This window comes from Sebastes fasciatus, chromosome 15 (assembly GCF_043250625.1).
Source record: "Sebastes fasciatus isolate fSebFas1 chromosome 15, fSebFas1.pri, whole genome shotgun sequence".
In the NCBI taxonomy this organism is placed as follows: Eukaryota; Metazoa; Chordata; class Actinopteri; order Perciformes; family Sebastidae; genus Sebastes; species Sebastes fasciatus.
Genome location: NC_133809.1, coordinates 4,556,869 through 4,628,205, shown reverse-complemented (window position 1 = coordinate 4,628,205; position 71,337 = coordinate 4,556,869). Strand labels below are relative to the sequence as shown.

Genomic DNA, 71,337 nt, shown 5'->3' with positions numbered 1-71,337 from the left:
CTGTGTCTGTGAGTTTAGAGTCAAAAAATCACTAAACGTTGATTTCAGTTTGAACCAAAATAAACTGGTACTAAGTTTACAATATAAAACATTATTATGTTTTAGACAGTTTAAAGGGACTATTTGTAATTTTCAGAAATACTTCTTAACAGCGACACCTGTGGCCGTGAAATCAACGAAAGTCAGCGTCCTGTTGCTCGTGCTTGCTCGCTCTACATAGACATGAACGAGCATCGCTCAAAACAGTGAGGCGACACACGTCAGCTAAAACCACAATATCACTCTATATTTCAGCTGCTTGGCAGTAATGTTAGCTGACCAGACGAAGGTCTCTCCATGAATCAGTGCTGATACTGTGTTTGCTTCTCCAGCCTCAGTGCAGGCTGAGGCAGCGGGGCTCTGCAGCGAGAAACTCGTCTCCCTCCGCCCGCAGCCGGAGTGAGCAGGGGAGACACCGGCACCCGGTCGGTAACGAGGCGATAACGTTTCTCTCTGAGGAGCCCCGTCACTTCACAAAACACGGAAAACCTCTGTTGGTCTGGAGGAGCTACAGCATTTATTTCTGCACAAACGTCCACTAAACATTCACTAGATATTCTCAGAGCTAAACTAACTCTCCTGCAGTGTGGAGTGAGCGCGCGTTCACGTCTAGAGGTGGAGCAAGTACGCGAGAACGCGCGCGCTGTCTGAGTGAAGGTCACTCAGACAGCGCCGGCAGCACGCGAGCGCGCATATGCGAGCACGCATTTGTCCCGACCCGGTACATTTATACGCTTAGAAAGTTACAAACAGTCCCTTTAACATGTCTACATTTAAACTATGTTTTGACAGGTTTTAGTAATTCAGGGTAGCCATCCTGTTAATAAAATACCTGCTGTCTGTTCACGGACATGATGTCATCATGTATAATGTCATTGTATTCTTGTCTTAAGGTAGCTGTTACTGTAGCAAGATAAAAGTGATGAATTATTGTTATCAAAGTGATTTGTTATTGAAGTCATAAATCAAGTGAAAATGCCAAATATTTGCTGGCAACACCTTCAGAGTGACGATGGCTGCCTTTCTCAAATTATCTTTGTGAACTGATTACATTTTCATTTCTGGACTATTACTAAGACAAAACAGTAAAGCTGAACATTCAGATTTTTCACATTTTAAACATTTTATAAATCAATTGTTGCACTCTGTATTTCTCAGACTTTACTTGAGATCCTGTTGTCGATATATTACGTGCATCCTCATATGTGTAAAGTTCTTATTAAGCCTGTACAAGGTTAACCCAGACACGGTGATATATCTATTTAACATGACAAATAAAGCGCTTCTAAAAGCATCTGAGGGAGCTGGAAGCTAAGTGAGTCTCTGCGTCTGAGCTGATGGATTAACGTCTTCTTCACCAGTAGCTACTTGATTGTACCGCCGTCCCGCCAGACAGCGAATAATGAATGACACTTAACAAACAATTAACACTGTGAACCAGATTCCCACGCGTCCATGAACACACCACTGACATCGCTATTTAAGACAGGCAGCAGAGGAGGTAGATAAGGTGAGGTGAGCTCCTGGCATACAGAAAAACACTAAAAAAAATGCACTTTGATCAGACTTATATAATATAATATATAATATGTGTTTATATCACAGGTTTTCAAAGTCTCAGCCTGTGGACCTCGCCTCAGACAAAGCTTTGAAATAGGTGCCCTCTCAATCACCCGTGGTTCTTAGTTTTGCTCAATTCCTGGATGCCTATGGAATCATGATTATGTTATTTGATCACTGAATAACTGAGCCAAGAAAGCCTAATATTGCTGTTTGACCTAACTTCAGACTACATCAAATACATTCAAAAGGTCTGTCCTAAGGTATTTAATAGTTTCTGAATCTGGGCTAGGCTATTCTTTGTGATGTTCTTTTGATAATTAAAACTGTTTGGAGCCCACCTGAGGATATCCGCCTCAAACTTTGAAAACCTCCGCTTCATATCGATGAGGACAAAATAAAATGAATACTGAATATATTCAAGACCTTGGGTCAGCTACTGAGTAAGACCCAATTGTAAGTTTTGAAAAGATAAACATTTCTTTTTTCCCAAGGTACATTTTGTGAAACTTGATAATCTCAGCTTGGAAAACATTTTTGAAACATGAAAAGGTTATTTTGTATTCTCAGTGAATTGTACATGCCTCTAATATTGCCTGGGTTAAAAGGTCAACCATCATACAGGGCCAAATTAGAGCTTTCATTAAAAATCATGAACAAAAAAATAGTCTGATTGAATAATTATTGTATGCAACTAACAATTATTTTCATGAATTAATCTGCTGGTTATTTTCTTGATTAATGAAATAAATGTTGCTCATGCAAAGACGTAATCCTGCTGTAATTAAAGTGTATTCAGCTAATTCAATAGTTTATAGTTTTAGACTGTAGGGCGTACTGAAGCAGAGAACGTCACACATTCACACTGAACAGTCTGTACCAGATGGTTCAGGACAAAACACACAAATCATTACATCACTGTCACTCAGGGGTTTGTCTTCTATGGTCTTTTTGTCACTTCTGTACTTAAATTACGCCACTTCCGGTGTTATTTTAACCTAAACTGCAATCTTTTCCTAAACCTAAGTAGTTTTGTTCCTTAAAGGGACTGTTTGTAACTTTTTAAGCGTATAAATGTAGCAGGTCGGCACACATGCGCGTTCGCATATGCGCGCTCGTGTGTGGCCGGAGCCTCGTCTCAGCTGCCTGCTCTCCTTCACTCAGACAGCGCGCGCGTCCTCGCTGTCTCGCTCCACCTCTAGACGTGAACGCGCGCTCACTCCACACTGCAGAAGAGTTAGTTTAGCTCTGAGAATATCTAGTGAATGTACGGTGGACGTTTGTGCAGAAATAACTGCTGCAGCTCCTCCAGACCAACAGAGGTTTCCCGTGTCTTGTGAAGTGACGGGGCTCCTCAACGAGTTACGTTATCGTCTCGTTACCGACCGGGTGCCGGTGTCTTCGGCTGCCGGCTGCGGTCAGGAGGCGATAACGTAACTCGTTGAGGAGCCCCGCTGCTGAAGCCTGCGCTGAGCAGGAAAAGCCAACACTAGGATCAGCAGTGATTCATGGAGAGACCTTTGTCTGGTCAGCTAACATTACTGCCAAGCAGCTGAAATATAGAGTGATATTGTGCTTTTAGCTGACGTGTGTCGCCTCACTGTTTTGAGCGATGCTCGTCCATGTCTATTTAGAGCGAGCAAGCGCGAGCTCGACGCTGACTTTCGTTGATTTCAAGGCCACAGGTGTCGCTGTTAACAAGCATTTCTGAAAGTTACAAATAGTCCCTTTAAGCCTAACCAAGTCGATCTTTTCCTAAACCTAACAAAGTAGTTTTATTTTTGAAAAGACTGGAGCGGAAATTGGCTCGTGCGTCTACTGTTGCTGGACATTCGAAGGAAAACGCATGAAAAATACATTGTTGAAAGTCGTGCTGAGCGTCACGAAAAAAAAAAAGGAAATTCGTGTCAATGTACATGAATTAAATAGATTACATTTTGTTATTATTTGACGAACTGCTGCGAGACTGTGTTGGTCCATAATCAGGAATTAATGGTCTTTGCGAAGGGCCGGTTCTGGCCTCCACGTCATCCATTAATTCCTGATAATGGACAACTCGTCGGGCATCATCCCTTACATTTAGCATTTTAAAATACTGTTGTGTACTGTATCCCACACAGAATATCAGCTAACCGTGAATTCCATTTAAAAATGTAATCAACCATTAACAACCCATATGGCTTGACCTCTACATTTTTTTTATTTTATTTTTTTTATGTGTACTGTACAGTGCTAACAGGGTCATGGTGTATTCTCCCGAGTAGGTCAACATGTAGAGCATGGCGTTAACAGCGTCAGAGATAGAAGCTCGACTCCCAGCGGAACAAAACAACATGTATGCACTCTCAAGTCCACCAGGAGCTCAGGATGAAAGCGCCAGCCAAATGGCATAGAAAAAAAGAGGTAATCCTGGTTAAGGCAGACAGTTACACAATAACACACTGGATGATATGGAAAGAAGTGCTGGTTTGGGGAATTTCAAGGTCACAGGAATACCGATTTTTATTTAAACAAGGCTCTGAACTTTGCAAGGATTTCAGGGCATTAAAGCATTAAAGCTCCGCAACGACCAATTAAAAATACAAGATAAAGCAAAGTAAGGTTCAAAAGGCTAATAGTGTGTCTTTCTGTGAAGTGTTCCAATTACAAGCATCTTGATTTCATTTTGATGTAGGAACTGAGTAGTAAAAGAAAACAAAAAAATCAAGCTACTGCAAGCCTACAGTGTGAAGGAAAACCTGTCTTTCTGATTCTTTTTATATCATATATCAAATAGCATTTTACGTGGTTTCTATGGATTTTTTTTCATTATGCAATAACTATTGATTATTTCTTATACGATACGATACGACTTTATTGTCAGTTTGCACTGAAATTCATTTTGCATCTATAGGCAGCTCAGTTTGAGAAAAAGTACACATACAATAGACATACTGTTACCATCGACAGACAGAAAAGTAAGACCCATCAGACAACACAAACACATCACAATTATTCATACATAACCCATTACAAAATTACCATCTGTCCTCTGGATTTACATGTCTTTAGCAGCACATTAATTATTATTTAGCAACAAGATGGACCGATGGACAAAAGCGTTATGAACTGATTAACCGTTTAGTCTGTCAAATGTAAAAAAATAAATGCCCCTCGCTCTTCAAATGCCTTTTTTAGTCTGCTAAACACCCCAAAAGTTATAAGATATTTAATTTACAGTAATATTAAAGTGAAGAAAAACGTACCAGGTTGCCCTAAAAGATTACATTGCAGCTTGTTTAGCGGCTTCAGTGTTCTCCACCAATTTCAAAAACTGTTGTCCCCACTTAGTCACAAAAATATGGGAAAATATGGTCCAGGTTGAAAAATACCTAAGTTATCCTTTAATCGACTAATAATTTTGCCACTGATTTCTGCACTTGCATGCTTATTAGATTACTCAACATTATATCTATTAGGCTATAAGATGTCACAGAATAGTATTGGTCAAAAGTCAGTGTGTCAGGCACATATGGAACTGCAGTATCGGACAAAAAACTTGCACATGATTACATTAATGTATAGTATTTTATAGATTTATAGATATACAGATAGACGTCCTACTTATCTGTACCAACATCTTTGGTCTTTTTCTTGTGTTGTGTTTGCACTTCGATTTCTTCCCACAATTCAGATAGGTAAATTATCATTGGTTTATGGGAATACAGTATTTCTGACACCCTATTTGTGTCTTATTTGCTTAAAATATTGGTGATCTAGGAGGTTTACTGTTTCATATATTCTAAGAGGACCTAACGTGTATAGTAAATGTGAGGCTGCAAACATTGGAACGTTTTCAAGATGCCACATTTCCCTGTTTGTTGGGTTTAAAGCTGCTTGTTTACATGTGTTTTTTGGCACCAGTGACACTGTTTACTCCACTTGTGTGTTCAATATTCTCCTCTATCCATATATAACGAGTTCTGCTGTATTCCTCACACATCTCCTGACACATCAGAACATGTCTCGGGTGAAAACCTGCAAAGATGTCAATGCAATGACAAATAGGCCTGTATGTGAATCGACTGTAAGGTGTGCAAAGACCATGTGAAATTCACCTAAACTGCAATCTGCCTTTTTAATTTTTTTGTTTGTTTTTTACATTATTTGATAAAATAAGAGCATTTTATTTCACTTTTTGTCAGTCTTAGTCATGGTCTAACAATCATCAAACTGGAAGCACCCTGTGTGAAGACCACCCAGAGGTCAATGACATAGTGTTTAGACAAAAGTAATGTTAAGGGTATACATTTCGTAAGGGATAATGTACGGCGAGCCGGTCGTTGTTGTGAAAGAATCCCCCACAGGCGGTCTCTCATCGCCCTGAAGGGGATTCTTTCACAACAATGACCCGCTAGCTGTACATTATATCGCTTATTACACGGCTACTAACTTAAGAAATCAATATTTTTACATAAAAACGGTCCACCAGTGTCCGACATTAGAGCTGCGCCCATAGCAACGGTCTGTTATACATAGCAACGGTCTGTTAAAGAGAAATTACAGACCGCAGAACGCTGTGATTGACCAATCAGAATTACAATGAAAATAAGCTAAAACGGAGCGTTTCAGACAGAGTGTGAATACAGGTATATTCAGACAGACAGTATAAGAAAAAATAATGTCTTTTTTGAACATTAAAGCAAATAAACATGTTCTAGTAGAAACCCAAAATACAAACATGAACCTGAAAATGAGCACGATATGTCCCCTTTAAGGTGATTTAAGCCTTATAACAGATGGCCATGGAACAGACTTTTCAGTGTCCCACATTAGGAAATTTCACAGTTTTAAACGTAAACATTCTAAATGTGTCCCAGTTTATTTCCTGTTACAGTGTATGTAAATAACATCAGCCGACAGGAAGGAAACATGGACCCAAACTGTTGCCTAGAAACGCAATTACATTGCAAATCCGTTGAAATGCACTAAAACGGAGCGTTTCAGACAGAGGGTAAATACAGGTATATTCAGACGGACAGTATGAGGAAAATAATGTGTTTTTTTTTAACATTACATCATGTAAACATGTTCTAGTAGAAACACAAAATACAAACATGAACCTGAAAATGAGCATGATATGTCCCCTTTAAGGTGATTTAAGCCTTATAAAAGGTGGCCATTGAACAGACTTTTCAGTGTCCCACATTAGGAAAGAAAGAGTCCTAATATGTATACCATATCTGCAATGACTGTGATATATGTATTTTCTTTTTTTGATTTGATTAGGGAACACATCCTGGGGATTTCAGAGTGGTGTTGGGTGTGGATTTAATGTATTGCCTTCATATTGCAGAAGTCTAAAATGCAAAAAACTAGTACTAAATGACTGTAATAGTAGGGACATAATAGCCACAAACACTGCTGAGCAAGTCAAACTACATAATGGAGGCTGTTCTTTAAGTCTTGTTTCCACTCTGGCTAATTGTCCTCTCTTAGTAAATTGGTCCTCCTCTGGTGCAGTTTGTGTGTCACATTTAATTAAAGAGAATCTCTCTCTCCATCTCTCTTTATCTCTCCATCTCTCTCACACACACAATGCAGTTTAACTCTGCAGCCAGCTATAGCTCTCTCACAGTAACATGCCATCATGCATGACAAGTAGCTGGTATACAGTAGTTTACAATATTAAAGCATTTATCAGACAACAAAATACAGTTTTCACAACTAAAACATGAATGTAAGGACAGTCGACCGGTGTGAAAACTCGTTATAAACAACTTAAAGAACTAAAAGATGTCTCTTACCTCCAGTAAATTGATTAATTGACACCTCCATCACCTCTCCATCGTCTCTAACAGACCTCATACCGTCTCCAGGTCTCCAGGTAACGAAGGGAGATCTTCTCTTCTTCTCTTCTTCTTCACTTTGAAACGAGTTAAAGAGCCGGTAGTTTTGTCCGGTAACTATATTTACCTGAAAGTCAAGAGAGAGTCATGAAGTAGTAATCATCAGTCATCATCAGGTGAGCTGACAGCACGCGCCAGACGAGTGCCAGGACCAACTAGTGATGATGGGAAGTCCGTCTCTTTTTAGTGATCCAGATCATTTGGCTCAGCTCACCAAGAAGAGAAGAGCCGGCTCTTTCGGCTCCCAAACGGCTCTTCGTTTTACTTCACTTCTGCCTTTTATAATTCCGCCAAATTTAGCGCAGTTTTGATTTTTGATTAGTATGTGTTCACATTTATCACTTAAATTATTCAATATAATTATACTAAACCCTATAATTTCCTGATTACAGTAATTGTATACCGTAATAATTACCTGATTGTTTGCACACCAGCAATATCTGTTTATTTTTGCTTATAGCTTATTTTGTATATTGTATATTGGTAGAATTTAAATTTTTTTATTCTTATTTTATTCTAACGTTTTTATCTATTCTTTTGTTATTATACTGTTTAACTTGCACCAACAAAACCAAAGCAAATTCCTAGAGTATACCTCTTACACCTGGCAATAAACACGATTCTGATTCTGATTCTGATTGTACATGCTGCCTCGTTTCCGACTGTCACTCATCTTGTCTGCTATTCGTGCACCACACTCCTTTCTCTCTCTCTCCTCCTCCTCTCCCTCCTGCTCTGTACCTGTAGACCGTCAGCGCGCCGCCCCTCCCTGCTTGATGGTATGATCCTTGTCTGTCATCACCTGATTGGTCGCACGGACGTCATTAACACAACATTCAGTCACAGTCAGTGCTTGGAGTGCCCGTGGCGCGGAGAAGATCGGCCTATCATTCTGCCTTGAAATAATAAAAAAAAGGCTCTCGGACAGGAGCCGGCTCCCATCATTCACTTAAAAGAGCCAGCTCAATGAAACGGCTCGTTCGTGACCAACACATCACTAGGACCAATGAACCCCGCCCACCGCGCGATGCTGGCACTCCAAACAGAGTATCTAACTACCTGCAACCATTACTACCTGCAACTGTTATTACCTGCAACTGTTATTACCTGCAACCGTTACTACCTGCTGAGAGGATCCACTGGTAATACAGGAGTTTAGCCGGCCATTAAAAGTGACACCTGCAACCAGTTACTGCTGCTGTGTCTCTAAAACAGCAATAAAATATACTAGTTAAAGGTACAATCTGTCCAAAATTTAAACTCTCCTCTGTGACTGACTTTTGATACTAACGAGAAAAAAATTAAAGGTCCCATATCATGCTCATTTTCAGGTTCATACTTTTATTTTGTGTTTCTACTAGAACATATTTATTTATTTATTTATTTGCACATACATAAAACTGCACAAAATCCAGTCATGAAAACAAAACAAGAAATGTGTGAGGAGAGGTCAAGAAGGCTTATACACAGGATCTCCCCCCAAAACCCCAGGAGAAAAAAAAACAATAACAAAAAAGGAAGAAAGATCTAAACTAACATAATTTTAAAAATACAACAAACGTTAAACAACAACAAGTACACAAAATGTGCAGAAAAACCTTACCAAACAGTGGAAAACAATCCAATAAAAACAATGAAATACATACAAAAAACTACAGAAGAAAAGAAAATATATCTAAACATATCAAAAGATAATTAGACATCATTAATTAAATGTGATGATAATTTCCTTTTAAAATGTTCTAAGGATAACGAGCTCTTGATAACGTGTATTTTAGTGTTCCATATTTGTACACCACGATCGTTTACATGCTGTAATGTTCAAAAAACATTATTTTCCTCATACTGTCCGTCTGAATTTACCTGTATTCACCCTCCGTCTGAAACACTCCGCTTTGATGCATTTCAATCGGATTTGCAACTGAATTTCGTTGCTAGGCAACAGTTTGGGTCCATGTTTACTTCCTGTCAGCTGATGTTATTCACATACACTGCAACAGGAAACAAACTGGGACACATTTAGAATGTTTACGTTTAAAACCGTGTAATGGTCTAAATATAATATATACAGAAATCCAGACGGCTTGTTTCAAAAGCAGAGTTTCTGAATACAGGCTGAGTGTATTTCTCTGTGGATTAAGCGTTTCGATATTTTCACAGTATTTACATAGAACTTAAACCTGCTTTATAATATAAAAAATTTCCCTTTTTACAATATGGGACCTTTAAATCTAACAAGAATTTAAGTATCTATTATCTAAATTAAAATAATGAAAAACGAATAAATGTTTTCTAATGATGTTTGTAAACACCTGGATAAAACAGACCCCCTTTTTTTAGAAACACAAGAGAGAAACACAAAAATGTGTTCTTCTTTTAGATAAGTAGCCTATAGGTGAGTATTTATTTAATAAAACTTTATGGAAAATTGTCTAGGCAGTATTTCCCCAACATTTTATGGCTTGTGACGATTAAATTAGAAGACAATAAGAGCAGAGTCAGTGAAATAAAGATAATTTGGTTTAGTAGATGTATTTTTTGTATGTGTTCTTTCCTATCCTGTTTATCATCATGACCCGTTTGATTTGTCTAGTTGCAACCCCTTTGTGAGGGTCAGGACAACAACAACAAAGTACTTAATTATGGACATATTCTGTATATTCTATATGGTTAAACTTTTACAGATGCAGCCTTTTGTGTTCATTTTAAAGCAAACTGTTCCAAAAACACAGCACATCATCATTAAAAGCCTAATTCAGCTAAAGAATATTATAGTAAAAGTATTATATGTAGCAATGTGGTATTAAAGGGACTGTATGTAAGTTTTTACACTTCTAAATCATGTTTTATTGTCAATGTGTGAACAGGTTGTAACCTAACCTAAAAAATTTGACCTTCAGCCTGTAGACTGCTTTTAATGTGAAGAACGTTTTTTTCTGGGAAATCCAAGGGATGTGACATCATGCACGCTCGCAAGTGCCTTTATTTTCAGCTCTGCTTACAGGGTTAACAGTGTGCAACGATAGCTAACGTTTGGTTAGAAATGATGTCCGCTAAACACTAAACGACCGACCCCCACCACGTTGACTTAACTGCCACAGGTGTCACTGTTAACAAGCAATATCTGATTCTTACCTAGAGTCCCTTTAAACATAAGATCCTATTTGACTTGGCTGTTGCAACCACCTGGATAATGCCATCTTTCAGTCCCCTTTTCATCTGGTATCCACAGTGTGGACAACTGAGACCTGTCTGCAGCTATAATGCTGGAAAATTGTGGGTAAAGGCAACAGTTATACCAACAACTTAAAGGTGCAGTGTGATGAATTTGGCAGTATCTAGCGGTGAGGTTGCACATTGCAACCAACTGAAACGTCTCCCGTGTGTCAAACATGTAGAAGAACTATGGTAGCCGACGCGAAAATGCAAATCTCTAGAGTCAGTATTCGGTTTGTCCCATTTGTATGAGGCCGATACTGTACTGTTGTTTCTGTGGTATTATAACCACAGGCTATGTTTACTATTGGTAAAACAATGCATTAATATTACAATGTATAACTCATCCATTATGACAGAGGCTGCCCAGCTGTCCAGATTATGCTGTTCTTAAGCTGCATTCACCAGCTGTTGAGCGGAGGGAGAACTGCTATCAGCTGAGTGCTGGGAGTTCTCTGCTGTGTCAGGTATGTTTGGATACTCACAGGGGCAATTTAATTATTTCATATTCCAAGAACCTCCAGGTAGATGTGCTTTATGCAGCACACCCTTATTAAAACGCTTTTACAAAGGTTGTATCCCAGAGACTCGATCTGATCAAACTTTTATTTGTATCTGTAGGTGGGAGTCAGCCTTTTGATCATACGGCAGCAGTCGTACTGCACTCTGCAACTTTCTCATTTTTTTTCTCACAATTTGCTCTAAAAACTAAAGTCCAAGTCAGAAATCTTGTTTTAATGGACTCAAGATTGTAGCTCCAGCTGCCGCATCAACACAGCGGCACTGCCACAGCAGTAATGACTATAAATCAGCTTTTTATCCTCCAAAAATAGCCAGAAACAGAAGGTCTCATGTCCACGTGAGATTTAGAGAAGCTCATTCGTGCCTTCATCTCCAGCGGGGCGCAACGCGCTCTTGTTCTTGATCTTCTCAAAAAAGACACACATTTTGACTGCTGCTGCTGCTGCTTCTGCTGCTGCTGCTGCTGCTGCTGCTTCTGCTGCTGCTGCTGCTGCTTCTGCTGCTGCTGCTGCTGCTGCTTCTGCTGCTGCTGCTGCTGCTTCTGCTGCTGCTGCTGCTGCTGCTTCTGCTGCTGCTGCTGCTGCTTCTGCTGCTGCTGCTGCTGCTTCTGCTGCTGCTGCTGCTGCTGCTGCTGCTGCTGCCGCTACAATAACGAGAAGCCAGACAGCTGAGGACATTACAGCAGCTCCAAGTTAGTTATAGAATTGATCTTAAAGTGCCTCAGCTAGTTTATAAAATCACACAACAGCCGAAGGCCAAAATATGTTTTTGATGTTTGAAGAATATGAACCCAGTTGGTCCGTTAGATCTCAAGGAAACAGGTTGTTGTGCCTCCAGTCAGAAGCAAACATGGTGAAGGTGGATTTAGCGACTACGCTGCACACACCCAGGACCACCTCATGATGCACCCGAACTTTAGACACTTTCAAGTCTAAATTTCATTCATTACTTCCACTGCATTTTTATTAAATTTACTTCTAAATTAGGGCTGTCAAAGTTAACGCGATAATAACACGTTAATGCAAATTTCTTTTAATGCAACTAATTTCTTTAACGCAATAACGCAACTTGCGATCTTTAGGTTGAAGTTCAAAGTTCAGTCTTGACAAAAACAACTTGAGGTCCACTTGTCTGCTTTTTCTGGACTTTCAACAACATCTCACTGTCTTCCTCTGCAGATGGAGTTTGTGCATTGTCATCATGTGACCTACGTGCAGATCTTTGAGTGTGAGTGGGTGGTGAGGAAGACCAACTCCAGAAAAAAACAGTAAGAGGACCTTTAGTGACATTTTGTCTGTTAAATTACAGAGATAAGTACTTTAACTAGTGTACACTGTCATTGGTTTTGAAATAATGAGTATAAAAACATTTATACTTGCCAATTAAGAGTGTCACAATATACCGTTATTGACGATAACCGTGATATTCAAAAATTAAATATTTATATCATGTTAAAGATACATATATGATAATATTGTTTAAATAATCCAGCACCTCTTTAATCATTTTATACATACAGTTATGGTTACAGACTCTCTCTCCACCTCCTTACACTCCTATTTTGAGTGTAATCAATTTGCCAAAATGCACGATAAACAAAGATGAATTTGATTGATAGCATTATTTCCGATTCTCGATAGATATCGCAATAATATCGAATTCTTTTGGCCACAATAATCGTGCAGTGAAAATCTAATAACTGTCTTGTAATGTTTGATCCCAGGAGCAACGTTTTGGATGTGTATTTAGTGACCACTGAGCTGGAAACACAGTCTTCTCACTTAGATGATATAAATGCTCTAAAATGAAGAAGCCGTCTTCGTCTGCTGGTTAAATAGTGTGAAAGGTTTCTGAATTTTAGCATAAACCAGACATCTAAAGCTCCCGAACTCTAAAGGGGACTGAAATCCATATTTTCTGACTATAATAAATTCACTAATGCCTGGAAGCAGATTAGCATTCCTCCTTTTCAGCCTGCAGTGATTTCCTTTTCATATCAGAGCTTCTCATCTCCCCTCCGAGTGTTTCACCTCTCTCTGAGTTGGAGAGAATCCCCCCCCTGCTCCTCTGCTCTCCCCTAATAAGCCAGAGCGAGATTCCTTGGCTGACAGCTGTTCCAGATGGCATTATTACTCTCCGTGCTTTCACAGTCAGCTGGCTCAGAATCAGGATCTACCACCACCACCACCTCCGCTGGCGGAGGTGGCTGTCCCTCCGCCGTCAACATCAACACCAACATATGGCGGTGTTATGTAATACTGGATCTGTGGGGTGAGGTGTTAACGCTGATCAACCAACAAGTTCTCCTTCTCTCTCTCTGCAGGTTTGTGGTGGTTCAATCAGACAAAAGCTGGTTTCAAAGACTCCTTTCCTTTATGCAGTATTAATCTACAGTATGCTCAAAAGTTAAAATCACCTGTGATGATCATAGAAGATGATCAACTCGACTGTGCTTTGATTAAAGTACATTTAGGACTGTGTCAGTGTTTCTGCCCCAGCATGTCCATGTTTTACTCAATTTACCCAATCTTACATTTAAAGCTTTTCCAATATTTATAAGTGTTACAACTTTCCTGTATGTTAAATCTTTTTGTAATTGTTTTTCCACATTTGCATCTCTATTGCACAACCACCTGAGGATCTCCCTTTGAGCAGCTTCTCCCAAGTGTTTGTCCATTTAAAAATATATATTTCTACAATAACAACAGTGTGACATGTGTAATGTAAAAGGAGTCACTTGTATTGATGAACTCACAGAGAATCATCACCCAGAACTGTCCCTTCATCCCAGCTTCATCCCATATAGGCCATAAGACTGCTGAACTTCTGAGCTCATCACTTGTCACTCTTTATTTACCTTTATATACTGTTTTATAAACTGTGCCAGCCTTCGCTCCCCACGTGCATCAATGAGCCTCGGGTCTGACTCTGACGCCGGTGCACCATTTTTCCTTCCTTGGACCACTTTTGGTAGGTCCTGACCACTGCAGACCGGGAACATCCCACAAGAGCTGCAGTTCTGGAGATGCTCTGACCCAGTCGTCTAGCCGTCACAGTTTGGCCCTTGTCAAAGTCGCTCACATCCTTACCATTTTTTCCGTTTCCAACACAAAGTTCAAAATGTTTACTTGCTGTCTAATACATCCCCCCCACTACCAGGTGCCATTGTAATGAGATAATCCATGTTATTCACTTCACCTGTCAGTGGTCTTAATGTTATGGCTGATCGGTGTAGATATTTAGTGCTTCTCATCATTACATACCTGTTTACACCTCTGTGTACATATATTACTTCTCTTCATGCATATATAAACTAAATCCTGTTTACATTCAGATTTCCCATCTGAAATACTACAAATTTACATTTACATTACTATATTATATTTACTTATGTTTATATTTATTTTAACTGCACTATTATACGCCTTAGACTATCATCGATACTGTTTTTGTTAACTCTCATCAGTGTCATAGTGTAGTTTTGGACTGCAGAGGGCAGCTGTTTTTAGCCATAAAAGTACAGATAAACCAACGGTACGCCACCTGCCAGCACTAAACAGCAGATAGACAAAGTTAGCAACTAGCTGGTGAACACAGTGGAGCATTTAGCAGCTTTTACAAAGTACTCCACCGAGCACTAAACAAGTTCACTATATCAACTTTATAATATTATAATATGTCCAGTGGTGTGTTCAAGCTTGTGTCCGCTGCTCCCAAGTGGCCCCATAAATTGCAGTTATTGCAGGTTTAAATGTTTCTTTTTTGAGTTTTCCCTTTCATTTGTTATCTATATTTTTCTTTGAATGTGCAACCACTAACTTCACAACATCTCCTTTGTGCATGTCTAATCTAATAAAAGCGATGAGAATTTATTCAGACAGGTGCTTTGCAAAATGCAACTGAGACGAAGTAAATTGTGTATTTGTGCGTGTGTGACAGAAACAGGGGTGACTGAGTGTGTTTAATCTCGATGCGGCCGTTATCGTATGCCAGGACCCTTCATAAACCCTTCTTTGAACGGCCAACTCTTCGCTGAATCCGAAACCCTCCGTCGCACCCAACACATGCTCGCACACCAACCTTCCCGCCCGCCCGTCAACGCCACACATACGCACACATTCACACTCAGATATGCATATGCAGTATGTATTCACTGATTAGCCAATGCATGTACAGAGCACACACACCACATCAGAACATACATCTGTAAGCCACACACACACACACACACACACAGACGTCACACTCCTCAGTTGGGGCTTACTCTATTGGCTGGTCTTAACTGCTTTGTAGTATTTTTAGGCCTGTTATTCTGGGGCCTGTCCTGGCAGGCCACTGGGGGAGTATATAAACCTCCCCCCTGCTACGGGGGACCACTGAGAACACACAGTGGAAACATCTCTGCCCGACACTCCAGCAAACATCCAGCAGGCATTTTAAATCCTCTCAGGGTAAGTGACTTTTAGGGATGTAGCGAGAGCTAAACCAACCTAGACTGGGTTTACCCACCTTTACTTTTATGAGTGTTAATCTAACATAAATCTGCATTTTGAAGAGTTGTCATGAACATTGAAGATCAGTGATAATAAAATGCTGTGTGTTTTTTGGGGGGGAGATAAGTACTATCATGATTTTATTTTGGGACAGGATTTACTCCAACATTGAGTGGTGATACCTTATGATATCCGTTGGGACCTTCTCCTTAGTTGCACTCCAGGAAGGTCAGAGGTCAGGGTCAGCCGCAGCATTGCGCCCGCAGAGCTGATAGGACTTAGTGGGCTGCTGAAGGACACTTGAGCTGGGCAGATACTTGCCAACACGGAGGTCCAGCCCGGGTCATCTGGTTGGAAGGACGGCCAGTGTCTCCACCGTGCCAACCTGTGCTCTCCCTTCAAACAGAATAAGTCATTTTTCAACAGATTACAGTCACAACATGTTCACACATGTCGCTCTCTTTTTAAGGCGTGTTTGAATACGGCCATCAATCTGCAGGTTGGTCACATACAGGAAGTTATAAGGTCATGCTAATCTGGCGAAGGCTTTGACTTTCTTTCCGCCGTTAACCGTGACAGTGACTAATGATTCCAACCTTTGCGTTCATTTCTGGTCATGAATAGACATGATATAATTGCCAATTCATCACTGTCTTACGCAGAACGTACTGTATGGAATATACTTTCTGCTTCACCCGGTGCAGATTGTGTAACAGCGCTGTGGATCTTTCCCACTACCTGCTCACAGGATTAAGAACATCAGCTAAAAATAGCTCAAAGAAAAATGGTTTCTTTGTTTGTTTTTAATAGTATCTACCTTCTCTTTGGTTAGGACGCCATGCTTCCGGCATAATGTCAGCTAAGGTTGCAATTCAGAAGTTCTCCTTCCCCTTCTCCTGTGCTGCACACCTTTCTCAGCAAGATGAGGTGACCCAGAAAGGATGCATACAGGTGAGGGCCCTGGAGCTTCATGACCTCCAGGAGCACCGAATCTTAAGCGAAGCGAGTCCCGTTGCTGTCATAGGAGCTCTGGTACGCAATGAGAACCAGGCCCAGGGGAGTCCAAAGCCTCCTCCCGCTAGGGGAGACACGGCAGCTGCTGAAGCTTCCCAGAATGCTGTGATGAGCTCCAGGAAGAGCGTGTTTGAGAAGCTGACGGCTGAAAGTGAAGATCAGCGTCCCGTGGCAAAAAGGCAGCTGTCGTCCGAGAGCGCAGCCAGGACCATCACCGTGGTGAAGAAGAGCGCGGTGAGGAAGGAGGCGGAGGAACACAGGCACCTGAAGCCGAAAGCACACCTGGGACAGAGGGTGTCAGCGTGCCCCGCGGCGGGAGGGAAGAGGAGGCGTCGAAAGGACCTCTTCACCAACTCTGAGACCTTCCACAGGGTTGACTCACATGTCATCAGGGCGGGAGCAGAGGTGACCACACTGACACATCCTGGTGTAACATAACATAACATAACATAGGAAGTGTTGACACTTTTACTGTTGCCGGGCAAAGTGCAGAATCTACATGCCATTCATTTCTTATTGGTAAAAACAGAATCTTTAAACTCCATCTATGCTTCACCTGTTCAGCTACAACAAAATGATGATCTATACTCAAGCTCATCCAAACTTAAATTAGAGGACATTTGCAGCAGGATAAAACCGAACCGAAGCTAACTAAGAACACCACAAACAAAGCCACAACAGAGACGGGTCTTTGTGCTCCTGAGCATTGAGGAATGATAACATCTACTCATCTACTGCAATAAAAAAAAAAAAGATAACAAATGCTCGCAGCTCTCAGGGAGCACTCGCATCCTTGAGCATGGATGAGTAACCCGGTTTGATCAATACACTGAAAGATGCTGGCAAATAGGATGATGAAAAACAAACTGTGGCAATGGTTTACATGGATGCTGAAAACATAAACACTCCATCTTTGGATACCAGTCTATAACTTACAGGACTAATTACCTATAAAAACATATTTTATCTAACAGTGTATCTCTTTTGTGTTGCAGCTGAAGGAGAAGTGTGTGTATGATGTGAAGACGATAGCACAGGGCATCACACAGGGAGCCAGAAATGAGCTGGAGAGGCTGCGTGCCATCTGGGTCTGGTTGTGCCACAACATCGGTGGGTATTTCACTGAACTATAAATCCTAGTGTTCTGTAATACACCACATTTCACAGACACAGTTTTAGGATAGGTGATGTATCTGTGTTTAAGAGCTGTTGTGTGATGTCTTCATAGAGTATGATGTGAGCGGGTACCTCGGCCGCTCACAGAAGCTGAGCTCCCCGGAGGAGGTGATAGCGGCCGGTCGCGGTGTGTGCTGCGGCTACGCCTGCCTCTGTACAGAGATGTGCAGGTAAACACAACACAATCTTTAAGGGGAGACGCTACAGGTGAATAAGATACACGTTTAACTAATAGATATCACCATGAAACTTCCCCAGTTGGTTACTTATATTAAGACAATTATTTTTTGTATTATAAGTTTTCTAAAATTTGATGTATAAACATGTAAATGAGGCATTATCTTATTAAATATGTGCTAATTTGCATAATCAGATGTTGACATTGGATAAAGTCAGGTTCAAAATTAAGTTTCTTTTTGCTGACATATTACAGTCAAAGGTTTTTGCCACATTTTTAGGAATAAAAATGTCCTATAAAACAGGCTATGAATGATATATGAACAGACCCCTCTGTAAAAACCTTCAGAATATAGATAGGAATGAAACTGGAAGGTTTGGTGGATGTAAGTGCTGCTGAAGGAGGTGATTTCTGGCTCAGAGTCTGAGAAAAAACTGGCCTTTTAAGATATGGATTGTAAAATTCCATACATTTTGCAAGACATAGGGTAAAAAGATTTAACTAATAGATACAATCATGAAACTTCACCAGCATTTTGTTTAAATATGAGGCATTATCTAATTATAACTGTTGGTGAATTTAGGAGAAATCTAGACGCAAATACACAAAGTAGTAAAATAAACATCTGAATGTGTATTTTGGATGTTTTCGACATGTTATGGAAGCAAAATAGCCCAAAATCCCAAAACTGATCAGTGCATGAAAAACAATGTTTTTACCTGTAGTGTCTCACCTTAAATATATTAGACACTCCTCAATGTCTAAGACTAACGTTTCATCTTTTTTACTACAAATCACGTATACTTTCATATGGCTCACTAAGGCTGAAAACCAATGGAAAAAAACAGAATGCTTCTGAAAACAGGTCTCTGTGCTTTTATGCCTCACTGAGTTTTTCATAATTTTTTTCAAGAGACATGTTGAAAGGATGAAAACACAATACTTACTGTGTACAGAGAAAAACATACTGCACAATAGGATTCCATATTGCAGTACATTTTTCTTAGTTTAGTCACCTACACTCAAAAGTGCTCATTCTGTTCCCATTCTTCCCTCCAGTCGCTCAGTATTGTTCTGTGTTCTGCATCCTTGGTCCCTTCTGGTTCAACATAGACGTTTCCAGTATAAATAATGTGAAGTGTGTGATTGTGTTCAAGACCTATGCAGCACAAACAGTAGGCTAACCTTGAACCTGAGTTTAAGGACAAGAGATATCAAAAAAACAAAAGGCAGTGAGCGTGCTCTGTTTGGTTTGTGTTTACAGAGAGGTTGGCATCGAGTGTCAAGAAGTGCCGGGCCACAGTAAGGGCATCGGGTACCTCCAGGGCCAGAGCCTCCAGAATGTGAAATCTGATCACCTGTGGAACTCTGTGCTTCTGGGGGGACAGTGGTTCCTATTGGATGCCTGTTGGGGAGCAGGACGGGTGGATATGGAACATGAAAGCTTCGTCAAAAGGTTGGAAAATGGATGGATGGATTAGCATCCTTTTGTTTTTTACTGCAAGCGATTCCATAAAAGCACCACAACACTGCATCCGTGACCAGTTTGGGTTTGCTCTTTTGCTCGTTATCATTTAAACGAAACCAGCAGCGAGTTGAGTCTCAAACCAGTCTGCTGTCTCCATCTGTTGCCTCCAAGGTTCGATGATTTCTATTTCCTCACGGACCCAGAGGAGTTCATAGATTCGCACTTCCCCGACGAGGAGAAATGGCAGCTCCTGGACACGCCCATCCCCCTGGAGGAGTTTGAGAGTAGGGTCTTCAAGACGTCAGCCTTCTTCACCATGGGGCTCCGGCTGATTCAGCCTCACCAGTGTCGCATCGTCACAGGTCCGTCCTCACTTCTGTATCAATCCTCCCGCTTTTACATAATTTTATGCACTCAAAATATTACATTATATGCTTTTGTTTTCGTCCAAGAATGAGCAAGTATTTGTTTTTTTTTTTAAATGAATTCAGCCAATTCCATTTGAATTTTGCCAACCAACAATCTTATTTTCCACTTCTGATTTCCTTCTCAGTTGACGGCGAGGCCAATGTGTCCCTCAGCTTCTCCAGGCCAGCAACTTTTACCTATGATATCACACAGCACCAGGACCTTCTCTATTGTGGAGCTCCGGAGCAGAAAGAGTCCAACAACTCCTCCTTTGGCCTCCTAACGGTTTCCCATCGGAGCATGAAGCTGCAGCTCCTGCCGCCTGCGAGCGGCGTGTATGACGTGAAGGTGTTCGCCAGGCCTGAAACCGCCACCACGCCTCTGATTTGGGTCTGCTCCTTCACGGTCGAGTGTCCGATCCCCAGGGCCATGGAGGAGATCCCAGAGAACCCCTTCTTGTCTTGGGGCCTGCAGCCTGCTGCAGCGTCTCTGGGCATCACAGGCAGCAGCCAGGGCAGCAGTCAGGGCAGCAAGGCTGCCGAGGTGGAAGAAGGTGTGTTTGAGTTGGCGTTGAAGACGTCCCGGCCTCTGATGGTGCTGTGTGAACTGGTCCACCCCGGGCTGGAAGCTGCTGTAGCCAAACGCTGCCTGGCTACTCAGATCCAACCGGATGTCCTGACCTGCCACGTCCTGTGCCCGTTGCGTGGCTTCTACCGGCTGTCGGTGTTTGTGCGGGACTACGAGAAAACAGACGTCAAGTTCCAGAACGCTGCTAACTTCCTGTTGCACTGCAAAGGGAAGGTGATCGATCCGGATCAGCTCTACCCTCCTAACCTGGGCTCGGTGTGCGGGCCGGGCACCCGCACATCGGAGGCGGGGCTGTCCAAATTCAGCCACACGACGGCGCTAGTGAGCACCCAGCAGGGCAAGTGTAACATCACCTTCCACAACCAGCGGGACCTTGAGCTCCACACTGTGCTCAGCAGAGAAGAGAACAAACCGGCAGCCATCCCGCTGTCACGCCAGCTCTTCTGCACGTACACAGACAGCAAGGTGACGGTGAGCGTCAGCCTGCCTGATGCTGGGGTGTATCGGCTGGGCCTGTACGCTAAGATCACCCCCGGTGGAGACTTCAACCCCATGTGTGACTTTGTTCTGAGGAACAGCTGCGATCAGCCGGGGCCTCCGTTCCCCAGCGTCTACTCCGCCTGGAGGAAAGGCTGCGTGCTCTTTGAGCCCCGTGTGGGCCTGCTGGAGCCCCTCTCGTGGGTCCGCTTCAGGGTGAGGGTCCCCGGGGCCCAGAGGGTGAGCATGATGGGAGAGACGCGGACTGATCTGAAACTGAACAAGAGCAGAGTCTGGGAGGGGGAGGTTTTCAGTGGAAACGGTCTCCAGCAACTGAAACTGGCCGCCGCCACATCAGGAGAGTCCAGCGACATGGCTGTTCTGATGACCTTTGACATCAAGCAGTCGGAGGGAGTGTGAAAAAGGCTGGTGGAGACCAGATGGATCTGAACATAGCTGATAACTGCCTAATGAAGCTATTGAAATGGACTAATGCAAATCACACTGGGGTAGAAAATATCAATACTCAAAATGTGAGCAATAATCTTTCAGGTTTAACTGCATCAACAGAACACACAGTCATAACAAGGTGTATGAAATTTGAAATATGGTCCTGTGAATGTGCAAACTTTGTAGCAATGAAGTGAATGCAATACCAAACTTACCTGTTTGCAATTGTTTGGGATTTGTTTTGATAGCTATTATTTGATCCAGGTAGTATTCAGTGCAGAATTTAACAATGGTGCTCAGCTGTGGTGCTCAGCCGTGATGTCATACTCATCAAGAGTGCATTCTTATTATTATGTTTTAAGAAGTAAACCTGCATTATGAAATGATGGTTGTCAAAAAGCGTGCAATAAAAATATACTGTGAAAACAACATCTAGATCTGGATGACTCTTTCTTTCTCCCCCAACACGCAGGGGTGCATAACATTACAATTTCAGTGATCTTTAAGCATTTGTTTTAGTTCATGATCAAGTATAACTTTAAATTGTTGCTAATCCTGGTAGCCTAAGGGGTTAAGGCGCCTAAACTTAAAGGGATAATTCGGGTGCTTTGAAGTGGGGTTGTATCCATCAGAGTATTACCTACAGTAGATGACGGTCAGCACCGCTTCAGTTTGAATCAATATCTGTTTAAGTGTACGCTATATTTAGCATATTTTCCAACAGGGAACTGAACTGAAACGTATCTATACTGTTTTTATCAACAAAGTCTGCTGGCTTTGAAGAGAGCATAGATGAGTTTCACTTTCAGTTCAGTTCCCCCGTTAGAAAGGTCTCTCTAACAGTAAAATACAGCAGTGAAAATATTCTAAATATAGCGTACATTTATATAAATATAAAAAAATTTTAGGTGAGCGTTTCTTTTAGGTGGCTAAAATATGTTTTGCTTTGCTCCCGTGCTTGTACTCCTGTCTGTTTCTCCAAACTGGGGGCACGCCGACCGCCATCTACTGTGGGTAATACACCGACTATGAAGAAGTACCTCATATAACCCCACTTCAAAACTAAACCACACTATCCCTTTAAATCTACTTCGAGGAACATTCACTTTGTGTTGACTTTGGCGGTCCCTGTGGACAGAAGCGGTAGTGTTTCCGAGCACCAGAGTCCCTTTAGAAAATGTCTCATTTTACTGCAGCAGGGTCTGACAGTCTACTCCCACTCAGTCCTGGTTCTCCCGTGCCTCCCCTACCCTCCACCTTTGGTTGCCAGTTTATTAGGTACACCTATAGCTAAAACCAACACAGTCTAATACAACAGTTTTGCAATAATTCGTGCCTTTATGAAGGTTATAATTTGAAGTTTGCAGTGCTGCTGAACCGTATTCTATTATGCAGAGAAGTGTTTCTGTTATTTAGCCTACCCTCACTGATGTAAATGGGGTGGACAAAATAATAAAAAACACCTGTCAGTATAAGGCAATAAAATTCAACTGCATCACAAACTGTAGCCTCCAAAATTTAAATCAACGGCTCTCAAAAACTGAACATAATGACCTTTGTGAAGGGACGATTTACTGCAGGATTGTTGTATTAGACTGCATTGGTTTCAGCAAGGTGTACATAATACACTGGCAACTGAGTGTATGTCATGGTTAACAACTTGTCCAATGCAGCTGGAAACAGTGAAACCCAGAAGACAGATTATGTTGGTGACACCTTCCTTTCCATCCCACCAAAACATACAACATATTGACTTATTAGCTTCAGTTTAAAAGAGAAAAAAACCCACAATCCCACTTAATAAAGTGAACACATGTAGCACTGTACAGTGCACTGTTGTTGCAGTGACCTGGGCCCACTCGGCAGGATTTGGCAGACGCCAGTGAGAGTGATGAGTGTTTACATGCGGCTGTCATAATAGCCCACAAATAGCCTCGGCTCACTGCCTCAGTAAAAATACAATAGAGGCGGGCGGGGAGGAGAAAAAAGGGCGGTTAATGGTGGAAGCGATATGGTAAGAGTGTGTTTTTAAGTGTGTCAAGTGTAGCTGGGCGGGGGGGGATCTTGCCTTGAGTCGCTGGGGAGAAACTGCCGGCACGGCGGTGGTGGCAGGAGAGAGGCGAGGAAACGCTGATGTCAGAGGTGAGCCATGTGGAGGACTGTATCTGCCTGGCAACAATACAAGGACACACACACACACACACACACACACACACACATCTTCCTTTCTTTTCAACACACACGCACACAGCATGAGGAAATGGAGGGCTAAAACTGTGTGTGCAAGATTCCTCACACATTCTCTCAGCACTATTTCAGCTGCCATTTCTTTCTTTCTTCTTTTACACACACTCTCTCCGCAGACAGTTTCTATTTAGTCTACCTCCCGGTAACAGAGAGCTCCCGGCCTCAGCTGGTGATGATACGGGGCTCGGATGCACAGAGTGAGTCCATGTTGTCTCACCAAGTGACAAATCCACTACTATGCTGAACTGGCTGCGTGTGCGGCTGCTGACATCTGAGAGCAAAACACACAATCAAAGTACAGCAATAGAAAGGAAGACATTTGAGTGTTGCATTAAGTGATAAAACAACAAACATATCAACCATATAAATATTTAATGGATTACGTGGTGCAATAAAAACAAGTTAGATTATAAAAGCATCAGTCACAGGAAAAAAACAGAAGTTACAGTAGTTTTTGTGCAAATGCAATTCAGTTTTGCTCACTTTCTGTGAACACCCTCAAAACAAAATGTGGAAGTCAGTTTGGCACTTTTTGAAGTTTTTGTCCTTTTACTTTGGACGGCCTGTAGATAGGGGACAAGAAATGAGCCCTTTGCTTTTCTTTTTTTCCCAGATCTAATTCTGCCATCACGACATCAAACACCTCCCAACTTGAATCGTCAGTTACTTGACACGAATAACAACATCCTTTTTTTGTACACGACTGTGCGGCCGGCCGGTTACAGACAGAAGATATTAACCACAATTTCACCCCCATCTTCTTCTATAACACTCGGGTTTTATAGGGCAAGTATGCAATCTCAGGTATGGAAATAATAAGTAACACCTGAGCAAATTCCTCTCGCCGTCTGTGAGCGACTGTGGGGGTGAAGAGCCTGTGATTCCCTTTTAACCTCGATGGGACAGAACAGCCCAAACAATTAGTATCAACAGTCCCCTGAGGCCTGAGAAATATTTGGACGGTTAAAAATCCATTTCCAATAAGCACAAAAACACCTTAAAAACATCCACTTCTTCAAGAAGTGCATAAATTCCACACAGTTGGCCCTTTTGAACACTGGAGCCAATCTTCAAAACTAGAAAAGAACAAAACCCCCTCTCGCGCTGCGTCGTCACATTGCAGTACAAGAAACGCCACATTTGCCACCTTTATATAAAACCAATTAAACACCAAACTTTGTTTTTGTCCTATAACTTCAGCTACAAAAATGGCTAGCCTCCACGTACAGGATGAAGACACCAGGGTGCTCAGTTTGCCAGAGAGCTGCGTAGCGGTCACACTGAGATGCTTGTGGAGGGCTCTTTGGGCCCCCCATGTGCAATAAGTAGGGGTCGCCCAACAAACTCAATCCTCTTTTTGTTTTGTCCGTACTCTGATACAAAACGTCAAGGTTTTGTATACCAACTAGGGCTGGGCATGACGAAAAACAGTTTTATTTCCCATTACTTTTAGATATTGTTATTGATTTTAAAAGGAACATTGACAAAAAAATGCTGCTTAGCATTAAAGGAACAGTGTGTAGGATCTGGCGGTATCTAGCAGTGGGTGGCAGATTGCAACCAACTGAAGCTTCTCCCGTGTGCCAAGCGTGTAGGACAACTATGGTGGCCGATACAAAAACGCGAATGGCCCTCTCTAGAGCCAGTTGTTGTAAGAGTAGTGTAGGTCATTTGGAGCAGAGCCATTGCGTAGAGTGTGTATGTACGAGGGAAGTGAGTGGTGAAGCGAGAGAGAGAGCGGCGGCAACAGAAGTGAGTAACGACATCCACTCCGGCCCAAAACAGTGTTTGGTTTGTCCGTTCTGGGCTACTGTAGAAACATGGCGGGACCGGCTCCTTATGAAGATATAAACGGCTCATTCTAAGCTAACGAAAACACAACTATTTATTTTATATTACAATTCTGCCAATAGATCCCCCTAAATGTTTCTTTAAACATTGTTCCTTTAAATAATAGTAAATACATTTTAAAGGTGCAGGATTTGGCGGCATCTAGTGGTGAGGTTGATAATTGCAACCAACTGAAACTTCTCCCATTTGCCAAGTGTGCAGGAGAACTATGGTGGCCGACGTGAAAACAAGAAAATGCAAAAGGCCCTATCCAGCCAGTGTTTGGTTTGTCCGTTCTGGGCTACTGTAGAAACATGGTGGCCGGCTCCGTGAAGAGTACCCGCTCCCTATGTAGATATAAACGTCTCATTCTAAGGTAATGAAAACACGTTTCTGAAGAAAACATTAATATTATATTCCATTTCTGCCAATAGATCCCCCTAAATGCAACACACTGTTCCTTTAAGCATCCAAACTGTACTCGCTGTGGTACCCAGCCCGTATTCCAACATCTTTTTGGTTAGTTTACCTGAACACCTGAATCTCCCCGAGCCCTCCGGCGGCCTCCCCCTGTGTGACCTCACCTACTTTACCCTCTGACTTTAGTAAAAACACATTGCTTTTAAAGAACGACTCTATGGATTCCTTTCACCAACGCTGTTGAAGGACGGATCCTCGCCTGACAACACCGCCTCCCCCCTGTGACAGGGAAGAGGGATGGAGCTCTGAACGCAGCTTTAATCTCTGCTTTTCTTAGCCGTAGCCAAGGCACTGCTGGATCAGAGAAACCTGACATCTCACAACCGATCAGATTCTCTTTCACTTTTTTTTTTTTTTGTTTCTACAAAAAAAAAAATTGCATCTGCTTTTGCTTTTTTTGTAGCTTGTGCGAGGAGACATTTTGCTTGCATCTAGAATGCTCAATTCAGTCTTACAAAAATACTATTTGTCGTTTTCGAGGTAATTCAAATTCTTAGCAGTAAAATAAATGTGATTATTTTCTCTTTGTTGTACCAGTTTGGTGAAAGGCAATTCTGTCTAGAATATATGCGGCATCATACTCACATGACATCTCAACACATGCAAAATAGTGTAGACGTACTCGTAGTCGTGTATATGCGTTAGTGGTAAATTTGATTTAAATATCACAAACATCTTACATAACCCTCAGCTCTTTAAGGACTACCTTTTTTTGATCTCTTGGCCAATTATAGTTTCACTTTCTGTCTGCTCTTTGACATGTGGAGCAGGTTTCAAAGTTGTGGAACCTTCAGTCTCCCATACATCAGCTTCTCACAACTATTTCACTGTCAATCAAGGTAACTCTCTGCAGTATTACATAACTACAGAATGACAGCAACTCTTCCTAAAACCGACTGCTTTGAGAGTGCATCCCTGAAACGTTAAACAAGAGGATCCAGCTTAAACAACACTTATTTGTCAGCAAAGGATTTATGTTCCATATTATTGTGCTCCACTTTTTTTCTTAAAAAGCACAGTAATCTGTTTGCTTTACGTTGTTATTTGTAAGCAGAGGTAAAGCTTTTTTTTTCATCTCATTTTGCAACAAAACCCTTCGCTCGTTGTTAAGACCCTTTACGGTGTTATGTGAGCTACAAGCACTCAAAGCAGCAGACCACAGAACACAAGCTGTGAGAGACTAGGAATTTAGCAGCTCATTTGTTTCCTCGGCTTTGTCCTTAAAGAGCTATTTGAGGGTACTGTAAGTACAATATATAAAAAACACAAGGTACAATTGCACTTCTTTTATAGAGTAAGAGAGAAGGAGTGTAAGAGAGGAGTTAATGGAATGGAGTAACTTGGGGTGAGCTCCTCCTCTCCATGTGAAACCCCTCTTTTGCTGGCTGGAACATGCCAGGGTAAATACATGTTAGAGGCATACTTCATTGCTATGTGCTATTCTATTCTTCTTCTAAAAAGACAGTGGCACATCTAGCATAAGGTGGTATGGCTCGTTCAGATCAAAGTACTGAGAGGACGGATGGGGCCAGCAGTGTCGGGCTGAGTTGAGATTCAGGATTATTTGAATCTGCAGATTCTCACGGGTCATCTGGGGGGGAAATAACTCACTAATGATGTTATCACTCTTTCTTTTGTCTGCCAGCTGAAAACTAAATTACTGATTCTTTTTACTGGCTGTTGACAGCGCTGACAGACAGACATGTAAAAACATGACAGCCAGCGTTGTGAGTGGCAACCCAAAATACACTAAGGTCACCACTGATCTAAAAATACCTCGGATAAGAACCTAATAGCGAGCATTTCCCCCCCTCTGCTAAGGAATTAGATTATATTCTCTTAGCAAAAACACCCTTCCTCTCTTATCTGACATCTCAGAAGAATCTACTCATTAGTGAATACAGGCCATTTCTTTTGGTACAAATGCAATATATAGTACCAATTTAGTAGCAGCAGTATGTGCACACTTCTATGTGCACTTAAATGTTCCGTATCAATTCACAACAAGACAAACTTGGCGCCACTTGACCCAAAGATTGTTAATTAGTCTGCATGTTACACTGCTGACCCCATAGTGAGTGAAAGCCATCAAATCTCCACAGATTGTAGCAGGGTTCCTACACATTTTCAACTTCTAAATTCCACTTTGAAATGCTTGTTTGGTTAGATATCACAATTAATAATTTAAGTGGGTCTCATAGGACCCAAATATGCTGCTGCACAAATGACAACAACGCAGGTTTTCCACAGAAGTTACTGACAGCTAGTGTAGGAACCCTGATAAGAGGAAGACATGCATAGAACATTAGTGTGACACACGAACGCAGAGCAAACAGTAGCGTAACTACTCATTTAAACAGGGCGTGAAGTCTGATTCTCTGCGACATCACACCGCTGATACAAAGCCTTACACCTTTCACTAAAGGCTCTACTCATGTTTACCCAAACCTAACCAAACCTAGGTTTTCCCAGATTATTTTCCCCTTGTCCTACCCAAAACAAAACGTGGGAATGTTTTAACAAATGAACATTTTGACTAAAATGATGAAATGCGTGATCCACACCTGGCTGCAGTGAGGCTTAGCTTAACTTTATGTCGACCTGGTTTCTCACTGTTAACTAGCAGCATTATAAAAAAAACAGAATGAGAAATTTCTGTTGGGTGTCAATGTGTTTCTTGACGGCCTCGGCCTGTTTTATAAATACGACACTTTCCTGCAAGGACTGAAGTCTGCTTTATTGCACTTTCATTAGATTCACTTTAGGAGTCTTAAAATAAAGCACTGGGATGGCGTTTAGCTATGTGATTAATGGCATCATTCATCAGTTGTCTGCAGCCAGCAGCCTGTCCAATGTTTACAGCTCAATGGCCAAACGCTCCCTCTGCTGCAGCGTGGCACGCAGACAAGATAACAGGTGGGCCACGGATTGGGTGACAACAGAGGAGGAGCGATTCTTGAGAAACCCCACCAGGGAGCCCACCAGAATCACACGGCTATCCATGCCTGTCCAGAAATAGAGGCATTAATTTGCCAACTGTGATAAACAGAAACGCACAAGCGGTAGGAGTGTGCGGTCGGAAATTCCCTTCGATTGTGAAAGTCTCATAGCTCGCAGGCTTAGTGGCGTAATCGCATCGGTTTAAAGATGGAGTCTTGTGTTGCGTTATGTTTCAGATTCGTCTGTGAGCAACTCTCCTCTCTTGACAAACATGTCTTAATTTGAATTAACACAAGGGACCACATCAATTTCTCACTTTCATTTGATTAATATGATGCCTGACTGACACGCCACAGTGCTAAGTGTACAGTTGGTGGTGTTGCAGTGGGGAGTAAGGCAAACAGCCATGCCATAACTGGTTTTGATGGGTGATGTCATTGTTTAAAAGCTCGTCTGCACTCAACCGGTTCATGCCACCAAATTAGGAAACAAAGTGACATAGTACGTAGATAATGGACGGACTTCTAGCAGCAGCGTCCGCAGATGCATGTGGTGCGAGCACACATTGACCATTCTAGTGGAGTGTTCGGTACATAAGCCCTGTGCCCTCCCTGTCCCTCCCCACTGTGGTTCCCTTAGAGTTAAATAAGACAGATGGAGGCAGCGGACATACAGACAGATTCTATCACGGATCAAACAGGTCGGGCTGCCCCTGCAGCTCCAGCTGACGGTTGAATAGCTCGACCTCTTTGTTGGCCTCGGAGAGGTAGTCTTTGATAAACTCCTCCATGTCTGCGGTAACAGCGATGTAAGGGAAACAGCAGCACAATCACTAAAAACAACAGTAAATGTAGATGCAAGCAGACCTGCACAATTATTCATGATCACTGCTCTCTTTAGGGCAAAAAATATAAACATTTATACAAATTTTCTATGACTTATCAAACACAGAGCTTGATTTTTATTACCTAAACTGACTCACATCGACTGCCATGCAATGGATGTATAATAAGAACTGGATACCGGACCTCGAGATGCAAGGTGCCTATTCATTCCAATGAGATTTGCTCGCCTGGCGCATACGGCAAAGAAATTATATAGTCTCCAGGTTTACTTCCGGGTATGCAGCCCACTGAATATGTGCAGTAGTGTTTCTCCCGATGTTTTACAAGTTGTACAAATATAAAATCTCTATGGATCAAAAAGTCATAATAGAAAGAGTCATAATTGCCCTTGTTTGAGGTTCCAGGTGTCCTGTCAACAGTTATACAGACGTGTCTTTTACAAAGGTGGACTATGGGGAAATTCCAGGGGGACTTTTCACTGCAATACCCGAGTGGCCACTGGATAAAATTGGAAGCAAGGCTGAGTAGCGGCATCGTTTCCAGGTCTTATTATACATCCAAGCTGTATGCACACCAGGTATGTTTTTGTTAAACAGCTGACTTAAGTGTACCATTTCTTTTTTTTCCTAGCCTTTGAAATATGACAAATCACCAGTACTCCAAGCCTGAGTGACAAATTAGATGTAGTTGAGGTTCTACAATAGACAGTAAACACGATGAAAAGGATACAGGGATGGAAGTTAATTTTTTCTCCAAAGATGTCAACATATTGATAGCCGTTGTAGAAGAAGCCTTGTGGTAGGGGGTCCAGGTGCCTGGTCACCTAAACAAAAACATAGAATATCAAGTTCAGTCAAAAGGTGTTTCTGAGGACTCCCTGAGAGGAACGGCCCACTGGGGAGCACCCCCGAGGACTACATACATTCAAGGGCTTCTTTTCTCTTTGCATTCACACTGCCAATGGGAACGCTGAAGTGGCGTAAGCTGGGCGACGGTTGGTGTAGCAACGCTTTGATGAGTCAAAATCACGTTGTACTTCCCTCGTCGCATATACAGTATGCTCAGTAAAGCCTGGAATTCACTGTCGGTCCATTTGTCCGTGTTTTCTTCCTTTGTTTTTTGTTACGAGCTGTTGTTTATGTTTTGAGCTGTCTGTTGTTTACATGGCTAACTTGGTTATTAAAAATGGCGGTTGCTGCATTGGCTCAAGTGTTTAACCAATCAATGTACACTTATGTCTGCACCATAGATCTGTGTCACTCACAGTTCCTCTTGTGCTGGGAGAGTACCTACTCTGGGAGCTAAAAAAGTCAAAACGGTGTCCTAAGAACTACGATTGTTCCTGGTTCTGGACAAACTAAAAAGGGAGGTTATTAGAACTATGCGAAAAGGCCTAAGGTTATTGACCGAAAACGCCCACATCAATAGCAGGCCGACCCAGCCCGAGCTCTCTTAGAAGACAAGGAAAATCTCCAAAAAAAACAAACACACAAAGAGCATGTCTAGTGAGGCTTGTATCCAACATCAAAGATTTCATACTCTTTTCGCTCTTGCCGTGGCATTTATTGACAATAAACTTAAAGGTAGCCTGTGGAATTTTCTTGTAAACAAACACAGATATGTTTACATCCATTGTTGTGTCACAAAGCATACTGTATATCCATGTATCTCGGGGGTCTAACAAATGTGTTGCATTTCATTCCACATGTTTGCAAAGCAAGGTTTGATGGAATATTTTGAAACCTGCATTATTAACATCCAGGTTTACATCAACTAGAAATGTTCTTCTCCATCTTTTGCTGGCACACTGCTGAATGCCTGACAGCCACCAAGCATGAAACCAGCAGCAGGGAAGTGCCTGTCATTGCGTGCATGCTAGTAATTCAATATAGGTACACAACAAGCAGGTGTGAGCTCATAAAAACATTGCTCCAGGTCGACAAAATTCCATAGATTAGCTTTAATGCCCTTCTGTCCACACAAAATAACACCACTGGTGGATATAAAAATATATTATACTGTAAATCATTATAAATATAAACACACTCACATGTATGCTCTTGATTTGTTGTGGTGAAAGCGAATTTTTTGTCATCTTGGGCTTCTTTGTCTGCCTCTGTAAACACCAAACAGAAACAACAGCCTTAATTTCTCTACGTATACAGTATTTAATCCATGATAATAATAGATCTCTACATGAGTCTCAGGCTATTTAAATGTCTACCTGCTTGGCACACAGTCTGAGCCAGTCCTTCAGGCCATCCTCTGTGAGGCCAACACCATCAAAGACCAGGAAGCAGGGCGTGCTGGTCTCTTTGGGGCCCGGGGTCAGAGGGTCAGTGCTCTGGTCCGGGACAATGCTCAGGCTGCCGCTCGCTGTGTTGTAGCTCACCTCCATCAGTCGGTCTGAGTCTGGAGGTTCCAGAGATGAAGGAGCTCACATCAGAGTCGCACATACAGTTCGCACCTTGTGTAACACCTGCTACAGCAGCTTCATATGGTTACAGCATGCTGTTGGTGGGGTGTTAATGCTTTAACATCTATACAGCCTCTCTGTTCCCAAAATGACTCACAGAACTCACGTGTGTGGTAAAAGAAAACAAGATAAAACATGTCAAATATGTCCTAACTCAATGTAAAATATGTATATGCAACAGCTAAATACAAAAAATTAAATAAAGTACAATAACTAAATATAAAGTGATGTAAATGATTTACTAGCCTAAAGACAGTGACTGAGATACACACTTGACACCAAGGGAATGTGAGTATTAGGATAAGGATGGTTCAGTTCAGTCTCCACATTCGTTCCATACTACTGCATCTTCCCAGCTCTCTACAAATATCTGCACATTCTCTGCACGTCATCTCCTCACAGGCACCTGCACTCTCTCCTCATGCAACAACTCTACACAGGTCTTCAAATGGAAAAAAAGAGTGAGAAAACTACGTGGAGGAAACCAAACCAGTGGACTATGAGCTGAATTCTAAACACCAGACACCAGAGCAACAACCGAGCAGTATTCCTACCGTCAGGAGCTTCTTGGCCGCCTTGAGGGCAACCTTTTCTCTAATAATTCCCAAAAACTGGGAAATGCAAATGCAGGTCAAATATTTACCAAGGAAATACGTCACATTTGTTTAGTAATGCTTAACAAAAGCAAGTTCTCTGGAATTAAAAAATCTGATCTGAAAGTTTCAAACCTTAGCAAAAGTGGCAATGTATTTTTTTAAAGATAAAAAATAAAATGAAAGTATGTTATTCCTACCAGAAAATCTGACTTTTCCCCAAACATTGTACACATTTCCTCGGAAGGGGCTTGGCCTTAGTGATGACTTGAATGCTAAAGAGAAATGATGAGAGGTTTAGCAGTTAGTACTGTGAAATAAATTAACAATATTCATTTAAATGATCAGTTTCCTGATCATTTAAATGATCAGCAAAATTGGCAGTAAGATGTCATAAGTGTTTGGGAATACAGATTGTTTCACAGCAACAGCAGACAATTACTGTTGAGACCTCAGTTGTTTCCATATTTGGAGGGAAAAGGCGGCTTATGTAATCGTCTGCCAGCTCATATCTGGAACCTCAGTCACGTGTTAAGAGTCAAAAAAAAGGGGGGAGAATTCCTTTCCGTCTCACCTTTACAGCGGGTGACAAATAGAGGCCTCTCTAGGGGCCGGCTGAAAGCCACGCGCTGCTGGGTGAGGACCAGAGACCCAGAACCGGAGAAGAAGCGCCCTTTGCACCTGAAACACGGAACACATTGCACATTACACAAATGGTGAGAAAGTTAAGTCTAGAGAGCAAGCCAAATGTTTGTGCTACATTTTGTCTTTGGCTGGAAAGTTGTTTACTCTACCAGCTGCCCACAGGAAAGAGGCCAGTGTTTGTGACTGTGGAAGTGAATGAGAAATCTGTAAATGTAGATACTCTCATCAGCAGGTGAAAAAAAATATTCTTGTCTTGGTTGGATGTGTAAGAAGCACCTCAAAACACACTCTCATACACACAAAATACAGCTGGAAGACGGGTAAATCAAAAGGGGCCGCACTCTGGCCAGATATGCAGTGTTATGATCTGAGGGGAGGATTTAGCAGAGGTTCATATTAGGCTGACAACTGAGGCATGAAGGCTGAATGGATCTGGTCCAAAGGGAAGGAGACCCCCTCTGTGTACATGGCAACTGCATGGCCAACTGCTTGTTACTGTGCTGCCAGGAGGCAGCTGGTGATAGAACACAAGATGCCCTGAGGGGCTTTACAGCAATCAGCGGCCGATGCCCCCACCGCTGCAGCCGAGTGGCAATTAAACTGCAGGGAGGGAGGCGAGGCAGGAGGACCGAGGAACGCTGAGGCAGGAATCAACGCCGATCTGTCGCTCAGCGGCCAAAAGGTTGAGTGTGGACACATGGGGGGGACACACGGGGGTCACAACCAGTAGAGTGGAACATAGGGTGAGGGTCTTACCATCCGGGGTAGAGGACATAACGTGCTCTCAGCATCTGTGGCTCATAGAAGCTGCTTTCAGAAAATATCAGATTCACATCTTCATTCCTAATTGATAAAAAAAACAATACAGAATGAATACGCAACACTTGACTTGTCAAATATGACATGAAAAAACAACAAATAACTACTTGTCCTTTATCCATAATGGGCTTTTAATTACTAAAACGACACCTTCTTTAAGTACAGAATGCATTGAGAAATGTTCATTACACATTACTGTTCTAACTGAGCAGTGCTCTGACCCAGCAGAGACTCAAAAAAAGGAATAAAATGTAGCCCAGAGTGAATATTTTAAGCACAGATAAAAGCAGTTAAATGACTGTTTGCGGCATTGATCACAATTCTGTGGGCGCCTACCTGGTGACAGCTCCTCTCTCTGCCAGTATGAAGGCTGCGGTGGGGTTGGCAGAGCGTACCAACTGCTGAACATGCTGCATGAGAGGGTGCTTCTGCTCTGCTGTCAGCCCGGTGAACACCACTGTACTCACAATACCTGACATACGACGAGGCGCAAAAAAGGGGAATATGAATTCAGGGAGAAAACTGGCTCACTTTCCTGAAAATACAAAGTCACATCTGTGTAGCCACTGCAGAAATATTTCCCACTAGGTTTGATTTATTGGCATTGCTGCTGCTGTGTTGTGCTTGCAGGCTGTATTTTTTAGGGAAATTGACATTTTGATTCCTTCAAAACAATTGGTAAGATATAAAAGGCGTGATAAATAATTCTGTGACAGCCAGGCTTTCTCCCTGCTGCCCAAATTGGGATTTTTTTCTGGTTCCAGCCAAAAAAGATGGCATGGTAACCCCAAATAAAATCTTCAATATGTCACTTCAGAATACAAGATGGGATGTGAACCGTGTGCTCTCAAACGTGAAGTGATGGTTGGAGCAAAGGGTCCTGAACCCTTTAGGTTTTTATATTACAAGATCTCAGTTAGACTTTATCTTAAACCTTTAAGAACAATAGTGGTAGAGAATAACTGTGTGCTGGGTGATGTTTTGACCACCATCACTGTGAGATCAATATGGCAAACACAACCTCCAAATGTTAATTCATTTCAAGGTGTACTAAGATCGTCAATGCTCCATAGACCTCCATATTTGCATAACATGTTGACAATAAGTAGTCAAATATGCAACATATTTCACAAGTAAAAAAAAATAACAATAAAGCACTGTTGCACATGTTAATATATTACTTCTTCACTGGGTGTTTGTGTTGGATCTGCTACTTGACTCTACTATAGGGATGCACCGATCCGACTTTTTCAGTTCCGATACCGATAGCGATACCTGGGCTTTGGGTGTCGGCCGATGCCGAGTACCGATCCGATACCAGTGTTTAATTGATAAGCTGTATGCCTCACTGTGTGGACGTGACTGGGATCATTCTTTTATGTCTAAGACAACATCAGGCTTGACTTAAACATTGCTTTCTTAACTTTGGAAAACAAAATGTAACAAATAAATACATAAATAATATAAATTTACTGAACTTTTATTTATTAATTAAATAATGAATCGTGCACTGGCAACTTGGTAAAAAATTATTAGGAATTGCAGTTCAACTGTAAACCTTTTTAATGCAGCAACAGATTGGTCAAAAATTAAACAGGAATTAAAATTTCAGTCTATAATGTATATAGTATATAAACATAGAAATGAAATGAATATATCGGCCCAATTGTCACCGATATCCGATGCAGCTATTTGAGTCAGTTTCGGCCTGAAATCCGATCAGGTATCTGTATTGGTGCATCCCAACTCTACTGTGATGTGAGAGTATTATTTTTGTCACACATGTACAACTTCTCCTCTGACTTAGTTTGACAGAAATCATACATTTCTTTGATGGTCATATTGTACAACCTGGCAGCATGGCAGATGTTATGAATGGCTACGCTGTACGGCTTCCAAAAGAGCATTACACTGAAATTAATCAATATCAATGAATATGATGTTTCCTTGGTATTCCATGAAAGAAGTTTATCCTCAATGTATTTTGTTGGGAAAAAGACAGGACTTACCTTGGCTGCACTGCTCCAACAGCTTAGGAAATGCAAACCTGCAGTGAGAGACAAGAGACAGAAGAACTTTAGTTAAATATACAGTATACTTGAGGAGAGGGTGAGATGGTCACTGTTACATTGTGGATAGATTATGTCGAATATAGGGTTTTTGTTCCTGAGTGACACGTTCACATAAAAAAAATTACAAATTTAGTAGTGTGGACACAGAATTTTTTTTTTTTTCCCAATCAGATCGGGCCACTTTCATACTGTATCTGGTCTTAAATCTGACACATATCCCATCACTGTACATGCGACCGCTGTGAGAGCGGTCATGTCGGAATTGATGTGTGTTTTTCCACATCAGTACTTCGCTGTGCAGGTACAGATCACTCACCATACAGTATCTGAGCGGTCCTTTTAAACTTCAAAAGAAGAGGAACAAGTCCTGCCGTGACAGCCTTGTCATGAGGCGTCGACAGAAACTTTGAAAGGTAGCTCTGGACATTCTAAAGTTTTGGAAGAACTGTTCCTCCTTTGAAACCCTCCACATCCTCTCCCGCATCCACACCTCTCTCTCCACAGAACTACCAGCAAGAGCTGCTAAAATATCTATAGCTATGGCTTTTTCGTTCCTTCGTCTTCTCACCCTCATCCTCAACATAATAATAACAAATTGTCATCCGACCTGCGCCGCAAATCATTCGGGCGTTATTGGTTGCATGTGAGGCATTTCAGGTCAGAGATCCGTTCACACTGATGTCAGATATGGGTCACTTTAAATATGAATGTGAACAGTCTAGGCTGAAATATTGGATCTGGGGGGGGGGAATGGGAATTGAGCATAATGTGAACATAGCCTCAGAACTGTATTTTCATGTATTTAATTAAAAGTCCTCTTTATTTGATATCGTTCCACAATATCATCACTAACAATAACTCTACTTAAGACTAATGGATGCTTACCAAAGTTGTGCAGCAATAAACAGGCCAATTCCATGTTATGGCTCTTTACTTGGCTCGCAGTCCGGTTATCAATCGTGAGGCATTTTTCATAAGATGACATCATGACTATGACTGGCAACCGACCAATGTAAAAGCTTTTTGTAATCTCATTTAATCATAACATAATTTATCCTGAGTTTTCAAATCGATCTGTGTTATACACCACTTTGTGAATAACTGTGACTCTGAGCCAAGTCCCCCTCCGACCACCACAGGCCCTCCCCTGCAGGCTCTGCAGGCTGGGGGGATCAGCAATTTGAAAGGCATTTATCTTTCCTGTCCTGATGTAATGAACTGTCTACATTCATCACAAAGAATGGATCATGACTGACTGATGAGCTTCGCCAAGGAGGGGGGGGTGTTGGTCGCACATGTGGACCTGGGGGGATTAGAGGGCTATGTTGAGGGGGTTGACAGGCAGGTCAGGCCTAAGCTGGGCTAACCACACCCAATTAGCGCCATAGTGGGTCCACAGATCTCCACACAATCTATGGCAACAAACAGTGACTGGGGGGGGGCAGCTTGATGAAGATGCCTCACATGGAAAAGTCAGTGCTAACCACATTGCTAACTAAACCTCTTATAACACATTTTTCCACTGCTGAGCCAAGTGGGGCTTGTCAGAGTTTTAAGATGTATTATTAAAGCTCAGCTCACTAGACAATCACCTGATCTAAAGGACTGGGAGAGATCCAGGTAGAACTTTTATCCTGCATATACCAGGGCAACACCTACTGGCTTTTCATCTAAATTTCTGGTGAAGAAAGGCAGCAGCAGTAGTTTTCCGAGCATGTTGTAAAAACTAGACTGACTTCATCTGTATGTAAGTATCACTGGCCAACGCAGCTCGGCGGTGCAGTGGAAAACAGCCTATTACCCGGAGTGGTATGTCATATTGTGTGGAGCAGCTCAGTCAATCTTCGACAGTGAGAAGCTCTGTAAAGCTACATCTAAAGCCTGTAACAAAAGGAGAGTGAGATTAAATGTAGGACTGATCCTCTCTGCAAAAGGGAGGCAGCCTTGACTTTCAATAGCTAAAAGTGTCATGTAACCTCGTCCTGGAAACCTCTAGTGCTTCAACAATTTATCAACATCCGGCGCTGTCTGTCATCATCTGGTCTGTCTGTCTGTCCACATGTTACTTAGAAACATAACTGAGTGAAACCCTCAACTTGAATCTCAGCTTCTGTCACTGCTGTGTTTAAGCTTATTTAGCCTCTTTGACTTTGCAAAATAGGCCAAAATATGACTAAAATACACATTTCTTGCTCGCTGCATGCAGTGCCGCAAACCAAAAATATAAGCAACTAACTAACCGTGCTAGGAACAAATGGAAGCTATTTTTGTTGGAAAATGTATGTTTTTGACGAATGCTAAGCATACGGACAGATGGCAGAATAGCGGATTGAGCTGCAGGAGTGATTTGATGTTTTTTTGTTGTGAAACTGGGTCACCAAATCCATTGTCAATCCTTTACTGTGAATCCTGTTTGACTGCAACTGCCGTCCTCTGTGAAGGAGCAAGCTACAAACTTTTCTGAGTCACGTTCCAAGTCTACAAGTGGTGATGATTGGATAGATTTTTGGTGACGTATTCTTAAGGATGCTGTTAATATAAATGTAACACATACAGCTGCTTCCTAATAAAAGCCTTCCAGTCTTTGGGAATCTGATAAAAACATTGGCACAAAGAAGGAGGCGCCGCTTGAGGGCATTTACTGTGAAGCAGCTGCAGGATTGTGACATTTACTGAAGTGTTGAGTTTGAGAATATAATTAAATTACTCATCTTTTATCAATTAGGTCATATTATCTTATGCTGAAGTTCAAATATTTGATTTTAACGCTAACAAAACAAGTTCTGAACCTTTTCTTCTGCATGTACAATGTGAGACACGTCGACTAGGCTTTTCACACTGCGCTTAGCTCCAGGCTAGGGGAGCTGTTAGTCTGGGGCTAAGAAAGCTTTCACACTGGCACAATCCTGGCACATTCCAAAGTGGGCTAACCACGACTTTAGCCCAGGGCTTGCTAACCCTGCTCCGGAGCAGGGTTAGCAAGCCCTGGGCTAAAGTCGTGGTTAGCCCAGGGCTTGCTCCGGAGCAGGGTTAGCACCGAATATGTGGGGTTATCCCCTGAAAATCGACCAAACCCGGGGCTAAAAGTTGCCAGTGTGAAAGAGGGCTAGAGTAAACACTCCAACTCTAGAATGTTAACAGCAGTCACGTGTTACAATGAACATATAACCCAGGGCTAGCAGAAGTGCACTGTGAACCGTATAGCCCTGGGCTTAGGTTAACCCTGGGTTAATGTGTGTGTGAAAGGGGGTTAAGTTAGCCCAGGGTCAACTCTTAGCACAGGGCTATACATGCAGTGTGAAAAGCCCCCTTGAATAGTACACTGACATCTTTGTTTGATCTTACTGTCATCCATCACGCCATTTTCCAGTCCGTTTTGGTAATCCAAGCAGTCAGGAATGTTGTCTACTTCAGTTAGACATTATGCGGTTTTGTAAAATGGCAAATCAACTCAACTCAGAAACAGGAGTAGCTTGATGTCAGTGGACATGATTTCATCTGATATACATTTCTTTATGGCAGTCAAAGCTTGTTTAGTTTTCTTTCCCTTTAACAGCAGCAGAGTTGAGACCTAATTTACTGCAGAAAGAATATTCACCTGTGCTCCACGCAGGAGGCGAGGGGGTCCACACAGGCAGCGACAGCGCCGATGGTGAAACACGCTTGGACAACTGGGTCAGGGTGGAACAGCACAGCCTGGACCACATCCAGAACATCTGTGTATCTGCCCAAGTAGAAACATTTACAAATTAATAAGCCATCCCACAGAGACAAAGAACAGTAAATTAATTCAGTCTTTTTCTAATTTCTTCAAATACTGTCTGTTCTTGTTCGGTTTAAATACCCCAACATGCTCTAAATACTCATGAGGCACAGATGCTAAGATCTGTTTTATGTAGTGGGATGAAATTGTTAGTATTCAAGACATTGAATGATGAATGTCAGATAACTTGGAATGAAATGCTCCCATTTAGCTCGGCTCTGCTCTACTGGGTCTACTGGAGTCTTGACTTCTCAGTTCCAAGCTGTATCAAGCTAATCGGCGGGTTTTCTTACCCAGGTGAGAGCACCAACAGACGGGGTTTGCCTCCAGGGCCTCTCTGGCTCTCCAGGAAGCTGGACAAATACTGCTGCAGGTGAGAGGCTGAGAAGCGGTCAGGCTTGTACACCACCCACCTAGGGATGAAATTAAAATTTTGAAACAATGTTTTTGTTTGTGTTGTTATTCTTAAGATTATAAATAATAACAGAGCTAAAGATGTAACAACAAAAAAAAAGCAAACCAAAGAAATGTGAAATCTTTCTCACCTTCCATGTTCCTTGTTCAACTGGACCAGGAAGTTGCAGAGTCTCTTCTTATGGCTTCCTGGTAATCCAGTGATGATGGTAACGACAACCTTTTCACACATAAAAAAGACCTCATCAGATTTGACAGAGGGGAAAGGTTTCTTTGAAGGAACCAGAAATGATTTTTCAATATGCTCACCTTGTCTCCCTGACTGTTGACTGGATTCCTCAGCTCTGCAGAGGGGAAGAGCACCCCCAGGTGGTCATACAGAATGGGCTCCTGACCGATGCTACTCAAGGCAAAGTGCTGAAGAAACCTGGCACAGACCAGAATAAAACAATCAGTAAGCAGAAATGAGGTCACAACTGACTGGCACGACTAGATAAAACAAGTATTTTGGGACCCATCATGTATAAGTAAGGCAATGGACAAAAATGAGTGCTACAATTTACAGCTTAGACTTCAGATTTCCTTCCACCAGTCACATCTTTAATTCTTATTACTCGTATTTGCTCCAGTATTTGCAGTATGCATTCATATACAGTTAAAGCAGAACGTTTAGTTTTTATGTGTGCTGGAACAGAGCGCTTAGAAATGAGACTGATAATGCAAAATTGTTTATAAGTACGGAACGGTATGTTTAGTTTGGGTGCAAATGCATAAAGGTACAGTGTGCAATATTTGGCGCCATCTAGTGGTGCGGTTGCAGATTGCAACCAACTGAGTACCCTTCCGCTCAATCCTTTCCAAGACTGAGGTAACGTGAGCTATGTAGATATGAAGGGTTCATTCTAAACTAACAAAAACACAATGATTCTTAGTTTCAGGTGATTATACACTAATGAAAACATAGTTATCAATATTATATTCCATTTCTGCAAATAGATCCCCCGAAATGCTACACACTGTTCCTTTAAAACAGTTGGATGTCTAATTATTCCAGGTGACAGATGTAGGACAGATTTGGGAAGACCGAGAAGCTGAGTTATCCTTGCATGTAAGAAAATGTGTGCACTGTTAATTATTTTGGGCCAGATAACGAAGCTTCATTATCTTATTATACTTTCTCCCAGCAGAAAAGACCTTTGGTAGATGTGGATGGTCTCCAATGATGAATACAGTGTATCAAGAAACACAGGCTTAAAATGCTATTTTGGGAAGCCATACTGATGATCAAGCGATACCTGGCATCAGGTTTTATTACTTGTTTGGTCCAACTGTGAAGTGCTTTACTGAGAGATTTGAGTAGTGTGTACTAACATGTCCTGCTCTGGCAGCTGGGAGTACGAAGTCTTCAGGCTGCCTCTGCGTTTGGCCACTGGTGGCTCCTGACTGTCATGCAGCTTCTGCAGTCTGGTGTGCCTGAGAAACAAAAGTCAATACAGTTGTTAAAAGATTATTTAACAGAGTCATAAACTATATTAACAAACAGTATCATATCCAAATTAATCAAAAACTTCTGCATAGTTGGTTTGATTTGTTTTTAATTGATCTTATTGGAACAAATTAGATCATTAACATTTTCTAAAAGTGTGATATTTCAAGGTCAAAAAAATCGAACTATACTCCATACTCCAAAGATTGTGCAATTAAATCTAGCGTAGAGACAACTGATCTTAAATTGTAAAGGGGATAAAGTTATCTCACATGTTTTTCTGGTTCCAGGTCAGGTGCTTTTGGTCCACCAATTGCAGAGTGAGTCCAGATTCAGAGTTCTGCCACACTGACAAAACCTGAAACCAAGAGAGATAAGGTTCATACAACTGGAGCTGTCTTTAATTAGCATCAAAGGAAGAAGAAAAATCACTCCTAGTGGGAGTTAAATACTTGACAACATGTATTTTTTGAAACTGTATTAATTAATGCTGCTGTAATAACTATGTTTACCACTGTTATAAAGAATTCCTTAGATTATTGTTACACAGGCATGATGTGAGACTGAATCCTATGCATTGTTAGAGGTCACTGGCTACAGGTCTTACCTTGGAATAGAAGGCCCTGTGGCTCTTAGACCTGGGCTGAAGAGCAAAGACCAGACAATGGTCAGCGCTGTGGAGAGGGAACGGAAGGTGGGGGAGCAGGCTGCTCTTATACTCCACAAGCAGAGATGCCACAGCACCGGAGTCCTGGTAATGAGAGGACACAGAAATCATACACAAGTAGGAACCAGGAATTCAACTGCATCTTATAGATGCATCTTATAGAAAAGCAAGTAAAGAACTGTCTTATAAATCATTGATGTACTACAGTATGTAACAACAAAGCAGATCTTGTGTAGAAAAGTATATATGTGATCATATGTGTGTCATAACTGTAAATATTACCGGATCATAGAACTTGATGGTGCTGATGTGATCCTTGGACAGGGTAATGCTTCCGTATTGAGAATGGATAAACAGGAGTCCCTCGGAGAAGAAAATGATTTTTCCTAAGATTAACATTTGAAGAAATATAAAAAAATGATTCAGAATCACAACTCTTTGTCACATAAGGTACGACACTGGCCACAATACAGTATATGGAAAATATATTCACATTTAAACAGAAATGAAATACTGAGAATCAATAAAATAGACTGGCAGATAGGCAGAAATATTAATATTAATGGAGAGTGTCACCTTCTTCGGGTGTGGAGAGCTGGCTGCTGGAGAACACATACGCAGCGTCTGCTACAGTCAGAGCGGTTCCCAAACAAGTGCCTTCCTCTTTCTGTTTAAAACACATACTGTAAGTGATGACGCTCATACAGTACATACATAAACATGTATTCATACACTGCAGTGGATACAGGAAGCTTCTGAACTTACCTTAGCAAGGTGTTGGGCTTGCTCAGATTGCTTGACATCAGATTCCATCTAAAAACAACATGACCATAAGACTTTAGACAACAAACAAACAATGTTGGAAAAAATTAAATTGTGTATTCCTTAAACTAATGATGAAGCAACATGTTTTCTGGATAGAAGACTGAAAATGTGTGATTTGGAAAACTTAAACTGTAAAAAATAATCTAGACTAAGTAACTCAGTCTGTATCCAAACATTGTGTTTATCTCATTAATCTGAAATAGATTTTCAGCCCCACACATACCAGCCAGCAGGCGTATCGAGGCACAGTTGTAGTCATGATGGTGTAGCAGCTGTCTGAGGACACAGTGCCATCTGCAGGAGAGGAAACAGTCTTGTTTAAAATGAAGCACAAACAACAAAGCCAAAGAATGACAAACAGGGAAGATGAATCACGAATTTGATCCTCGGAGCAGGAAATAAGCTATTTTCAGACTAGTGCTGTTGTTTTGCCTCTTTCTGTTAACAGTGACCTGATTTGTCCTGCTTATTATGTAAAATCAAGCTTCCTTTGAGGAATCAATCAGCAATCCATTCTAATTAGACTTAACCTGATCAATATTGTACCTTTCTGTTGAATGTTGATGCTGGACTCCAAGAAGGACTCAGAGAAGACCACAGAGCCCAGGTTGCCCCCGCCCCACTGCAGGTTCGGGATGTCATGGACAGTCATGGAGGCCTTAGATCAAAAGTAGAATTAGTCAAGATGAGAAAAAAATGCTTTTCAGAGGAAAACTGTACAAAATAGAACATGCTTCTCTAACTTACTGTTTTTACTGCATAACGGCTGTCTTCATCAGTCAGAGGAATGATCCTGAAAACAAAAGTAAAACAGGCAATCACATATTTATAAAAAGGTTTTTAAGAAAGCATTGGTTTAGTATATATTTTTCAGATAACACACATGAAATTTTCAAGGAGCTGTGTTAGAAAATACAGATGCTTGTAAAAATGACCAATAAGTGCTAGTTAACACCAACCTTCCTTGCATATTCACTGCTTGAATGCCGAATTCACATTTGGACCTGAGGAGGGAAAACAAAAAAGTCAAAGCCATTCAAACAACAGGTTACATTTCATGCTTGGCTGAAAATCTTGATCAAAATCAATCTGTACCTGAGAGAACTGCGGTACTGGCTCAAATGCATTGAGTCCAAAGCCAATAGAAAGGTGTTCTCTGCTACATCCTTAGCCTGCAATAATAAACATGTCTTAATGAGAAACATGCTGAACGATACAATAAATGTTAAAATAGGTACTCCTCTTTCTTCTTACCTTGGTAGCGCTGGAGGTACAGGAGTAACATTTGATTCCTGACAGGACTGCTTGAACAGCCGCTGAATAAATCTGTGACAAAACTCTGGAAAAAAAAAATTTCATTCACATTCTACATAATTTAACAAATGGCCAACCCATTGCTTACAGGGAAAAACATATTAATTATGAGATCCAAAATGAAATCACTTACAAGACTTCTGTTTTCTTTTGCTCTGTGTTTTGATTTCCTGTGGATGAGTGTAAACAAATTATATACTAACAATACAAATAAGGGCTTCTCATATTACACTTAACTCCAGGTGAGCCAAGCCCGTTCTGGACCCTGCATTTAACTCCATGCAGAGCAACATTTCACACTAGCAATTCTGACAGAGGGTTAGTCAGTACTGCTTTAACCCCTGGGTTAATAAACTATGCTCTGCAGCAGGGTAACCTCTGAAATGTGATGCAAAGGACAATAATGTCAAATATACATTCTAAAACAATAATAATTTTACAAGTTGATCAATATTAAATAAGCAAAGTCATACAGTAAAACCTCACCAAGGTATGGAGTGTGGGTGGTCCCGAAGAAATAGGTCCGAGAGCAGGCTAGAGGTCCTTTGGGAGCCACACACTGCAGGATCTAATGGACAAAAAAGAAATGGGTTTCTTTTGAACGATATAATCATGTTAGCATGTTCCCACTTCACAAATGACACAGACAAAAGTGGTGCGAAATGAGCTAAATCTCATATTTACAGGAGACATAGAAGCAGTAATCACGTTTCCTGAAAAGATGATTTGTCAACATAGCTCTGAAACCAGTTGTACAAAATGACTTCACCAGGTGGTGCAACAGAACAGTTTTCCTCTTCAACTACTTCAGACATTTATAAAACATTAAATACACATAATGGAAAAACTACATCAATGCCATTTGACATGCTGGAGAGTTTTCACAGTGACAGGTCTTCTACTATACTAACCACTTTGGCAGGTGCCAAGCCATTAAGAGGGCTCCTAAAATAATGCATGTTTGCAGTGTTTGCTACATCATATTGTTTTCCATTTCAGGCTCCTCACCATTTGTCTGGCTGCAGAACCCAGAGGTCCTGTGTTGCGGACCTGATGACTCTCTGAGGGAAAGTTGAACGAATAACTCTCCAAATCCTCTAAGGATGAATGCTTCCCAAACAACACAAAGGGCTGCTGACTTGTACTGAAATAAAGAAACATTTGATTAAGCTATAGTAGCATTTCGTTCTACAAATCACAAGACTACAGATGAACATTATTTCAGTATTCAAACATGGTTTAATAAGAAGGATACCTTTTATCTGTGATGTTGCTTGAGATCAGTCCATGAGAGTAATAAGTACGGAATGCCTGTGGATTGATGAGAATACACTTTATGCAATGAAAAATGTAAAAAGGTCAGCACACTGTAGCTCCTTAAGTGCAATTTATTAGCACATCTTCAAGTAGTTTCAAGCAGTGACCTTTTTAGCAGATGCTCTTCTTCATACTTAATTAATATGCACAGAGATGCCGTCTTTAAATATAAACGCTCTAGTCACATGATAATGCCGGTGACCCATATTACACTTTATGCAGACACAAGTACATTGAGCTGACTACTAAGACCAGACACTGAACAATGCCGTTTGAAAATACTCTTTGCATTTGTGGTAAACTACATAACATTTACAACAAATGCACAAGTAGTCATTCAAGCAGACATTGACATGATCTCTTTCCAGTCACTCCACCTATTTTTTTGTAGGAATAGATGGCAATAAACGTACCTCTCCTGCCTGTGCTTCAGATAGCTCTAAGATGGACAGATGGCTCTCAAGATCCATGCTGGAGAAAAAGCCACTCCACTGCTTCTCAAAGTTAATCAAGTCCTAAAATACAACAAACACCACCAAGGTTAGAGTACATATCATACTGAGTGGTCATGTTCACAACTTCACATACTAAAATATAACTATTGATCAGCCACTGTAACTTTTAACTTTCATGATTTCCTTTGATTAATTAATTATTGATCATTCTTTATAACCACAATGGATTTCTGGACATGAAGATGCTGATGAAAAAAAGAAGCTTAGTGTTACCTCTGTGAGTAGATTATCCAGGGACACTGGGTCGAGTCTGTTGTAAACCTGCCACAGCTTCTCACTCATGTCCATTAGCTGGAGAAGCAGATATAAATATAAAAATATAGATATAAGAATATATAAAACAAGCTGAAACAAAAAAGTGCAGTACAACATAGTGATACAAATACATTTTATATGAAATATCTTTCAATTTTGCCAAACATAACAAATATTTTTGTTTTGTTTGATGGTACCTTGTATTTCATGGTAAAAAAGCTCCCTCCACCGATGCCTTCCAGGGCAAATGCTTGAATCAGGGGCCACTTTTCCACCGTAAACATATCAAACCTCTGGATGGGTCCTAAAAGTAACAGTAGAGCAAACAGTTACCTGTGCTGTTGGTGTATTTACTGTCAAGTAGGTGAAACTACATTGTATTCCAGCAGATGTAGTGTCATGTAGTTAGTGTGTTAATACATTCCATTATCTCTTTAACATATGTATATTGAATGAATGAATGTGGAGATTAAAATGTGATGATATGTGTACCTTGTGAGCTGTAAGGTACTCCAATACGGTAGCAGTCCTGCACCATTGTGACAAAACTGGAGATTTTGAATTCCTCTGCTGCCTCCTCATCTTCATACTGTGTATAGATTACAGGGGTCGACAATTTAGAAAACGACTCAATCTCAGGAATAGCAATCACAAACACTGCTACAAAGGGTCATATTTACAATTTTCAGCAATGGCAATCATAACCTGAAGACGTCTAGCCAAATGTGCACACATTGCAACGGTAAAAACTACAACACACTGTCATTGATGATTGCTTTCATTATGCAGCCTGTGTAGACAAGGTGCAACATTTAAGATGACTTGTCTAATAGACAGATTAATAGTCAAGCAAAGGTTAAAATTGCAGCCAGGTGGATAAATCACCATGCCTAATAGTCTTGAGAAAGTTCCTACTCCTAACTTAAGCATACAGGAACAGAAATTAACAGGATAAGAGGGCTTTTTAACCTCTGCCTCGGTCATGCAGTAGAGATGCAGGTTCCTCCAGTGGGACACGTAGGGCAACAGGTAACTGTAGTTCATTGGGTTGCAGTACAGATGAACACAATCCGCCTTGATCAGCAGGATAACATCTGAAAAGCAGGCAAGCAATGCGTCAGAGTAGATAAAAACTAAAGCAGGCATAAAACTATGACTGCAAATGTAGTGAACAACACTTGAGAAACTCACCATCCAGCATTTCATCAGGAAATTCCTCCAGGACATGTTCGAGATTCAGCTGATTTCTTCCATAAAGTTCATAGAACAGGTATTTCGCCAGCTCGGTGCACCCCTCATTATATCGGCTGTCAATTCCTAAAATACATAAAGAATGACATGAATATCTGTTGGCTGTTTTGGAAAGATCATATAAATTGTTTTATTCATCATCTGTTTTGAAAAATGTAAAATATTTCCTCTAGCCTTAGCAGTTGGCAGAGCAGTTAACTAGGCCAGATAAAGATAACGAAGTTTGCAACTTAACATACCAAGAGAGCACAGGATGCCATCAGGAGTGGCATTGCCACCCCCACTGAGCAGAGACTGAACCAGTCGCAGGCGACAGCAACTGGAAAATATCACAATAAAAAGAATATAGTCATGGCTTTGTTAGTTATTAACAGTAATAACAGCAAGTTTGATAAAGATCTCAACACAAGGTCCAACTTGCTTGTTGTTTCCAAAGTTCAACCACATCTCACAGTTTGATAACAACAAACCACCTTGGAAATAGCCAGTAAGGCAAGGCAAGGCAAAGGCAAGGCAGCTTTATTTGTAGAGCACATCTCAGCAACAGGGCAATTCAAAGTGCTTTACATAAACATTCAAGAACATTAAGAGAAAGTGCAAAAGAACATTAAGACATAATTGAAACAGTTATAAAAACATAAAAACATTAAAGATTAGAAAATAAAAACAAGCTAAATATAAAAGCTAGGATAGAAGCTAAAATAGAGTATAACACTCAAGAGTAAAAGTTCTAGTGCAGTATAATATCATTATCTGGTTTAATAAAAGGCAGCATGACCTGAGAGGTCTGGATGGTTCAGAACATAGCAGAAGTTCAGAAATGTATTTTGGCCCTAAACCATTTAGTGCTTTGTAAACCAGCAGGAGCCGCAAAACATTTGAACATTGTGATGAAGGTAACACAGCTTATAGTCTAAGTATATAGTATATGTAGTATACTAGTATAGTATATACAGTGAGGGCCCAAGTGCATATGTACGACGGAGTATTAGGGCCACATTGAGGGGAAAAAATCCAAGATTTCGAGAATAAAGTCATAACTTTACGAGAAAAAAAGTCAGAATATTAAGAGAATAAAGTCATAACTTTACGAGAAAAAAGTTGTAATGTTGCGAGAAAAAAGTCACAACTTTACGAGAAAAAGTCGTAATATTACGAGAATAAAGTCATAACTTTACGAGTAAAACAGAAAATAAAACGTAAAATTACTACTACTATACTACTAATATTATGACTTTATTCTCGAAATCTCAGATTTATTTATTTTTCCTCAATGTGGCCCTAATACTCCGTCGTACCATAGACCTACAACAATGATAAATAAAAATGAAATTGTAAACAAAAAAACTAAAAAAAAATGTATAAATCCACAGGGAGCCACTGGAGAAGAGCTAAAGAGTCGCATGTTGCTCCAGAGCCGCAGGTTGCTGACCCCTGAATTAAGATACCGTTAGCTTTAGGTTGTTGCAATAAAAACATACTTGACTGATGTGGGGGGATTTCTAGGAATGGGCGTTGCACTAATTAATATATAGCATAGTTTAACCAACCAATACTGACAGCTTTAACCTACATTACTTACGTTAGCATTACCGTTAACAGCAACTTAACCGTTAACTAACCGTTAACTGATGTTTGAACGTTAACTAACGGTTACTGATGTTTGAACGTTAACTAACGGTAACTAACGGTTACCAACGGTAACTGATGTTTGAACGTTAACTAACGGTAACTAACGGTTAACGGTTAACTAACGGTAACTGATGTTTAACGTTAACTAACGGTAACTGATGTTTAACCGGTAACTAACGGTTAATGATGTTTGAACGTTAACTAACGGTTAATGATGTTTGAACGTTAACTAACGGTTAATGATGTTTGAACGTTAACTAACGGTAACGGTTAACTAACGGTTAATGATGTTTGAACGTTAACTAACGGTAACGGTTAACTAACGGTTAATGATGTTTGAACGTTAACTAACGGTTAATGATGTTTGAACGGTAACTAACGGTTAATGATGTTTGAACGGTAACTAACGGTTAATGATGTTTGAACGGTAACTAACGGTTAATGATGTTTGAACGGTAACTAACGGTTAATGATGTTTAACGTTAACTAACGGTTAATGATGTTTGAACGGTAACTAACGGTTAATGATGTTTAACGTTAACTAACGGTTAATGATGTTTTAACGTTAACTAACGGTAACGGTTAACTAACGGTTAATGATGTTTGAACGGTAACTAACGGTTAATGATGTTTAACGTTAACTAACGGTTAATGATGTTTGAACGTTAACTAACGGTTAATGATGTTGAACGTTAACTAACGGTAACGGTTAACTAACGGTTAATGATGTTTGAACGTTAACTAACGGTTAATGATGTTTGAACGTTAACTAACGGTTAATGATGTTTGAACGTTAACTAACGGTAACTGATGTTTAACGTTAACTAACAGTTAATGATGTTGAACGTTAACTAACGGTTAATGATGTTTGAACGTTAACTAACGTTAACTAACGGTAACGTTAACTAACGGTTAATGATGTTTGAACGTTAACTAACGGTTAATGATGTTTAACGTTAACTAACGTTAACTAACGGTAACGGTTAACTAACGGTTAATGATGTTTGAACGTTGGTAAATAACGGACCTTGGCTCAATGCTAACGTTAGCCATGTTAGCTTGACAGCTTTCACTAAGGCGTTTTCTGTAAACACTATTGGATATTAACGTTACCTGACAGCGGGGTTGATTCCAGAGAACTTCCCGTTAACTCTCCTCATACCGGCCATGGTATTTAATGTCACGGTTCACACAAATGTACGTTTTAAAACCGAACAACGTTGTTTATTCTTCAGGCCGAATAACTACATCTTCTTCTTCATCACCCTGGAGAATGTCCACACAAGATAGCGTAGCAACGGAGCAAACCATGTCATGTTTAGGGGCGTCAAAACTATCATTATAATACTTAGGGGGAATAGTGACAATATATACCATGAATTATCATACTTTCGTAAAGATTCAGATATTATAATAATCATATTTTATATTGGCCGAATCAAGCGATTAATAAAAAGCAATGTATCTGAATTTACTAGACGGGTTCCCCCATTTTACGCTGTGGTACTGCCTTGTTTCGGGCCGTTTTGACAGCAGAGCAGCAGCAGCAGCATCACAGGGAGATAGATGGTGCAATCCCTCAGTAACCTCTGTTGTTGTGTATGCAGGATGTAGGGGAACCCCCTCCATATCCTGCAGCTGTTTGTATACCAGTATTATAGCCTAATGCATGTGCTATCAATGATAATGTCATGCTTTGTTTCCATCATAAGTGCTATGAAGATAAAGAAAGTATTTTAGAAGCTAATTCAACCAGAAAAATGTTTTTATTTCTATGATAAATTCTTATTTTTTTATTTTATTTAACCTTTATTTGACCAGGTTAGTCCCATTGAGATTAAGAACCTCTTTTCCAAGGGAGACCTGGCCAAGACGGTCAGCAGCAAGAACACAAAGTTGCAGACACAAATAGAGATAAAATACAATTCACAAACACTAAAAGCACTAAAATTTGCATTAGAAGAGAACTATCTGAAGACAAATGGGGGGACACAAAGGAAACTTTCTGGGAGTCAGCTGTACAACAAGGGAAGCTAAAAACATTGGCATGCCATAGAGTCTGCTTCTAAAGCCTTAATTTGAGATTTAAAAATATTTAATGATACCAGCTCCTTGATTTTTAGGTCATTTTGGAGCAAATTCCAGGCTGAGGGTGCAGAATATGCAAAAGCCCTTTCCCCAATTTTTTTCCGAGCTTTCTTGGACAGAGAGCACAAAGAGGTCCTGTGAACGCAGTGAATACTGTTTTGCATAATAAAAACCCAGAATCACCTTATATATAAGGATGTACCAATGGGAGAGCCTACGGGTCGCCAGTGCAGGCCATCCATCCTGAGAGTACAACTCACAGTGGTGAGTCAGAGCTTTACAATTTGTGATGAACCTTAAGGATGCATGGTAAGCTACATCAAGCTACATAAATTCTTGCCACTTATAAACAGATTTTCCTTTTGGCCATCAGTGTTAACCAGCATGTTCACAAAGATGTTGGCTTACATTTTATTTTGCATGTCATAGCACTAAGATATACCACTTCTGTTTTGCTGACTCTGATTCAGCAGCAATAATGCAGACAAGAAACAATCACAGGATGCAGCTCAGTCTGGCTTTGTATTGTGCAGAGGGCAGCAAACTGATAGAGTCAGGTAGGAAAAGGAAACTGAATCAGGCCCTGCACCCTCCTCAGGGTAGTCTACCTCTCCAGTATTGGTCTCAGCTTAAGTTTTGTTTACTTTAATTTTGGACTGGCAGCTATAATATAAAATAAAATAATAATAAAAAATAAAGAACCATTTTAATAACCCCATATTAGTTTGTGTCATTTTTAAGCTCCAGTCCCATCTTATTTAGTGCTTTTTCTTTGATTAATTACAATTAAATATTTGACTTATTTTGCAAGTGTGTCTCTGCCTCCGAATCGTTGTGCCTTATCCATTTACCAGAAAAGTATTCAAGGTTTTGTTTAGTATTTCCTGAGGTGCAAGTCCTCAGGTGGCGTTGTCGGCTATAGTCTACTTTCAACTTATTGTCCCAACCACTCTTGCCACATTCTTGCATAAAATATGTTCACATTGGGGACAGAAATATGAGCACACAGTCACATTATGGGGACCCACCTACTGTATTTTAGGTTGCAAGGCTGGTCGCTAAAAGGTAAACCACTAAAGTGTGTGTTTTTTGGTAAAGGTGATGGTTAGGCTTAGGGTTAGGCCTGTAGTGGTTATGGTTAATGTTAGGAGAGAGTTAAGACAGTGTTCTACAGTTTGGTTTCCATGAGGGAGATGCACTGGACTGAAGTAGCTTGTTCATTCCAGGTTGTGCTGTGGAATGCACTTCCTCGACAAAACAAACCTGCTGGTCACACATGAAAGGTTGTAATCAGAAAGCATCTTCTTTTGTTTTCGCCCTCATAATGCTTGTTTCAGAGGCAGAGAATCCAGTTTCAGGTGTTATCTTGAGCTGACAAGTATCTTAAAGCAGACCTGCAAAAGCCATGTCGCACAGTAAGTAATTCTTTTCTGCGTAAATTTGTGTTTCCTACACATTCAATGCTAATTTTATTTTCAATATATGGGCAATGTTAGCCATTGCAAGGCCCGTAAATAACAGATGCAATTGGGTTGCAGTCACTTTATTACAAAAAGTGTTACTGTTACTGTTAAACATGGTAATGCTGACTATTACTTGGTATGGTCACAAATCATTGACAAGTCATTACTGTGTTGTTTGGCAGACGGCATTGCTGACATGAGGCAGATGATGGTGGTCATATCCACAGTGGAGCAATGGTCCTCTCTGAAGTCTCTGCAGCAGGACAACTCAGGGGACAAGCATCTCAAGTTAACCTTCAGTTCTCTGGGATCAAATCAAGTCTGTGATCTGACATTGGACGGTCGCTTGATCAGCTTGCTTTATGCAGATTTAAAACAAGACATGACAGAGGAGGGCATCAGCCAGGCGTTAGATGGCTGCTTTAAGTCTTGCACCGGTGGAATCAGTACATTCCTGCTGCTGATCCAAGGTGCACATTACACAACGAGGGAAAGGAGAATGGTAGAGACACTGCAGGCACACTTTGGAGCTGAGGCTTTAAAATACCTGGTGGTCATCTCTCTGGAAGATGGACAGGTTGCTGACACACTGGACGACGCACTCCTGGAGATGCTAAACATGTGCGATGGAAGATACTGCCGAATCACATCATCTGCAGCAAGAGATGAACTGCGCGCTCTACTGAAGATGGTCGACTACATGCTGGCTGAAAACGGTGTGACCGGCTACACGGAGGCCATGCTGGCTGACGCTAAGAGAAGGAGCAAAGAAGACTCAGCCTTGAAGATGCTGAAACAGAAGGTGCAAAAGGTCGAGGAGGAGGAGCAGGCGTTCAAGCAACTGGTTCAAAAACAAGAGAAGAGGAGAGCCAAAGAGATGGAGGAGCTGAAGGCGAGACATGCTGAGGAAAGAAGGAAGGAGGCAGCTGATAAACAGCAATATGAGACAAAGAGAGGGAGCCTGGAGGAGGATGTGATAAGCCAAAGGGCCATAAGGCAGCTCAAGATGAGTGCCACTGATGGTAAGACTTGTTTTTCAGTTGCTTCTAGAGTTTTAAATCAGAATAAAATAGACACATCATGAAAAAAACTCACTTTTTCAGTGCTTGTGTTCATACATTTGGGTATCTGGAGTTCCTACCAACCCACAAACTGTGAAATAAGACGACCCAGTCAGTTTTTTGTGGGATGTCTAGATCAGAAAACATGTGATTCAACAAGCCATTCAGATTTGGCTCCCCTTCCTATGTCACATGCAGGCTCATTAGAATGTACCGCCCCACATCTGAGTATCTCCACCCACAGCTTGAGACCTTTGCAAAGGTGCACCAAAATGTTTTTCTTGCAAGCCAATCAGAGCAGACTGGGCTATTTCGGGAGGGGGGCTTAAAGAGACAGGAGCTAAGTGAAGCCAATACCGAAGTGTCTTAAACTTCTTTCTAACAGCCAGCAGGGGGCGACTCCTCTGGTTGCTAAAAGAAGTCTGATTGTATAGAAGTCTATGAGAAAATGAGCCTGCTTCTCACCTGATTTATTACTTCAGTAAACATTGTAAACATGAGTTTATGGTCTCAATCGCCAGTTTCAAGTCTTCTTCAATACAGCATGATGTTCATTTAGTAGATTATGGTCCCATTTAGAGTCAAATAGACCATAAAGTAGGGGATGCTTTAGGGCGGGGCTACCTTGTGATTGACAGGTCGCTACCACGGCGTTGTCCGGTCTGGGAGTTGTCCATGTTTTCGTCTTACAACTTTAACCCTTTCACAGTGTGTTTTAAGTTCATGAAAGTTAACTGTGGACAACATGGACGCTTGAAAACTAGTCATTCAGTGTTCGGTTGTACTTAGCTCCACCCTCTCGTGTCACTTCTGGTTGCAAAAGACCAAGAAAAATGTGATAAAAATGCCAAATTCAAGGCTTCAAAACGGCAATCCACAAACTAATGGGTGACGTCACGGTGAATACGTTCACTTCTTATATACAGTCTATGGTGAAGACAAGTATATTCAGACAGACAGTATGAGAAAGTAAAGTGGTTTCCTTATACCATTAAAGCATGTAAACATGTTTTAGTAGAAACCCAAAATACAAGTATGAACCTGAAAATGAGCACGATATGTCCCCTTTAAGATCAAGAAATCTCATTCCTGCGCTTCAAACATTTACATCTATACACAATGCACAATGGTTATTAGAACAGGACCATATCATTTTCTAGATCAACATTTATTTAATATTTTAGAAAAAGATTTAGAAAACTGTCCACTTTCAGAAACATTCTCTCAACATGAAAGTTAATTTTTGCTGAAGTGCATTTTCACACATTCAGAAACTTCTCCCACTAGAGGGTGATACAGTCACACATTGTTATGGACATCCATCACTCCTTATCTACAGTATATGGTATCTAATATTTAGTTTTATACATGTTATACAAAACAGTCAAAAAACATTTATGCTTTAACCCCAACATGGCAAATAACACATTAAAGTTTATGAATACAGTAAAAATGCTTTAGATACAGCTACATATGGGTTTGCAAATGAAAATGCTTGATTTGAAAGTGCTTTCTAACAGCCATTTCTCCTTTTCTTCTTGGCTTTAAGATGATGGCACAAAGAAGATGACGGTCATCCTGTTGGGTCTTTCTGGCAGCGGGAAGTCTTCTGCTCTAAACCTGATTCTAGAGAGAGCAGGTAATCAGTACTCCAGTAATGAGTCTAGTCACAAAGCCCCTCAGCCCACCTTGTTTTGTGAGAGGAAGGAGGTGTTCGCAGCAGGGAGGCGACTCATCCTGGTGGACACCCCCGAGCTGTGGGACGAGGACGGGCTGGAGAACCTGGAGGTGGTCAAGGACTGCTTGGCTTTGTCCTTACCCGGACCCCACGTCTTCCTGCTGGTGCTCCAGGTGGGGCGCTTCACCCAGGGTGAGTGCGAGATGCTGGGCCAACTGCAGAAGGTCTTTGGACGAGACTTTGCAGAGCACGCCGTGGTCCTCCTCGTTCGCTTCGACTGTGACAATCACAGGCCTCAGAGGATCAACGACTACGTGGCCGGAGCCCATGCAACCCTCCAGGATCTCATCCGGAAGTGTGGGAGCCGTTACTATGAGCTGAATGTCACAAAGTCCCAGAATGCTTTGAGCTATCCTCAGGTGAAAGACTGGCTGTCAGGGATCAACAAGGTGGTAGCTTCACACGGAGGACGCCCGTACTCAGTCAAGAGATTCTCTGTGCAGGAGCTGCAGGAGAGGAAGACAGTGATCGGGGAGAGAAAGGGGGGGGCTCTGGAGGGGAACTACTTATTAAGAGATGCTTGATTTCTATACTCACAGGCAACACCTGTAAAATGTGATTAAATGTGTGATTATATCATTTGTTAATTTTTGTTAAGATGGTGTCAGAGGAAAGTTTATTCAATGTGGAATCAGTCCTGCAGGGATTCAGCACTGGACTGAATTACATTGCAAATTTATAGCTTTTATAGATGCAGTCATTGGGATTTGCTTGCAGAAAATTGCCACCGGGGGTGCTGTATATGGCTAAATTTCATAAAATCTCAAACCATTGTAATTTAATGGGGACATATCGTGAAAAACAAATTTTTTTTCAGTGCTTGTGCACGTACATTTGGGTATCTGGAGTTCCTACCAACCCACAAACTGTGAAATAATAATAATTTGTGGGCGCTAAAATGGAGCGTTTCAGACAGAGGGTGAAGAGAGGTAGATTCAGACACACAATATGAGAAAAATAATGTGTTTTTTGATGAACATAGGAACCTGAAAATGAGCATGATATGTCACCTTTAAGAGAATTATCTTTCTATGTATTTTAAATTATGTATATTCATACTAGGTATATATTCATCAAATGCATCAAATTGAGATTTATGTCCAAACAGCACAGCTAAGCTAGTTTAGCAAATCAGATATGATTATTCGATTTTGCATTGTGCATAAAAAATTGGTGATGGTGGTGGTGTGGGGATTTTGCACACTAAACAGAAGAACAGAACACGTCAGTGATTAACTCATGTCTCTGTTTATCTGCATAGAGCAGGGAGGGGAGGAGAAGAAGCTGCAGCAGATTTTATTTAATTTTATTTACTTCCCCATTGGTAAGAGGACTTATCTGACAAGTTCATGAGATTTGCTCTTTGATATCTTGATTTCCTAACAGTTACATTCTTTAACGCCATCCTTCAGATGGACGACAAACTGATTCAACTGCATAAAAACAAGATTGATGTAAAACCTCGTATAGATTTCATCATAGCAGTTGTTGTGCAACTCTTATTTGTGTTCAATCTGTGACTTAGTTTGCTATAATGTCTGTTTATCCCAGCATATCTTTCTTTGTTATTGTACTGCATCTGATGTTTATTGTACAACAGCGGTTCTCAACCTTTTGTAACTTGAGGAAAAATCCGAGGACCACTTTCCCCAATAAATGACAATTGTGCCACGGTCATCTATAATGACCCACATACTGTATATATTCAGCTAACCCTCACCCGTCACAGCCTGCCATTATGAATCCAACATATTCAGGGTCATATTTCCTCACCACACGCTTTGGAGCTTTTACTTGTGTAGGGTTGTTTCCAACATAGACAAAAACAAAAAGCTCCATTTTATGTCACTGCATCCGAGAACGTGAGCTATATCTGTAAAGGGGAGACTCGTGGGTACCCATAGAACCCATTTTCATTCACATATCTTGAGGTCAGAGGTCAAGGGGCCTCTTTGGAAATGGCCATGCCAGTTTTTCCTCGCCAAAATTTAGCCAAACTTAATTTAGCGCTTGATCCTACAAGCTAGCATAACTTGGTTGGGACCAATAGTTTTTTAGTTTCATATGATACCAGTATCTTGACTCAAGCTTTATACTGTAACTGAGCCCGCTACAACCTGTGAAAGACAGAATAGCCTCAGATTTTGAAGAGGTTAATCTAACCATTTGGCAGTACCTCCCCAGTGGTTTAGAATAGCTGCTGTACAAGATACTAAACAACTGAAGACAGACATCTGAATGTGATCAACTGTATTTTATTGATTCTTTTATGAAGTGATGGCAAATGTTTGTACAGGTGGTTGTAGTATGTTCAAGATACTGGAGGTCTATCACTAGAGCCATGCATTAGTTGCAAATGAGAAAGGAACACTTCTGTCCAACATATGAACATATCCATGTAGAATAATCAGTGACTCAGCAGAAGCAGGACTGCGACTAAAAACGTGTAAAAATGTGCCGCTAATAACGTGATGTGTGCTCTCTTTATTTAGCTGCTCTGGTCCGGTGTTCCAGTGGGCTGCAGGGCCATGATGTTGTCAATCCACGCAGTGTAGTGGGAGATGACCGTGTAAATTCCAGGCTTTTTAGCTTGGCCACACTTCTTTCCTCCATTGGAAGTGATGCCCACCGCGATGCCATTGTAGAGCAGAGGACCCCCAGAGTCGCCCTGAGACACGACAACAAGACAAGCAGAAAGGGTCTTAACAGGAAGTTACTGTATTTAAGTATATTGTCAAATGTCCCTCGAAAAACAAGAAGAAAACCCATTTGCATACTTTTAATATTCAATACTTATGGTCATCCTAACATTCGTTGACAACTTTCACAGTTTCACCATTTAGTAGAAGAGAAGAACTTACGTCACAGGTGTCTTCTGTAGGTTGATCACAGTGGTGTGAGCATATTCTATTTGCACATATCATGTTATTGGTGAACTTTCCTCTGCCGAAGTAGTCGCTGCGTCTGCACCGAGCTGAGCTGACCACCTCGACGACCACCTCCTTGAGCTTGTCTGGTCTGGACCCCAGGTTATCCATGGATCCCCACCCGGCCGTGTCCACCTCTGCACCCGTGCCGGGGTTTGTGCCGCCTGCTCGCAGGAACTCCAGCGGTTGAACAGCCTCAGAGGTGTTGAACGGACGATCCAACTGCAAAAAAATCAGACAGAAAATCGATCCAAAATGAATTGTTTAGTTATGATAGATATATTTTGTTCCCCAAAACAGAACAACATACATTTCAGTACCACTGACGATTAAAACAAACTTTACATTTACCTTAATTAAAGCAATGTCATTGTCGTAATTTGACGCGCTGAAGTCTGGGTGATTGTGAAGTTCCAGAATATCAAATGTCTGGTTTGTCTCTACGGGTTCACTCAGAGAATGGACACCCAGCACTACTTTCCTTCCATTGGGCCTGTGAAAAGAGCACAATAACATTGTAGCATTAAATAATATTAAAACATATTATTCTAATAAATAAACATTATAATCACAAAAAGGGAATTTGAAAACTGATGATAAAACTTCATGTTTTGTTCCATAAGATATCCATATTAAAGGTCCAGTGTGTAGGATTTAGGGGGATCTATTAGCAGAAATTGAATATAATATTAATAACTATGTTTTCATTAGTGTATAATCACCTTGTTTCCGCCATGTTTCTACAGTAGCCCAGAACGGACAAACCAAACTCTGGCTCTAGAGAGAGACTTTCACGTTTTTACGTTACCTGAAGGCCACCGTAGTTCTCTGACACGCTTTTGAAACTGCGGTAACGTGATCCGCAGAGTGCAACACCGTGGTACTGACAGCCGCTGTCTGACTTCTGTTGCTCATAAAGTAGAGTTGTTCTGGTAAGGATGGCCTCTGAGCGAGGCGAACGGCGTTACCACGGTTTTGCACTTGGCGACTAAAGTTAAGACAGTCCTGGAAAGGGAGTAGTGAGTGGAGGGGAACTCAGTTGGTTGCAATCTGCAACCACACCACTAGATGCCGCCAAATCCTACACACTGTACCTTTAACAAAAGAAAAAATGACCCATACACCTTCAAAAAAAAGTTAACTAGAGTTAATGAACAAAATAGTTTGCGAAAACAGAACAAATAAATATGATAATATTCCCAAAGAAAACTCACAAAAGAATCTGAGCTACATCAGCTCTCACACAGAGAACACTTACACGAGTTAGACTGGAAAGGAAAGACAAAAACAAAGGAAAGGAAAAGAACAGGAAAGAGGAAAAAGAAAGGACAGGAAAAGGACAGGGGGAAGTGTAAGAGGAGGATGTGCTGATGAGTGATGGTTAGAGGCAGGTTTCCTCACCCTGTTGGCAGACAGTGGACTGCAGTCATCACCCACTGATCTGCAATCACAAAGCCTCCACACTCATGCTTCATATTGTCTCCTTCTGGCATCTGGATGGAGGCCATGTAGGGCCGAGAGTGTGGCGCCGCCTCTCTGCCACCGAGTATGCCCTCACCTGAAATGATCCACCAAAAAGAAAATTTTCAAAAACTAACTATCTTAACATTTCTGGTTGTATACAATAAGCCACCTTGCCCAGTAGCTATTTACAGGGTTATTGGCAAACATAATAATGGGTCATTTTAGCATTTCATGTCAAGGAAACTTCATTACTTCATACAGAAAACAATCATGAATAAAATAAAATACAAATAATAAAAAAAAAAAATACAAATAATGAAAAAATAATAATATATTTTTGTTTTAAAATCAGAATCAAATGAGGTGTTATTTCAATTTTTGATTTAAAATAAAAAATAAATGAGGTATCATTACAATTTTTGTTTTAAAATAAAAATAAATGAGTTAGTAAATAAAAATAAACTCACTGTGTGAAATGAGGGCAAAAATAAAAACAGCAGCAGCCACAAGAAGGTCTTTCTCTGATGCCATGATGTCGACTCAACTGAACCAAAACCAGTAAATGTGGTGTTTTAAAGGCTTCCACCAGAAAGACAGGAAACATAAATCAAGTAGATATGGTGCAAGACAGAAGACAGAAGACAGAAGACAGAAGAGGGGGTCTGACATCCTCCCGTTCCCTGTTTCCAGGAATGAAAAACAGGAAAGCAAACAACATGTTTACTGACATCTTTTACTCTCACAGATCCTCTCTTCACTCTGTAACATCTTTATATTTATATCTCTATGTTTATTGACAATTATTCTTGTCATTTACAGGATCTTTAACTACTAGAATATGTTTCATGCTCAGTTATTGTATGTTTATTTCACCCACTTCTGTCTCACTTCTGTGTGAAATTTACACCAGAAAGAAATGACACACATTTCTTTACTATAGATACACACTTTGTTTGCATCTAAAGTGTGTATATTCATTGACACCAGCAGAAATGGTGCACTTTTAGTGTGATTTAATGACACTTCAAGTTACATAATGCTGAGATTTGGATGAACCGCCACTGACCCCGTGCTCTTGAGCACATTAGCTTCTTCTTCTCTTCCAGTAAATCCAGCGGGAAAGCATGAAACACTGCCAATCCTGGAACAAGAAAGTATATTACAGTAAGTCACAAAATATTATCCAATGATAGGCTTGTCCATTGCACTGTATGTTGTGCACAAACATTACACTGTACAGTACAAAAAAAAGTAAATTTAACGTAGGCCCCTGTATTCTATTGAGACAGATTATTCAGCATGTCTTTGACATGATCTTACAAAAAGTGAATATTGGCAGTTTTAGCATCTTAAAATACAAGCTGCTGCATATGGACACTGTTCCCATTAATATTTTCTTTTGCAAAAAATTGCATTGCAAGAATGTAATCTAAGTACAATTCAATTTAAATATCCAACAAAGAAGACATGTTGCATTAAATGACCATGTAAATGATCAATTTTGTTTTTCATTTAACATTTATTTTACCAGAAATATTTCGAGATTCAAGATCTTTTTTTTTGAGAGAGTCCTGGCCCAGACGGCAGCATACAAACTTTCAAATAAAAGAAGAAGAAGAAAAAAAAAAACAGGAAAAAAGTTAAAACAAACAAAATTAATGAATTTCACATAAAATTACAAATGAAATCAAACAAAGAAATAGTAGTGTTCAGTAACAGACATGTACATTCAGTGGTCAAATAGTCCTTAATTCTGTTTTTATAATCTTCTGCACTGATAAAATAATCTAGTTTAAGGTTATTCTGTCCCTCACACCAAGATGAGGGTGCAAAAACTTTCACCAAAGACAGTGTGACGGACATTGGCGATTTTAGACTCTTTTTAGATGTGCTCAAGCACACCGAAATTTCATCTCAGCACCCGTAAAAAACAATGATCAAACCCTCTGACACCCGCGGGATCACCAGCCGACATTACTTTCTTTAAGTGGTTGTAGCAGTCTTAAAGCTATAGAGCAGGGGTCTCAAACTCGCGGCCCGCGGGCCAATTGCGGCCCGCAAGACGATATTTTGTGGCCCCCACCTTGATATGAAAGTTTAATGTTAGTGCGGCCCGCAAATTTTTTTTTTTTTATAAAGTTTTTTTTTTTGGGGGGCATTTTTTCATTTTTATTGACAGGACAGTGGATAGAGTCTTGGAAAGGGGGGAGAGAGAGAGAGTGGATGCGGAAAGGGCCACAGGCCGGATTCGAACCCGGGCCGCCGCGGTCAGGACCAAGTCTCGTTACATGGGCGCCCGCTCTACCAACTGAGCTAACCAGGCGCCCTCGGCCCGCGAGTTTTATGTGAATGGCAGTTTGCCGTGGAAGGTCCCTTTGTTGCGCGAGCCCGAGCTGAACGAACCTACCAATCACAGCGGGGTATATGGCTCCCGGGGACGGGCAATCGGCCGGGCTTGATGCAAGCAGAGAAACATTTCACAACAACTATGGTGGCGCCCGTGTAACATCGCATAAACTAGATTAAAGCTTGATTTATACTTCTGCGTTGAATCGACGCCGTAGCCTGACGTGCACCTCTCCAGAAATGTAACTACACGTCGCGGCGACGCAGACCGCAACAGCTGTGATTGGTCCAGTCTGTCAGCGATGCTGAGCGGCCAGGACCAAGTTCTACTTCTCTCTGCCTCCATCTTTTCAATGTTTGTTCACACAAATCCACTCAGATGAAAGAAGGAAACTCATAGAGACGCCGCCGCCAACTAGCGGTTTGGTGGTGTAATTGCAGAGCAACACAAACACAGCAGGCACAACTTTATTGCGGAGTGACACCAAGTGGAATGAATATATATCTTGTCACACAGCCCCAATCATGTCTTTTTCAAAGCCTGCAGTGAAGAGAAAGGTTGGTGACGAGCACAGACAATTTCAGGAAAAGTGGGAGACACAATAGGCCATGTTCAGAAGAACCGTTCATGTTCTTCAATGTTCCATTAATGTTCAGGACAGTTCATGTTCAGAAGAACCCATTCAAGTTAAAGAACTGTTAATAATGACGTTTGAGAAGATTGTTTTTTTTAACAAAGCTTTTTTTGTGGAATACCTGATGCGGCCCAGCCTCACCCAGACTCTGCCTCCAGCGGCCCCCAGGTAAATTGAGTTTGAGACCACTGCTATAGAGTGAAGATATTGATATCGTATGAAACTAGAAAACCTAAAGAAGTACCATTACCAGGAATACTACTGGTATCAATCATGTCATGTTAGCTTGTTGGGAAGGAAGCTAAATAGAGCTCCAAATTTAGGCTACATTTCGGGGAGGAAAACTGGCATTTGGTGATTTTCAAAGGGCTCCCTTGACCTCTGACCTCAAGACATTTTCCACCATAACTTGATGCAGAAAAAGGCAGAAATTGGTGCATAAAATGTCACCAGTATGCAGTATGCATGTGTATGTATGTGTATGACATGTATGATGAACTGCAGACTAAAGCTCAATTTTGCCTGGCTGCAACCTGACTGAGTTGGGTTCAAAACTCCAGTCCAGTCAGTCTATAGTTTTTTTTTACTCATAAAAAAGGTAATAGAACTTCTTCTTCCATTATTTGCAAACATATTGAGGCAGTGCAGAGCAGCAGCACCTGAGCAGAGATACTGTAGGAGGAGATGTAAAGGAGTTCCTCACTGTCTTCAGCATCTTCTGGCAGGGAGAAGAAAGCCCAGACATGAACAGAACCAGACAGCAGACGTCATGAGGACCCCCTCCGGACTTTCTCATGACGCGCAGATTCAGATGAAATATCTTTTTCAAACGTGATGCTGACAGGTAAATGCCAGTCTCACTGTGTGGAAGATGATGCAGCTCATAAAGCTCTCAACTCAGCTGAAGCACAACATGTCTCTTTCTCAATACACAGAGTTCAAGCCAGGATTTCATTTTGCCAACGGGTTTTATAAGTGCTCACATTGAGAAAGACTATAATTGTAGTGTTGTGAACCTTTGTGTCTTGAATTAAATATGACTTATTTCCAGCTGTCTTCACCTTTTGTCTTTTTAACTTGGCATCAGTTTGATGTGACGTGTCCTGACAAACTGCTTCTTGTGCAGAATTCAACCCATAAATTTATTTCTGCTTCCAGAGCAGCTCAGAGAAATGTTTGTCCATTTGGACAGAATAATCCTGTTGTGGACTTGTAGAGAAATATTGCCCTTCGCTCTGGGGAATGTTGTGTTTGGCTGATCATATTAGGGGTGGAGGTACTGTACAGAGGAGGAGAGGCCTTGCATGAGATTAAGGAGTAAACTATTCTATGCTGGGGAATATATCGATGCTGTTTAGTTTCAGCAAAGGTCTGTTGCACCTGGTGATTAGTGTAGATTGGATGTCCTGTCAACCTTGATTTATGTTATTCCCAGTGCCAACATTGTGCAGCCTGTACCTGTGGTTTACCCAACTCTATACTGTTTTAATTGAAGAAACTATGCCAGTTTAATCATAAATTATAATTCAGTGTGATTACATTTAGTTTTATCAAAAAAGTTCAAGAACAAAAGTTTAGTATGTCTTTGATTGTGCTGGCATGCAACACACTATGTCACATAATAATATCTAACATCGTGTTAAATGTTTTAAGTTAAAGGGACTGTTTGTAACTTTTTAAGCGTATAAATGTACCGGGTTGGGACACATGCGCGCTCACTCCACACTGCAGAAGAGTTAGTTTAGCTCTGAGAATATCTAGTGAATGTTCAGTGGACGTTTGTGCAGAAATAACTGCTGCAGCTCCTCCAGACCAACAGAGGTTTCCCGTGTCTTGTGAAGTGACGGGGCTCCACAGAGAGAAACGTTATCAGCGGCACCAGGTCGGAGACGGTAACGTTTCTCTTCCTGCTCAGCCCCGGCACCGACCCGCATTTCCTGCTCAGCCCCCGGTGTCTCCCGCTGAGCAGGAAAAGCCAGCAGTGATTCATGGAGAGACCTTCGTCTGGTCAGCTAACATTACTACCAAGCAGGTGAAATATAGAGTGATATTGTGGTTTTAGCTGACGTGTATCGCCTCACTGTTTTGAGTGATGCTCGTCCAGGTATATTTAGAGCGAGCAAGCGCAAGCCCGACGCTGACTTTCGTTGACTTAACGGCCACAGGTGTCGCCGTTAACAAGCATTTCTGATTCTTACATACAGTCCCTTTAATGGATCCCTAATTCTCCTATCATTTTCTACAAGGTTTCGTAAAAAAAATATATTGGGAGAATAGAGCTGATGTTCTGTTATTCAGAGGTGTGGACTCAAGTCACATTGTGTTCAAATTTAGACTGCTTTTTTTCAATTTAAATTATATTCTCTTTATCCTAGAACAAGGTGTCCCAACCGTACCGGGGACGCAGAATTTTGGGAAAATGCACTCCTTGTACATTTAACAAAATTGTGCTTTTCACGTTTGGTTGGGCTCTAAAAAAACTTGATAAATTGTTAGCAGACACCTGTATCTGTTCAGGGATCAAATTATGTTTATTACTGTTAAAGTAATCTGTGAGTAATGGAAGTTTGGTGTTGATACAAAAATGTCCCAAGCGACCCCACTCTCCTTCCCCCAAAACCAAAGATTAAAAATCATGTTATTTAAAAAGTGTGCCACGAATCAATTCACTTCCTGAATCAACTAATGATATTAACGCTGCACTCACTTAATTCCCCAGATCTCTATGATTAAGTTCAGTCGCACTTGTTTTAACAAAGCATTTGTTTTTTTACAAGTTTTATGTCGTTACATTTGGTGAAGAGTGCATTATGATTTGTTTAGGACTCAAAACTCAAAGTGTAGGACTTGGGACTTGCAAAACAATGACTTGGTCCCACCTCTGCTGTTATTTCAGTTATTTTTTGGAGTTTCATTTGTTGACTTTATAAGCATATAAGAATATATTTTTTTTATTTCTCTGTGCTGGGTCTCTCTTGCAAAAAAGGAGATCTTGATCTCAGTGAGATTACCTGATTAAATAAAGTTTATATAAACCCGAATGAATATTCAAATATTATTTATCTATATAGAAACTTGAATATTCATGTATGTTGAATTGTTTGTCTTCCATCAGGTGACCTGCTGTGTATAGACTGAAATACCCTCTATATTAAACTGCAATAAATAATAATAACAATAATAATAATAATAATAATAATAATAAAAATAATAAAAATAATAATAAGAATAATAAATAAGTGTAACAATTGATTTGTATTTTCCCTAAAATTAGTAATAAATCCCATAGCTCTTTTCAGCAAACTTCCTTGGAAAAAAATGGTTAAACTTGTTAAATAAAGTGTTGCAGACATCACCGTTTTATTGTATTTAGGCCAGATTGTGTTGCTGAGTGATTTGCATGTCGATATATTGTGTTCAATTTTGCCAAAGAAGCCAAGTGGTTTGTTGTAAAGTCTGTGACGGTTTAGAGATGTTTGTCACACAGCACAGAGACATAACCCAGAACAGCTCAGACCTGGTCTAACTGTAGACCTGCACCGCCCTCTGCAGCTACAAACCAGTACTACTAGAAAACAACTCATCAATGTCAACGAAGAAGTTCGTAATTTATCATTTGAATTAAATAGTAAATGTGCTGCTGAAAGCTCGTATTGACTCTGGAAGCCATTAAAGTAAATGTTGAGTGAATGTTAAACAGTAAAACACAAACAAATGTCTCATCATGTCAAAAAATGTTACTTGAATGAACTGGATGGCAATTTTATATCATTATGTCTGTTTTGTCAGGAACAGACCTATTATGAAAATTAAAGCTACACTTCCTCTCCTATAATGTCTCAGGGGTTTGACCCGACAATGATCCTGTGGTCGCATTACTGTAAAGTGGATAAATATGGAATAACATCTCTTTATAAAAAAAAATTTTTCTACTCCTCGCCAATTAAGTCATGACTCATGAACTCACAATTACAAGTTAGGGGGAACATAACAGTTGGAAATTACAGGTTAAACCTGACAAACACATCTGTATCCACCTACTGCGGATGATGATGAGAAGATGATGAAGTTCATTTAGCTGCCGTAAAATAAAATAACCAACATCACGACGTGATTCACGAAACATTTAAAGCAAATTTGGAGTAATTAATTCATGCATGTTATATTTATTATATTTTCCCTCATGCACAATACTGTACATAATGTAGAAATGACTGCACCACTGCAGTACAGCAGTATAAACTGGCTGTCTGCTGCCTGTATCAGACTTCTGATTGTCACCTGAGCGTTCTTGTTGTTGCCATGGAGACGAGCTACAGCTACAACTGTAGCCTCGAGCTACTAAGCCCACCCAGACAGGTATGCAGTGTGTGTGTGTGTGTGTTTGTCTGTTACTTGTGTCCTTGTGTGTTTGTGTGTGTGTGTAGATATCCATATCTGTTCTTCCATGTGTGTGGTCTGGCACAGAACCAGTTATCAGAGGTGAGCTATCAGAGTCATTTTCCACTTTATGTTTTCTAAATGTTTCATTACTCTCTCTCTCTCTCTCTCTGCTTGTATCTCCTCCCTCTCTCGCTCATTCCAATCTCTCACATTCATTCTCAGACACTGAGTCAGCAGCGAGCTGTCAGTCTGTCTGGCATGGCTTTCATGTGATCAACCGATCACTCACTTTGCCAGTTTATTTGTCTCTGAGCGCTCCTCGGTCTCGGCCTGTTAGAGAGTTTTGTTTCTTAAACTATTAATTCAGTGTATTTAAAGCCGTAGATACAAACACAGTATAACGCTGTAAGGCACTGTCAGATCTCTATCGGTGCACAACCAAAATCAAAACACTGTATTTACATAAATTGCTTGTTAACAGTGACACCTTTGGCCGTCAAGTCAACGACAGTCAGCGTCTTGTTGCGCGCGCTTTTGGTCGTAAACGAAGGTCCCACCATGTGCTTCTGTGGAGTTTGGGGCTGGTTGTTTATTGACATTAATGCATTTCTAACCAAACATTAGCTATGGTTGCACACCGTTAGCCCTGTAAGCGGAGCTGAAAATAAAGGCACTCTGGAGCGTGCATGACGTCACAGCCGTTGGATTTTCCCGGTATTAACGGGCCTGGGTTCATCACATTAAAAGCAGTCTACAGGCTGATGGAGGAAACCCAGAAAGTCGCGGAAGGTCTCATTTCTTAGGTTAGATTCCAACCTGTTCACACACCGGCAATAAAAAACTATTTATATGTGTAAAAGTTACATACAGTCCCTTTAACCAGGTGAATCCCAGCTCCCGGCCAAAACAGGCAGCAGCATGGAAACACATACTGTAGTTACAGACAGAAAACACCAGGTAGATATAAAAACATTGACATCTTAAGGAATCTGCTTCTAATTCTTTCGTTTTGAATTTAAAAGCATTAAATTCACTGACAATGATTTGTCAGCTGAGAAACATACAACATACAAATCATATACGAGTGAAAGGCTGTGAGGCAGAACTACCTGCAAGTTAATTGTTCAAAAACATGCAGATTGGCCAACTAACTGTCTAACTATTCAATTAAACATGACTCATTTGTGGCTTCATGTGTCATTTTTGATTTACAGAAGTCTCTGAGTCAGTCTCACATAAACACATGCAGATACTTAGGTGATCTGTTGAGGGGGAAACATTTTGACAGATACCGACACACATAAAAACACTGCATTTGCAAAAGCAAGGATCAACAATTGCATTCTGGAGCTTACTGAGACTTGAAAGACTCATATTGGCCCAAATTAAATTCTAAGTTGATCATGTTTATTTATACAGTCTAAAATCACAAGTTTCTCCTAGAGGGCTTTTTCTTTCACAATCTTCACATGGACGGATTAGGAGACAACGGGCCTCTGGGCACAGACATGTAAAAGGAGCGAAACACCCAAACTAAGAGACACAAAACGGCTACATGCCGTCTTTCTGCAGAGAACCAGAACTCTCAGGTGCTGCTGTTTGTCCAAAAACTGCACCTAAACGTCAGTCTTTTGTTCACACTGCAGATGAAGAGACTAAATATATACACAATATTAAAGCAAAAAATAAATAGAATATAAAAGTGAGGGAGGGATCTCTAGTTTTAACTGAGCTCTGTCAGTTTCCAGCCAATTCTTATTCCCAAGGGCGTCAAATACAGCATTAGATACCGCCGCACAAAGCAACCTTTATTGTTGGTATGAGACGCACTGGGCTTACCATTAACTATAATGTAAACCCGTCCGTGGCAACAGTAAACACTCAGGGAAAGTGGTGTGGTGACGTAGTTTAAAGCGCGAAAACCTGCACCAGACGGGCTGGAGGGGAGGTGGACGGAAGCTTTCATCCAGGGGACCACAGTTGGTGTCTTGTGCGTTTCACTTTCTCTTTACAATCAGCTGCTCGTTTGTGTCCCGTGTTCACAACGTCCAGTCACATTTTCATTGTACAAACATAGTAGTTTTAAACCCAACCATTTAGTTTTTTCCTAAACCTAACTAAGTTTTTTTTGTTGCTTAAACCTAAACAAGTGCTTTTGTATAAATCACAACGTTAAGTACGTGTTTACTGTGACGGAAAAGTGACGCCGAAGGGTCAGACAAAGCTTCAGTATGTGACGAGGTGGCATGAGAACATGTTAGAGTTTCCAACGAGAACAGTTAAAGGAGCAGTGTGTGGGATTTAGCGGCCTCTAGTGGTGAGGCTGCAGATTGCAACCAACTCAATACTCCTCTGCTCACCTCCTCCTTTTCACAAGCTTGTCAGAGAACTACAGTGGCTCTTCAGGTAATGTATAAACATGAAAGACTCTCTCTAGAGACAGAGTTTGGTTTGTCCGTTCTGGTCTTCTGTAGAAACACGGCGGACTCCGTGAAGAAGAACCGCTCCCTATGTAGATATGAAGGGCTCATTCTAAGCTGACGAAAACACAATTCTTAGTTTCAGGTGATTATACACTAAAGAAAACATAGTTATGAATATTATATTCCTTTAACAGTCACTTTAAACAATGGCTCTGGCCCAAAGGCCACCTGACCCCCCTGGGCATGTGCTCGGTAGGCCTGATCAGTAATCCATCCATGGATCTGTACAACATACATCATCCTCTATCCTTAGACCCTTGATCCAGATAAGTCCACAAAACAAACCTTTATCAGTAAAAGATGGACACCTTAACACAGGTGTACTGGAAAAGGAAAGAAATCCAAAACTCCCTAATCTCTTCATGCTTTTGTGGGTATAAAGTTTCATAAAACAGAACAACAAACTTTACAGGATTTCTACGTGTTTTGGCTCAGTGAATATTTCAGCGGTGGTCTTCTGCTCGGTGCTGGCGTTGCTCCAGAGGAGGGGGGATTACTGTTAAACTGCTTTAATCTCTGCTGTTTCCTCCGTCAGTCCAGGCCCTTCTGATGGGAGCCGGTGTTTAGAAGGGGCTCCACAGGACGAGATACTCTTTAACTGTAATCTCTCTAATCTCTCTTCTTACTTCAGGCCGGGGTCCCACAGACCTGCCAACCTCACACTCCAGTTTCTCCCAGAGCCATTTAGAAAACATGACAGCCTGTATTTTCACTTTGGAGAATACAGCAACTTTTTTAAAGGTGTGTATGTTCCCCCCCACCCCCCAATGGGAAACCATAGAAAATAATGATGGTGTTTTTAACCATAATCTATACTTCAGAGCTGAACCATGATGAAGCTTCAGGTAATTACTTTTAATCGGATAGAAAATTGCAATATTTAAAT

The 71,337-nt window shown here is 41.0% G+C and overlaps 5 protein-coding genes across 7 annotated transcripts in view; 2 read left to right on the top strand and 3 right to left on the bottom strand.

Annotated features, from left to right (window-relative positions):
• slc4a11 (solute carrier family 4 member 11) overlaps positions 1-7,624 on the bottom strand; it is a 114,770-nt gene extending 107,146 nt beyond the window's left edge. The window contains exon 1 of one of the 2 annotated variants that reach the window (XM_074660839.1): positions 7,386-7,624. In XM_074660839.1, the coding sequence (XP_074516940.1) occupies positions 7,386-7,446 (61 nt within the window). In that variant the 5' untranslated portion in view covers positions 7,447-7,624. The remainder of the gene's footprint in view (positions 1-7,385) is intronic. The other variant, XM_074660840.1, reaches the window with a different exon arrangement.
• A 7,982-nt stretch (positions 7,625-15,606) lies between these two features.
• ky (kyphoscoliosis peptidase) lies at positions 15,607-21,909 on the top strand. Of its 2 annotated transcripts, none has more exons than XM_074660847.1 (7): positions 15,607-15,676; positions 16,551-17,137; positions 17,728-17,842; positions 17,961-18,078; positions 19,351-19,542; positions 19,726-19,916; positions 20,108-21,909. In XM_074660847.1, the coding sequence occupies exons 2-7, from the start codon at positions 16,571-16,573 to the stop codon at positions 21,445-21,447; spliced, it is 2,523 nt and encodes an 840-aa protein (XP_074516948.1). In that variant the 5' UTR covers positions 15,607-15,676; positions 16,551-16,570; the 3' UTR covers positions 21,448-21,909. The 2 variants fall into 2 exon arrangements, with proteins under 2 accessions (XP_074516948.1, XP_074516949.1); XM_074660848.1 differs by having other exon boundaries at positions 15,615-15,676; positions 15,932-17,137.
• A 2,170-nt stretch (positions 21,910-24,079) lies between these two features.
• dnaaf9 (dynein axonemal assembly factor 9) lies at positions 24,080-51,158 on the bottom strand. Its single transcript, XM_074660837.1, has 37 exons — positions 50,977-51,158; positions 48,471-48,550; positions 48,172-48,297; positions 47,950-48,074; positions 47,473-47,569; positions 47,178-47,284; positions 46,939-47,016; positions 46,624-46,725; positions 46,149-46,204; positions 45,902-46,037; positions 45,380-45,461; positions 45,027-45,063; positions 44,834-44,918; positions 44,675-44,751; positions 44,539-44,583; positions 44,327-44,372; positions 44,126-44,237; positions 43,803-43,873; positions 43,520-43,567; positions 43,331-43,421; positions 43,037-43,140; positions 42,695-42,838; positions 42,360-42,445; positions 41,973-42,074; positions 40,911-41,028; positions 40,733-40,821; positions 40,481-40,600; positions 40,023-40,148; positions 36,362-36,399; positions 34,689-34,824; positions 34,290-34,376; positions 33,463-33,569; positions 33,089-33,163; positions 32,044-32,231; positions 31,870-31,935; positions 30,549-30,642; positions 24,080-29,766 (listed from the first exon to the last, which is right to left on the bottom strand). The coding sequence occupies exons 1-37, from the start codon at positions 51,030-51,032 to the stop codon at positions 29,660-29,662; spliced, it is 3,444 nt and encodes a 1,147-aa protein (XP_074516938.1). The 5' UTR covers positions 51,033-51,158; the 3' UTR covers positions 24,080-29,659.
• A 2,106-nt stretch (positions 51,159-53,264) lies between these two features.
• Positions 53,265-57,908, top strand: LOC141783502 (GTPase IMAP family member 8-like). The gene is made up of 3 exons (XM_074660849.1): positions 53,265-53,366; positions 53,597-54,436; positions 56,025-57,908. The coding sequence occupies exons 1-3, from the start codon at positions 53,357-53,359 to the stop codon at positions 56,735-56,737; spliced, it is 1,563 nt and encodes a 520-aa protein (XP_074516950.1). The 5' UTR covers positions 53,265-53,356; the 3' UTR covers positions 56,738-57,908.
• A 544-nt stretch (positions 57,909-58,452) lies between these two features.
• cfd (complement factor D (adipsin)) lies at positions 58,453-61,225 on the bottom strand. The gene is made up of 5 exons (XM_074660574.1): positions 61,072-61,225; positions 60,542-60,698; positions 59,492-59,633; positions 59,075-59,362; positions 58,453-58,881 (listed from the first exon to the last, which is right to left on the bottom strand). Exons 1-5 carry the CDS (start codon positions 61,133-61,135, stop codon positions 58,702-58,704), a joined length of 831 nt encoding a protein of 276 aa, XP_074516675.1. The 5' UTR covers positions 61,136-61,225; the 3' UTR covers positions 58,453-58,701.
• Positions 61,226-71,337: the final 10,112 nt, after the last annotated feature.

Excerpts from the sequence above, each read along its gene's own strand:
- ky (XM_074660847.1), top strand. The coding sequence starts at position 16,571 with ATGTCAGCTAAGGTTGCAATTCAGAAGTTCTCCTTCCCCTTCTCCTGT. Across the intron at positions 17,843-17,960 it reads CTGGTTGTGCCACAACATCG|AGTATGATGTGAGCGGGTAC; the intron begins GTGGGTATTTCA and ends ATGTCTTCATAG. Across the intron at positions 19,543-19,725 it reads CATGAAAGCTTCGTCAAAAG|GTTCGATGATTTCTATTTCC; the intron begins GTTGGAAAATGG and ends GTTGCCTCCAAG.
- dnaaf9 (XM_074660837.1), bottom strand. The coding sequence starts at position 51,032 with ATGGCCGGTATGAGGAGAGTTAACGGGAAGTTCTCTGGAATCAACCCC. Across the intron at positions 46,726-46,938 it reads TGGATAATCTACTCACAGAG|GACTTGATTAACTTTGAGAA; the intron begins GTAACACTAAGC and ends GTTGTATTTTAG. Across the intron at positions 33,164-33,462 it reads ATTTGTCACCCGCTGTAAAG|CATTCAAGTCATCACTAAGG; the intron begins GTGAGACGGAAA and ends ATTTCTCTTTAG.
- LOC141783502 (XM_074660849.1), top strand. Across the intron at positions 54,437-56,024 it reads CAAGATGAGTGCCACTGATG|ATGATGGCACAAAGAAGATG; the intron begins GTAAGACTTGTT and ends CTTGGCTTTAAG.
- cfd (XM_074660574.1), bottom strand. The coding sequence starts at position 61,135 with ATGGCATCAGAGAAAGACCTTCTTGTGGCTGCTGCTGTTTTTATTTTT. Across the intron at positions 60,699-61,071 it reads TTTTGCCCTCATTTCACACA|GTGAGGGCATACTCGGTGGC; the intron begins GTGAGTTTATTT and ends GGATCATTTCAG. Across the intron at positions 59,363-59,491 it reads ATGACATTGCTTTAATTAAG|TTGGATCGTCCGTTCAACAC; the intron begins GTAAATGTAAAG and ends ATTTTTTTGCAG.